Here is a 70,390-nt window from a genome sequence, read left to right on the forward strand (position 1 = left end):
GGAAACCTGCAGGCTGGACTAGACTAGGACCCCAAATATAGCATGACCACAACAGACACCGATTTTAATCAGCCTTGCAAAGCATTTCACTCAATGAGGACATTCAGGCCAGGAGATGGCTATGTTCTCACATGAAGTTAGCACTGATTGGCATTAATCTGACTACTGAGCATGTGAATTAAGCAGTTAACCCATGAGGGAAAGCAGGATGGGCACATGCCAGCAGCAAGGGAATGACGTGGGGTGTGATGTGGTGAGAACAAGCATCTAGGGCAAAACAGAGCTCACCGTCACTGTGATAAAATGCTGGCTCAGCTAGACCTCCCTGACCTTCCCTCTCTGCACTGCCTGGTCATCCATACGGCACTGCTGCCTACCTTAACTCCTTGATAAAATGACCTCAGCAATGGATTCAGCAGAAGGAGACAGACCGCTGGGGTGAGAGCTACAGTGGCCATCCCCAGGAAGGAAAGCAAGCCTGGGAAGGCACTTCCAGCCATGGAAAGTACCATCAAGGTCTGTTCGGCATTTTTATGCGCATGATCAAGGAAATGTGCAAGGGTTTGAAACAAACTGAAATATAAATTTCTTTATGCTCAAGTATTCACTTTACAGTGCATTAAAAAAGCCTGCATAAGACAGATACTTCTTTTATTCTTCTGTAGAAAAAAGGTAAACTAGTGCATATGGACAGTGGGTGAAACAGGRCTTATTAAGCTTCACTAGTCCTTGCGAGTGCTGAGATATTACAAAATCTGAATACATCTGTGGGAAAAGATGACAACATATCTCTTGATTGATGAAAATTTTACTGCAGATTTAATACAGGTCAAAACAAAAATTCTTGGTGTAGAAATGGAACAATTTAATGTAAGTGTGAAATATAAACTATATCTGACCTTTCCAGAGAGTTATTAGAAAGAGAAATTGATGAACCGGACATGAAAATGGCAATAGTCATATTGAATTTCAAGAAAATATCAGATCCAAGGGGGCCTGGATGTTGAGTTTTACAAGCCATTCACTCTAAAGGTGTTCCCACATTGCAGTAAAGTGTACAATCAAGTACTAGATAATGCAATATAACCACAAAGCCTCAGGGAAACACTGATTATAACAGCCAATGTCCACATCCCCAAACACAGTAGACCTTTCAGTTACACATATTTGTATTAAACATGCAGTTGTCTTCCAACTACAATCTAAGGAGCATTTGCCCATGGTCTGTGGGGAGTTGGCTGACTTTCTTTTTCTCCAGCTGCCAAACTGTATTAAGGCATTAGAAAAACAACATGAGAGACATTCCTAATAATATTTGTCAGTAAACAATAGCGGTCATGCCACAGAGATGTTATGCAACTGAGAGTGCAATCCATGATAAAATTTCCATATTAAAAGGAGGTCAGTGCTGTGAATAGACTCAAGTGGCCAAAAGGACAGAATGAAGTGAAAAGCTTTGTAGGCTAATCTTGGTTGTCTATGATTTCTTTCCATCCTTCCTTTCACTCCCACCCCAGTCTCATTTCCAGATTTCCCCGCTCTTCCCACACTAGCACAGAGGTCAGACCTCCCCTGTAAGAGCTCATCCATCTGAACCTTTCTGTAAGTGCCAACATGCACCCACACTTTCTGCTCTCACAGGTCAGGTACTCTTTCCTGTGGACTATTTATGTCCAGCCACAGACATGTTTTACATGCTGGTTTTCCCTATTTATTTGAGCTTCCTCAAGAGAGTAGTCACTGTACTTAGAGTTTTCTCCCCCTCTCCAAAGCTGGTCCCTGGGATAAGGTTTACAATGAACATCTTTTCTTTTCTAATTTTTTTAGGTTAGACTGAATGAAGCACAACTACAGTCCAAAATACTTTTTCTCTGTGATACGTGGCTTTGACTGGAGGATCTCTATGGATTGCTGACTAATGTTATCTCCCCATCTCCCTCCTAAATAGAAGCACTACTTCAATGTGCATGATGATCCATCACCATGAATCACTCTGTTCCCTCCTCTCTCTCCTGGCGTTGTAAATCAAGAGATTGGCAAAGTTTTGAGACCCCTGTCAAGATTGCTGCAAAGCCCCATTTGTGCATTCCCATGTAAAATGCTCTAAGGTCATCCTGTATATCTCTAGCCATCAAAGTGGTGTGTCTGAAATTGATGCTAAAAGAAAGCTTCCCAGGGGTCATGACTCACAGGAACCCTATGGGGATTCTTCCTAATCTCTCACTGTGTCCAGTCTGCAATCAATAGTAGTTCTCCTGGCTGCAACTTCTAAGTTGCAACTGTAGCTTGAGCTATGTCCTTTAGGTCTGGAGATCTCGTGTTCAAAATCCTGCATAAATTCTCAGAGCAAAATTGATTACGATAAGCAGATAGACAAGTAAGGAAGAACAGATCTGGGGCATGAATCTGAAACTTCAGGGAAAAAAAATCTTTGATCATGAGAGTGGCTAGGACTGGAACAGGTTATTCAGGGAGGTTGTGACATCTCCATCTTGGAGATTTTCAAGCTTGACTAGACAAGGTCCTGAGCAACCAATCTAGCTTTCAGCAGGAGGCTGGACTAGATGACCTCCAGAGACCCCTTCCAAACTACATTTTTCTGTGATTCTTTATTTTCATATATATCATCCTGTCTTGAATGGGGACTACTTTCATGAGAGTAAACATGTGACAGTAAGACCTAACAGACATCTCTACTATCAGCTATTAAAGAACAGCTTCACTCTCTCAGACATACACAAGGAAGGGATATCATGAGCAGCATGAGAAGGTGGATGGCTTTCTAAGAGACTCCTGACTCCAGTCCCAAATACAATACAGTCTGCCATGGTTTGGGCAAAAAAGCACATTGAAACTGCTACTATATTTGCTATTTCTCATTGCATTTTCCGCTGTAAAAGCCCTAATAAATCTGTTAGTTTTTCACTACGGATGTCATAGAGTTGCAGCAGTCAGCATTTGCGTGTGCAAATTCTTTTGTGATCCATTATAACAAACAAAGTCTGCAGTTCATTCTAAGACCATAGCCTTGATCTTCAAGGCTCAATATACTTACACAATATATACATGAATCAGACACACATTCTGGCTCATTATAATTTGGTAGTTGTCAATGGTCACCACTTTTCCTCTCTGCTTTCATTCTGAAAGTAAGCCTTGCAAATAGGTGTCAAGCTTAGCAAAGCTTTAAAGGAGTAACATTGGAAATGTTTGTAAAGACAAGCAGTTTGATAAGGAATAGAACTAATAAAACTCAATTTTCAAGTTTCTCTTGCTCCGTCCTTACTCTCCTCCACAGATTCTCTGATGTCTGATAAAGGGTGATCTTAGCCTTTCTGCCTACATGGTCACCTATTTTCCTAAATCTTGTAGAAACTTACAATCTGAGAGGTTTCTAACCTTCTGTTAAACTGGGTTGAAATTGAGCAAATTCAAAACTTGTTATAGGCAGTCTGACACAGAAACACGCACACACAGGAGAATTGCACAGGTCTTATTTCCTTCAGAAATCCAGGTAAAAAAGAACATGATTTACAAATTATGGCTGTGAAAGTAAGAGCAAAGCTGGGAAAATGATCAGGAAAAAGCTGAAGCCTTTTGATCCTGGGAAAATAAAGTGTCACATAAAAGGTGAGAAGAACTACAGAACAGCATAAATTTCTCCACACCAATATAACCTCCATCTGCTCTGGGTATAAAAAGGCTTTTTATCCCGTAAGAGAAGCTGTAAGTCCAGAACAATCCCCTCCTTGGTTTCTGCCCATAATTCTAGGCACAGTGCTTCTTGGCACTGATAGAAATTGGTGCCTTTGCCTCTCTCTCAGGCCTGAGAGAGATAGTTTTAAGGATCCCAAGAAGAGGTATTTGGATATGGAAAAGAAGTGTTTGCAGACAGGGAGTTGTCCTTAATGAACAGATATTCCTTACAACTATTTCAGAATAACTTCCACTTGTAGGCACTCTTATTCCATAACAAGCATCTAGCTTCAGCAGTGACCAGGGTGGATTAAACTGAACTGAACAGACCCTTGTCTTAGTCTCAGTGAGTGAGGGGACAGAGGACTTTCCTCAGCCATGGGAGTCATGGATTCCTAACAGAAGGCACTAATGGGACTAGCAAGGAGACCTTTTTTCCCCCATTATTAAGTCTGTCCTTAGAGTCTGAGCACAAGCTACCACACTTCTGCTCAGAAATAACTTTGACTGTGTCTACTATGACAGCCTAGTAAAAGTGAGGTAACTTTATCTTATTCCACTGAAAGCTGACATACCTTAAATGATACATGGTGTTAGGGACTTCCCTAGTCCCCTGACTAGGGAAGAGAGAAGAAGGGAAGGGTGAAGTTACAATATCCTTTGGGTAATCTATTGCTCGGAATGACTTTGGTCCATCACATTAATTTTTGCTCAGTTTTGTAATAACGAAAGATCTTTAAGGCGTGATAAATGCAACTACCAAAGTATTTAATGCATTTCATGTGTGTTGGTGCTGCATGTTTCATTGCAATAAAATAATAGTGATAGCAAAAAGCATCTCTTACTGTGACAGGCCTTCACCAAATACAGAAAATAAAAGACCATGGACTATCAGCAATGATAGATACATCAGTCTGGCATGTCCCACTATGATGCAAAGGATCAGGGATTAACATAGGTCACAGAAGTTCTTGTTGACTTTGTCAACTTCATGGTAGCTGCTAAAAAAGTACAGAAAATAGTTATGGATGGGGTAACATATATATATATGTAGCATGTCACATCAGAATGTAACATGACCTCTTTACTTCAATCTCCACAGTAAGCTTAATTTTCTCGTTGTTTCTAAGCCAAAATCATGTCTTTTCAGCAGAAAAAAAATTGTTAGTGAGCAGCAGACAAAAAAAAAAAAAGATACTTATCTGATGAAATATAGTTTTATAGAACACGAATCAGGGCAATAATTCATCTCTCCTCCTATTGCTTTTACATATTAGTCACTACCACAAGGTTTTCATTTCTCCAAATTACATATTCCCAAATCACTATACTGAATCACAGATTCTTCTGATTAGTTGCTTTTATTTAGCTGCACCATAATCATTTGATTCTCTCCATGCAAGTCAAAAGCAGAACTGTGATCCATCTGTTAAGTTATAGACCATAAATTCCCGTCTGTCATCCATGGACCACTGGTAATCCCTAGAGCACCCTCTGCCCATCTGCAGAGAGTTGACTGTTCTCATGGTGATGCTTTCTCTTCATCTCCAGCTGTTAAATCACATTAAAAGAGACTAAAAAATACCAAAAGAAACCATGAATAACATAATTTTCCATGTAAACAATTGCTTTTGTTGCAAGAGGGATGTTAGACAATTGTGAATGCACAGGGACACATCACCGAGTCACATGACTTTCTTGATGGCAGCTTTGCAAGGCATCGGGTCTCTGTTAGCGGCTGCAACGATGGCTCCAAGTGGAGTCAGCTGCCTCGCTCCTGTCAGCAGGGAGCTCCTCCAGAAGCCTATGGCCTTTATGCAAGTGTCAACGCTGTTAACTGTTGTGCTGCTGATAGCTTCAACAAAAATATCTCCTGCTTTGGGGAACACAGAGTTGATTTCTCTGGATTAGGCTGAAACAGTTGCCACCCCAGCTGTTCATCCGGCCCTTCATCCAAAGCATGAGCTGTGACTATGGCTGAGCAGTTTCTAGCTCTCCCATCTCAGCTGTTTACAGCCTGGGGTATAAAACATAATTTTTGTTCACTTCAGTCTGCTAAATTGCCATAGTTCAGCAGTTGCTACTGAACCCACTGCCTGAAGAAGGGGAATAATGGGGCATTTCAGTCATCCTGGTTTACCCTGCCCCCACAGGCAAGGCAACACCAGCCAGCATTACCTCTCACAGCTCACGAGGGGGTAGCAGCAGCAGTTTCTGCCCCCTCCAGCCTCCTAACCCACTGCCCAGCGTTGCCATCCCCACCGACAGCACAGCTGGACGTGCTCTCCACTGTTCATAGCCCAGCGTGCAACTGAAAGCACTGGCAGTTCTGCCTCATTTCAAAATGCCGGGCTACAACCTGCAGCAGCTGAGGCCTCTGCCTCCCCAGTCCTTGTCAGATTACCATCTGGGGTAAACTCTTCAGCTACCGCATCTAAATCTGACTAGGATCATGAAACTTATAACACAACTCCAAACTGGCTTCCAGATACCTAAACGTATCAAACTCTCCACCAGGCATTACACACAATATGGCCATTGCAGATCAGACTGAAAACTGAGGAGACAAGAACAGCACGATCAGTCAACACTGAACTTAATCTATAAGTGCCCGAGAAACACAGGCAAGACTCCCATGGCAAAGGTAAGAGGTAGGTGTTAGTGAAGTTGGGACGTGATGTTTATTCTCATCTGCACAGGGAGAAGCTGATACACATGGGTTATCATCTCGCAGCCCTTTGCCCACCTGAATCTATTTAGTCAAAGCAAATCAATATCTATAGCTAAGAGCACACCAAGGAGTAATATGACTGACATCCATCACGATTTCAAACATCCTCAGACCAGTTCACTGCTGGGTCCAGTGGGAGCACCCTCAAACACGCATCTGGGCCAGAGCTTCAGTTCATACCTGTGGACTGACACTGAGGTGGCTCCGCACCTTCTCCTCCAGGCCTAAGACCATTAATATGTCTAAAACCAGGCTGACGTGGGTATACTGTAAGGCATAAAATAAAATATTGTCCTTTACTTAACTACTTAACCCCAGAAGTACTATTTCAAACCTGAAGTTCTGATTTTTGAAATGCACATGCATACATTTACTTACTGCCTCATAAAGCCAGACCTACAGATTATAATTGAGCTACCACGTGAGTGAGGATGAGCATGTTGTAGGCGCTGCAGTACTAGCTTCTTGTGTTCATTTGTGCCAGGCTCAAGGTTCTTTGGTCTCTTCAAACTGAGCATGTGTTTAAGCACTTTATAGTGCTTAATTATGGGCTTATGGGAGCCCAGAATACTCCACATATGAAATGTGTGAAGCAATCAACAGTTGGGGCCCTCAGTGTCTCTCTGTTATTCACCTGGAACAAAAGGCTGCACTGTTCCTGGACTTTCTGCTGTTGCTAGTATGGATTAGTATTTAGCCAGCCCCCAAATCCCAAATCTGAGCTCATCCAGACTTTGGGAAAATGGATCTGGCTCCAAGCTCTGCATTTCTCGCCCATCTTTAATTTACAGTGATAGCAAAGGTTTTTTTTGTTTTGTTTTTTAATGCTAATTCCCCACTTTCTCATCAACTAATAGAACAAAAAGGAGGAAAAGCTATCTCAGTCCTGAGGATATTATTTTCCCCCTCTTTTGGAAATACATACATGATGAACCAATCAGGCAGTGAATAATAAACAACTGCTTTAAATAGATAAGAAGCAAATAGACAAAGAGACAATAAGGTTATTAAGGGATGATACTTAGAAACTGAGTGACAGATGATTATCTGAACTTCATTAAATTTCAGATTTAGCATTTCTATTATGCTCGTTCCTATAATTTTTCTTTTCCCTTTTGTTCATATTCACTTTCTGATATTTTAAGGTTTGCAAAGTCTTTCTGCATCAAAAAAGGGGATAGATTCAAAATGCAGAATATATTATTGCACAAAGTTAAAACTAAATGATTGGTCAAAACCTCAGTATTTTACCACGTCTCCAGGGTCACAGGCAGAGGCTCCCATGCACACTGTTACCTCCGTTCTCTGCTCTTGTTCTCAGGACAAAAGCCAGCACCAGCTGATCCAGAAATAGTTTAGTAAAGTTAGTAAGTCCTGCCCTGTCTGCCTACTATTTAAACCTGCTGCCTGCCACCTTGGAGCCTGGGCAGAGATGACGTGGCTTTTTACCTCTGGCCATGCAGACACCGCTTTGGAAACTTTTGTTTAAAAACATAAACATAAAGATAAAAACTTCAATTTGATTTCTTTTAATTAACAAAATGGAAAGGTAAAACCTACTTGTGATCCATATCAGTTCATTTTGTTACTCATTTCCCTCAGAACAAACAGGAAATTTGATTAACTGAGATAGAATAGTTTGGGCTTTATAGTCCTGAAGAGTGATGTCCTTTTTTTCTCACATAGACGGGAAGGGCAAAATGTTCTTCTGAACTCTCTTGCCAGCATCCCTCAGTCATTTCTATAGCATTCGGGGAGACAGAGGGAGAGGAATGGTCATGCACCAAAATCATCTCATGGAAGGAGCAGCAACGCCTCACTCCTGTTGTCTTTTGTCATTTTTGTCATTATTGTCAAGTCTATTTTTAAACCACTGAGCTACAGCTCAATAGCTCTGTAGTATGCTGCTGTCAGTACAGAGCTGACATCAAACCTTCACCAAAATGCACTCAGTTTTTTCCTCTTCATCTGGAGGACTGACTTAGCAGCCCCGAAACCCATCTAGTAGCTTCTGTCCAAAAGCAAAGATGTTTCTCCCGCCTTAAGCAGAAAGAAATGTATCCTCAGCTTCTTCTATAATGCTTGGTTATTCAGTATTGAATAGCTTATACCTCTCATCAATAAAGCCCCAGACAATTTTCCTATGCATGGTTTCATTCACTTGCTATTTTACAGCTGGTACTACTACTYTGAATAATGACTGCAAATAATGTAATTTTAGCCTTTGAAAGTAGCAACATTATGTGGTGTTCACAGTATTTTTTGTACACGAATATGCACGAAAAGGGTTACTACGTTGTTCTAAATAATTTTTCATTCACTGCTAGAAGGAAAGTATCAAAAATCATGTTTTTATACTAAATTAAGGCCAACAGCTCCTGCTACAGTATCTCTGATTTGATGTGCATAGGGCGTATAAAGTAGTATAACAAGCAGAACTTGTTTTTCATCAAAAGAATAATTCAGTATGGAATGACATCAGCATTCTAACTAATACTTCTTCACTGGTTTTAGGCAAAAGATCAAAGAAATGTTGTGAACTGATTTTTCATTATATTTAGTTAAGGTCCCCAAGGGACATTTTATGACTTCAGATTAGACACTAGCTAGTAAGAAAAGTTTGATAGAAACTGTAAACTAAGAAATCATTGCCCAGTGTCACAGAAATCAGCTTTTCCCTTATGAAAAATCTAGGGTATTAATAGCCCTTGTACAGATTCAACCAATCAGGTTCTAAAGAACTTCAAAAGAGTTTTATTGAAATTAATATAAAAATTTAGTACAGTCTTAATATGGAGGTGTGGGGGGAGGAAATGTTACAAAGAATTGTATGATGTTTAACTGTGTAACAGTTCTCAAATTCAGCTAAATCCTATATGACAAGTAGTCCCTGCCGAAATACTGAAGAACATGTATAAAAGCAGCAGAGAGCGCCTTTGCAGAACACACCTGCAAATCAGGAGAAGTATATTTAGCTTGTCATATGCTTAATACCATAAGTTTAAGTACTGAATGAATACCAACAAAATCTCAGCTTTGCAGAAAGCAAGATAATACAGACCCTTTCTGGTCATTAGTTGCTTCACCCCAGCATCTCTCAGGATTGACAGTTATAGCAAAATTCCCCAGCGTTTCACTGCAATAGCTTCACACAGTTTGTTCACGGGATATACAAAGTAGGCTAAACATGAGCTCCTTTGTCTTCTAGAAATTGTGGTTGTTGATCTCTTTGGAGGACCTTTTTCATTGACACCAAATTCTCTGGAGATTGGAGCAAGAAAAAGAAAGTTCCCATTTACTTAAAGTGGAACCGGAAAATACAGTTGAATTTGGATTTGAACCTGTATCTTTTTATATTGAGGAAAAGAAGTGGACTTTCACCGTTTCTCTTTGAGGACCCATTGAGTAGGATGAGGCACCGGGTGTGAATCCAAAGTAAGGCAGAACAGTTGTTTCGGCAGCATCAAGATAAAACAAAGAAATCCTCTCCTGAAGAACACAGCCAACTTAAAAAGGAAAAAGAAAAAAATTTGACTTGTGAACAACTTGCTCTTCATTATCCTCTTGAGAAACATGTTCGGAGCATCATACAGTGATCTTGAAGAATCAGTAGTGCTTTGACATGCCTCTACAGCATACTGCTTGGGAAACAAACACTGTCTATTTTTGCTGCCACGGAAACTTGGAATTACATTTCCAATTATTCATTTGCCTACTAAAGTGCAATAAGGTATAAGCTTACTCATTTAAAGCTTGTATAGAACTAATATCTACCATAAAGCTAAAACACATTATACTAAACTGCATTATACTAAACTACATTATACTAAAAATTGTCAGTTATATTACTAGTAGCTCTACAGTACTACATCTACTATCAACTACAGTTGCAACAATGCCAAGAAAACCAATCCATCTACTCTGTACAGTTATCTAATATGGTACAAAGGATAATCTATAGATTTTTGTATGTGTTTTATTTTTACCTAACATATCTTTGTAAAACAAGCATTCACTTGAGCTGATATAAAAAGCAAGTTTGCATAAATTTATCTTTGATAGCTATGTTCCAAAGACTGTAGCCAGAGTGCGGAGCAAGAGCACTGCTCATACACAATATTAGTATGGATGGAAAGCAATAGGGATGATGGTAACAGTAGTAATGGAGGAGAGGGAAGGTTACCTTGGCTACATGGTGTTTTCTTGTACACAAAGAATGTCTTCTGTAGTCCTTAGACTATCTCAGCCCCAAACAAGGAAATAAGCACTTCAGCTCTTAAGCTTATAGCAAGTATTTCAGAAGGATGTTAAGGAGAATTGCCTTTGTTCCTTGTATGTGATTAGATACCACTCACAACCTTTCCCCCTGAACTCCTAAATAGCTATTGTAATTCCTGCAAGTATTCATTCCTGTTCTTTCTAACAGAAACTATGAAGTAGAAAACCACAAACTAATGAAAATGCTCTTATAAATATGGTAAGAGGAAAACTTCACTATACAAATCCATGGATCATCCATATCATGAACACAATGTGTAGTTCTGAGCTCTTCATTTTAAAAAAAACGTATATACCATGTCTGGAAAATGTTCAGAGAACAGCAACAAGGGGAATCATGTCATAGACCAGTAAGGAACTACTTCATAGGCCAGTATGCTTCAGTTTGGGAAAGAGGAGACTCAGAGAGAATATAGCAGAGCTGCAAAATCATCAATGATATGGAAAAGGTGGATTGAAATCAACAGTTCATTGATTCTTCTCATTCAAGTATTAAATGAGGCTACTAGGGGTCAGGCTGAAAAAAATATTAGGGGGAGTTGGTAGTCCTTCACATAAAGAGTAGTGGATCTGCAGAAGTCCTTGAGAGATGACACTGTGGATGCTCAAAATGGACAAGGTTTCTAGGGGAGCTGCTCATGTGAGACAATCCCACTGCCATAGTATATGCAGAAACCTCATCCAGCTCAGGAAGTGTCTGAGCTGAAAATAACCAAAGGCTGAGAAAATACAAGAGGGAAGTATTACAAATGCTTGGCCTGTTCTTACCCTTTCTCAGGCAGTGATGTAACTGGGTATTTATGGACCCCATGGGATACTGGATGTTGAGTTAAATGGGTCTCTGGCCTAAGCCAGAATGGCCCATTTTATAGAAGGAGGAAGAGGCAGTATTTTCAACAGAAGAAAAATCACAAACTTATGTTGTTTTATGATCATGAATTCTTGTTGTTCAGCTCAGTAAAGACAAAATACATTACTCTCTATCCAGACTTCTGCTTTTCTTACCATCAAAATGTCGCTAGCATTCAAGGTAAAGACACTTCCAGCTCAGAAAACAAATATTTCACAACTACATCTTATCTTCAACTCCCACTGATTTCACAAGGTCAGCAGTCATGAAAATCTGGCAGCAGGTTTGTAGAGGTAGGAAGGCAAACAAGTTATTTTCCACAAATGTACTTGAAAAAGAATAATTATTTTTCCAACATAAAAACTGGCACAAAATAAGAGTTATTTCATCAGGAAGTTCTACAAAGCCTGGGTGTTTCCAGGCTGTCGCCCTTCAAAGAACAGGCCTGTTTAAGAGCCTTCATCAAAACCTTTCTATGAGATTGATTCCTTTCTGTCAAAGGGGAGGCTAATGAGCACACTGGACTCTATATGTCCAGGCTGTAAGACAACTATAACATTCAGATCAATGGAGCTCATATCCTGTGGGGATATATACAAAGAAGTATATGCAAGGTTTCTACATTTTTCATGGCTCCGCACATACTACAAAGATTATTTTGCCTAATATTTAAATAGCAATATTCTACTTGAGCAATTTCAATTTGAGAATTATATAAAAGGATTGTGTGGCATAACAACTGCTTGGAAAAAAAATCATAAATCTTCTTTTTAACCAGACAGTATGCTACCTGGACGTGGTGCCAGGGGTTGGCATGAAACTGAGCTTTTGGGGGGCTGGGGACAAAGAAAGGAGAGACATAGTCTGGCTCAATTCTAATTACTTTCTTATTAAAATATCTGCAAAAGGAGATTGGCATGAGTCATTTTCTTCAGGGCCAAATTTTTCTTACCCCCAATCACATTGAGCAATACCTTGCTGCATGAGTGGTTCTGCTGAAATCAATCAGACTATAAACAAATATTATTCAGTGTTAGTCAGAGTATCAGCAGGTGACTTGTAGAGTTTGGGAGTGAATTTTGAAACTGGCTTGGGATGAGGGAATAGATCATGGCACAGCTAGAAGAAATCTTTTCTCCTTCTATTCCTGAGATTGGAGAGGGGTAATACCCCATTGCTATCTCTGTCCCTGCCTTCTAAACTTGTTGATTGTGCCCCGAGTTTGCATATGGCTTAGATCACCTCTCACATAGAGTAATTCCTCCCCTTACCCTGAGAAAGAGGTGTTGACACTCCTGATTTAAAAAAAAAAAAAATGGAGGAAAAGGGGAGAGGGATAATCATTTTTTAAAGGAATCCTGAATTCTGTTGACTCTTAAGCTGCTGGCACTCCTCCTAAACGCATTAGAAAAAATAAAATAAAATAAAATGCCAGTTATTCGGTTTAGCATAAGGGTTTGTTGGAGCTGCTGTTTGTACTAAGGTCAGGGCCATTATTTCTCAAGGTATGAACTGACATAATTACAGATTCAATAGGAAAGTCACATAGTAGAGTAACTATAGGAAAAGATAATTAACACTTAGCAATATAGCAAAAGAATTATGTCAAAGAGGTTTGATTTCCCTCTTTAAGATTACGGCACTGATCCAGACCCGTGCTGGAATGATGTGTCCACTTCTGGGGTCAATATTCTCCAAAGACATTGGGAAAACAGAGGGACTACAAGAATTATTTGAGAGTTGGATAAATCCTTTACTGTGAGAGACCAAACAAGACAGATCTAATTAGCTCATTTTTAAAAGTACATTTGGAGAAGATCTGATTACAGGGCATGAATACTGCTCTGGAAAGAAAATATCAGATAGGAAAGGCTCTATAATCCTGCAAAAGAAGAATTATAAGGATCAAGAGATGAATCTTAAACCAAACTAGTTTAAATTAAAAAATAGGCACCACAGTTTATGGGAAAAGTGGTTAACTACTTGAAAAGCACCAGCAGAACCTGAGAATTCTCCATCTCTGGGTATCTTCAGAACAACATGCTTCCCCTAAACCTAAGATGTTGGGTAACAGGGTACCTAGATGAAGTTGAGCAACCAGTGATAACCAGAGGATAAGACTAGCCCTAATAGCCAGTTCTGGTCTTAAAGTCAGTAGAAAATAACATTTTTCAAAATTTAAAAAACTGAACAATGTGCTAAGAATTATTCTGCAAACTTGATGGAATTCATTCAAGCTGTTGGAGTCCCATGCTGCTTAGGAGCAAACACATAGCATAAAGAGCAATCTGCTTTAGTAATTGAGATTGGAAAAAGGCAAGAAAAATGCTTTGATTATCTTTATGTGGAATGAGACACACTGGAATGAAATATGACTTTAAATAGAATCTGAGGCTTTCTAAAACTCTAGGAATGTGAACAAGAAACTTAAGTAGATCATTTTACCCACATGGGACACAATGCATGATGAAAAGTCATTGCCACCAACCCCAGATTCAACACTTCAGTTTTTTAATGAGAAATGAAGAGGGGTGGGAAATAGTAAATGAAATGCTGGAAATGTAGGTTGATATTTATATCATTTGATATTGACACGTGATAGATATTGTCCATTATATTTTGCCTTCCTCCTTTAACCCTGACCAGCTTTATTGCTGAAATGTCAACTAGGTGACAGAATAATTTAATAAAATTTAACTACTTTTCATTTTTATACACGCATCAGCAAAACAGAAGTCCTACAATTTAAATATTTTTTGCTTTTGATGTTAAATACCAAAGTTCTCTTTCAGGTTGTTAAAGCAGTTTATTAAGGCAAAATGGAAAGAGAGCTAAAATGGTAGATGAATTTCAACAAGACTTCTCTCCATAGGTAAAATTTAGTGAAGTTGTTTCCAGCTTCATTTTAACAACTTATTATGTGCACTAGTTCCATGGAATTTACTGAAGGGAAATGGCTCAGGAAAAGACTCACTAGACCTTAGCATTGCTTTATATGTAGATTTTGATTTTATGTAGATGTTGATTTTGAAATGAAATTTTCTATGCTGGCGATGGCTTGAAATGTCATAAAAGTGACCTTTTTATTATTCTTAAAATTATTTCTCCTTGAGATCAGTGGCAAATGTCTTTTTTTTCTTCATTTATCAGCAGTATTCCTCATTAAAGGAAACTTATTTTCACTCTTCATCATCTGACAACAAAAAAAAGTATGCTGTTGCTTTTCAGAGCAGCAGAGAGAGGACTGGACTTAAAAGAAAAACTAACAAACATTTCTATTTGGCATTTTGCTATAGTAAATATTTATTTAAGCATGACTTTAGCCCAGTTTGTTTCTCAGCTGCAGAGGCTCTGTCTCTTTAAAAGCCAGGTAGTCTGAACTCATTCTTGGGTACATGCAATTCAAATAAAAACATAAGACTTTACTATTTGTTTTATTTCCTCTCTCATTATAAAACCAGTGTTAAATATCTTTATGTATATTGAATAAAGATAATGATGGTAAAAATAATCAGCTGGGCAAGGGGACATATGCACTATTTATTCACTGAGCAGTATACCACAGACAGCAGCAGATTAAATGCAGCCACACCACCTTGCCCATGTACCTCATTTCTGCAAGAGGAAGTCATTGTAATGTCTGTGACATTAGACAACACAGAATTAGATTGGAAAGCCTGGCACATTTGGCATAAAACTAGTAAACCTGTTTAAAAGGAACATACATTGGATTTAAAACTATAATCTTTATGAATTAAAGAAGACAGGGATGCTTCTGAGCCATAGAATTCCTTAAAAGAATAATAATGACCATTAAAAAATTTATTAAGCTATTTCTGTTTCTATACTTCCTTTGTGCCTGCAGGCTGCTGTATGCAGGCAAACATGACCTGGCAGCAATTTCCTTGTCAGCTTCCTACAGAGTTTTTTGGAGTATCTTGTGCTAGTTTAGCACTCTGACTTAGCCAAGAAGTTCATTGGCATTGGCTCATCATTGACTTGTTTTACTTAGCAGCCTGAGTCCGTTGTGACTTTTGTATCTTCTGTCATTTGCCAGTTTATTCTAATACTTCTACACGCCCTGGGGATGAAGAACTGCTTGCTTCCCCTGTGTCTGCAGATGAGCAATGTAGGGATATGTTGTCAGATCCTAGCTTTCTTTTTGAATATTTTGGAGTTTCCAACACTGCTTCTCATGGCCATGCTCATAGGAGGCAAACTGCCCTTAACTGCTATTTAATCACTGCAGCACTAGAGAAACTGAATATATTTCACAAATAAAGTAGTGGGACAGAAGTATTAGGATGTGGAGTCATTTTTCAGCTTTGTGATATAAGCAGGAGCAGCGGTCTCTTAAAGAGGAGATTTTCATTATTATGCAAGGTTTATCAAGATAATGCACTGTCCAGCTTGATCAACTTGCTATAGAGAGAGCTCAAAATCTACATTACTTTCCGATGGTTGGTTCCATATGGTCTCCATTTTATATAGAGAAAATTGCTTTTCAGTTTAAAGGGTACATAGACTTTGATGTGCAGTCTGAAATGAAGGAAAGATATCCTTTGCGCAGGTAATCCGAACTTACCATATCTTTCTTACAATAAATCAAGATGGAGGGAGTGATGGATAAGATATAATTTACTGCTAAAATAATCTTATTCTGAATGAAGCTCTGCAAATTACAGGTCTAAATTATTTATCATAGTTTACAGAGTTTGTCTTGGACCTGACAGATATAGACACATCTTAGGCAAAGCTCTGACTTCTTTAACTGAGATCCATAATCACATACCTTTATTCTGCACTTCATCACTGCTTTACATCCTGCTGCCTCTCTGCTGCCTCTGATAAAATGAATAAGTTGAATTTCTTCCATTAAAAATTATTTTATGATAAGTTTACGTTTTCTATCTCCTGTCCTTGAATAACAATAGACATCATTGTCAAATCAATGGAAATAAAATTTCATATCCATGATGCTACCAACGGGTTCTTAGACAAAGCTCTTTTGTTTTCATAAGCAATTCCTGTGACAGGCAGGCGTTAACATTTTCTGATCATTAGCTATTGTGACCTACATTTTTAAAACTTCTTTATAGCACTGATTTGGAAACTTCAAGAAACTGAAGTAAGTTTTTTCCCTAGCAGCATCAGGCATGAGGGGTCACTCGTGATAGAATTAGCAAAGCCACCACATGACAGGGTAAAACTTAAGCCATATAAGGCTATCAGCTGGCTTTAGATATATGTAAAAACCCATTTAAATATGAAGAACTGTTTTACCTGTTCATATATGTATATTTATATGATAAATATGTAACTGCAATTTAGATGAACTATAGTTACAGACTAGAATCTATAGCATATGTATTTTGTGTGCAAGACAATAATGTTCTTGAAATCTATGTACACCAACACTTAAAAATATAGTCACAAAAATATATTTGGATAGCAAAAGAAATGGTCTGCTATTTTATGGTGCTGCCTGAGATGCAGCACTGTAAATGGTAAATGGTAAATGTCATTCAAAAGCACAGGGAAATGGGAATTATAAGGTTTTGATCTTTGCACTACTCATGCAATCTTGGCTTAAAGCACATGAATAGTCCTTACAAAATCAGATTATGGTACAAACCTAAGATAATGAAGAAATCTTAAACTCCTGGAAAGGTCAACCTTGAAAGGTTTAGTAACCTGAGGTATATCCTCAGTTGAGGATCACCCCCCCCCCATATGTTTAGAGGAGAATGAAGAAAATTGACAGAACAAAAATGGAAAAGTTCAAAGCGTGCAGGGACACACAGAAGGGGATGGTATACACAAAAAATATAAATAGTTTTATTAAGAAAGAGGAAATTCAGGTAACATGGGATCAGTAGGAAGTTATATTAATTAGAAATCAGGATGCCACCACTTGATATATGGTTTAATTTCAGGGAACAGTCTAAACACTTCATTTGTTAAAAGATTTTCCTGAAAAGTACATCAAGTGTTAGCTCAGCTTAATACCACCACTCACAGCCATGCATCTATCTTCTTCTTTTTCGATTGTTTTTCTTTATAATAAAACAGTTATAAATCATCTCCTGTAATGGAATTAAATCAAATGATGCATAGCAACTAAAAAAATCAGGGCTATAAAAGCTGGCAGACTGCAAAAATATTAACATGAGTACGTGACATGCAGACAAGGAAGAGTAATCTTGAACTTCATCTAGAGTAAATAATATGGTATCACTGTAGCTACATGAATTTGGACCAGCCAAGATATTGGCAGTAAATTTCTAAAGGGTGACATTTTGCACTCCGCAGTTTTGTGCAAAAAGCTACATAATGATTCCTCATGGGCCTGAGACATGGGCTTTTAWTTCTTAAATAGAGATTGGGTAAGATTAGGCAAGAAGACTGCTATGAACAAGCAAGGAAAGGTGGGGCACTGAAAATCTCGTCTGATTTCATGGACTATTTTATTAAAGAGATGGTTAATTGCTGGTATTTCTAAGCCACTCAAATAACCCAGATTACTGAGCATAGTAACCCTTTCTTCCCTCTCAGAACAGTTGGAACAAAAAGGAAGAATAATTCAAAGGCTAAATGTTAGCACGGATACTAATGCCATGAGGTTTTTTTCTGTAACTTATTGTAATTGCTTTCTATTTTAAATCAATGTTAAAGAAGCAATGATCCACAGAAGTAGCAATTATTTAATACTTAGATTACTGCATTTCAGAYACTATTGTCCTGCAACTTTTCTATGTTCTAATCTATAACCCAGCTAACAGCACAATAGATACTAATCGCAATTTAAACAAAGAGTTCCTTTTCACAAGATCAAGGAGGAAGTACATGATTAAAACTGAAACTCCATTTTAAATCATTCTCCTGGAACTGCATATTGTATAGCCACAGATAAATTAGCCGCAAACCTCCGCAAAAGTTAAACAAAGAGTTTTACTGAATTACATTAATTCTGCACTTTTATGTTTGTAAAATGCAGTTGAAAATATCAGCTTCAACTTGATTATATTTTTTAATTCAGAAAGAAAGGCTTACAGAGAGGCTCTCATGCTGAGAAATATCTATACTACTCGCTTCTGCATGTTCATCTGTGGATGTTACTGGACTCTGCACATTCATAAATTTAAGCTTGTAGAGAAGCTTAATTTAATTGAACTTTTAACTGAAGATATTATTAAGAGGTAAAATGATCATTTTTCTTTGAACTTCACATTATCTAATATTACTTATATTTAATTTAGTAATTTATTGCAAAATATAATAAATGAAATCTCATTAATCTGTATCTGATAAATTTAAAAATATACTCATGCTTTAAAAATTTAAAATAAAACTTACATCTCTCTCYGTTATTCTCAACCCACTTTGCTGCAAAGATTAAATAGCAGAGTATTTGCAACATCTCACATCAGTTCCCTTTTTTGAATAAATACTCAAAAATACAATTACTGTATTGTACTGTGAAATATTCTTGTAGATAATAATACCTAAACTCAAATAAATTGTCAAACTGTCAAATACTCAATACAAAAAAACTGTCAAATAAATTAACAAAGGACATTTAGATTGCATTGCCCTACCTTTCATTTTCATTTTTCTCCTTAGCTTACAAACATTAATAATTTATAAAGGGTCTCCCAGTCATTAGTTTTCAATCAGTAAGATGTGATTTTTGACTCAGATTGCTGAGCACCATTCAGTGGGGTTCATCAGAGTTAGGTAGCCAAATCAGACCCAAAGCACCAACCTTGGATTTCAAATGTTGAGTTATCATCTACATTGGGAGCACATTTTTATTAAAATGGATTGGTAATTATTTTCTCAGACTCAAGTCCACATTCACCGTATACAAAAAATAGGGCAACCACGTCCCCTCTCCAAAGCAGCTTTCAATTACCTCCAAAGGGCGAAGGACCAGGGTGTCACACAAGCCCATTAAGAACTGGGACTCTCCCTGTTCAGTTTACATGGAAAACACAGGATACAGAAAACACAAGTATAACACAAATATGGATATCAGGGTAAACCTGAAGATGGTTGGAAGATTTTCATCATAAAATAAAATCACCGGTAAAAGTGAAAAACATGATGTGCCTTACACTTTCTCCTGTCCTTGCTTTCTATTGCCACAACTCCACTCTTCAAAAGCGTTGATCAGATTATATGTCCATTTGGTTATGGCCTACCACATGCAAAGACAGGGAGCTCTAGCTCAGAAGTAGAGAGCCACCAAATATTCAGAAGAAAACCTGCCTGCAGACAGATAAAACAGAATCCACTGGAACTCTATCTATTATCTAGCGCACCTCCACAAACACTTCATTTGGAAAAATATGAAATTGCCATTAGTGAGGTATTTTTTCTGATAGTTTTCCTCATGAGCGCTAACTTTGAGTGAAAAATTTATAGTTACATTTTACCAATTTATAGTTATAGTTTATAGATCTTTTCAGTAGTATTGCAGGCCTACAGATCGTGTTGAGTATCTATCTCATATAAAACTCTATTCTTAAGTTCATACCTTGTTTTCACAGCAAAGGAAACAGAAGCTCAGATGTTAGGCACAGTGGGAGAGTCCATCATTGTCTTGATAAAAATAGAGATTTATCATGGAGAGAAAAGCTTGGCATCTCAGAGATATTTCAGAGGCAACCAGCCTGCACTGTCAGTGATGAAATATGGCATGGGTCCCCCGAGGCTCCCTCCACCACCTGCAAGTAGCTGTGCTACTGCACACTCCTGTCCTGCCAAAACAGGGGTAAAAGCAGTGGGCTGAGGCTGAAAATGATAGTCAGCTCCTGCTTACGGGAATTATCCCAGTGTAACCATCTTTAAATGGAAGTCAAGCATCTGTGCAACACCATGCAGCTCTGCCCCAAACACTGGAGCCAAGACCTGATCAACCAGAATGGTGGTATCAGCCCAGCCCTGCCCAGAAGTATCTTGACCTCCCCAAAAGCCTCTCTCTTTCTTCTATTGTTTTGCAGCAATATTTTGACCAGTTGATCAGGCAACACAGATGCCAATTGGGTTTGCAGTATCATTTAGTTTGCCAGTGTTTTAAAGGGATTCATTAATATTTGTTTGCAATCTTTCAAATGATTGCCTTACCTCTTTTCAAAACTAAACTTACATTAAATTCACCAGCAGGAAAACGCTAGTTCAGAAAGCCTCTTGAACTTCTGGCATCATTCTGTTGGCGCACACATTGCATTCAGTTTTAGCACAAGGTATAAACCAGATTGATACCAAATATTCTGGAAATTGCAGCCTAGTTTAATCATAAAAAGCAAGATGTTTTGACAAATGAGTCATTTTATTTATTGCTAAGAGAAAAGAGCAGAAGACTATAGTTGACTTCTTAGCACAGAAACTTTGCTACAGCATTTTGAAAAGAGCAGTCCTCTTTTCAGTATATGATTCAACTCTAGTCATCGTGTCCTATGACAAAACTCTACCTCATCCTGAAAACATGGGTAACACAACAAAGGCAATTTCTAGGGCACTCTCAGAAACAGTTAGAGAGTCTGTCTCAGCCACTGACCAGTGCTGCTTCCTCCAGCGGGAGGGGGAATACATGGTAGTCAATAATAGAAAATACAGAGGAAGATAATCGCCTTGAGGAATGATGTAAGACATAAACTAGCCTAATCTTATAAAAACTTAAAAATTGTGCCCTTCCCCACTCTATCTCATCCTATACTCAATTTTTCTTCCTTCTTCAGAACAAATGTGAACTATTTGTTGACAGTATGCTCATTTTCTATACCTGAAGTGAGGTTTCATTTACAGAAGTAGAACAACTTATTTCTGCTAAAAATATGTATTTTATGCTATGAGATTGACATAACTTTATATTCTATGTCTTTTTTTCTGATTTGTTGGTACGCACTAGTGTTTTCACCTTAAATGTGTCTGTACACATCAGCTGAATTAAATCTTGGGGTACCAGTGTAGACAAGGGACACTCCAAAAGTAGTTCAAATCACTAAGCTAAAAATCTAAAATCAGATGATATAAACATCTCCCATTGTACCCCATCCTGGAGGTATAAATACTATACGTGATACTTTGAATGAATTCCATCAAAGGCCACGTAATTTCCTCATAAGCATCAATTACATTGTCTAGCAAAGTGCTGCCAAGTAAGGCATTATCAGATGACAATTGACAGCATTTACATTACATTACAGGGAAATGATGAATTCAAAGGATCAGCTGAGGTGACACAAAGTTTTTCGGCAGAACTAGAAAAGACATGATAGCGCTGCTTTGTTGTATGACAATGTCATTCTGACCATTTTCAGCTTAAGCACAAACTTTGCATTATATCTCCAGATTAGCAGTGATTGCCACCTAGATTTTACGCATTTCCAGACTGACAAAGGAAAAGCTAGCTATTGTGATAATAAGGCCATATAATAACCAAAATGTGAGCTGTATCTTTGCAATGTGGGAATGGGGTCAAGCACAARGCAATCTCCTCCAAAAGGTGCATGCCACTCCAAAATAATGAAAATCTCTCGCTGCATCTATCATCTTCCCTTAACTGTACACTATCACTATATGTACATTACCACCCAATGTGACAACTCTTCTGCTTCCGAAATCATTTAGGATCTTCTGTTGCCGCACAAATTCAACCTTTAAGTTAAACCTGGGCCATGGTCACGTTCACAGCTTCAGCTTTCATTAAATATTTTCAACAGTTCTTTACAGGAAAAGCAATAAGGGCTCAGCTGGCTGAGGTAGCTTGTTACTTTCTGGAGTGTTCAATTATGCAGCAGGAGAAATGAAATGACTTTCAAGCATAAAGCAAGCAACTTCAAAGAAAAAGAACGCAGACTGGTAAACTGAGAAGGGAAAGGTCAGAGTTCAGTTTGCAGGTTTTTTAAAAGAAATACAAAGAGGAAAGAGGTACAAACAGTGGCCCAACAGAACTGGTCAAATATGTATAAAATGAAAGAATGTGATGATGATAATGCTCCTTATTTCATTTTCAAAGGATCTTAGGAAGTTTTCTTGTGTCAGCATCTTCTTCCCAGCTGGTGACCTGATTAATTAAACCTCTAGCTTTTCTTCCTATGAAAAACACTTTCTGGAACATGTCTGAAGTCCCAGCCCACCTAAAGCAACTGAAAATGGTTTGCATCAAAAAAAAAAAAAAAAAGGTGGAACTTTCACATGATGTTTGTGGAAATTCTAGGTGTTATACATCTTTCCTACTCCATTTTTTGCATGAACATCATCTGTGTAGTATTTGAAATCCTGCAGGGATTACAGCTGTGGCTGTAGTTAATCTAGAGTTAACTCCACTGTAAATAAGCAAAGTTGCTTTTGCATCTGTGGAATTTAGCCCACCCTTAAACCAACGTATGTCATAAGAGTGCAAGAGGCTCCATGCGCTGTGGCTGTGGGCTCCATGCTACAGCCATAGCTTGCTGTAAAGAAGACAGATTCCCAATCCAGATAAGGGAATTTCCAGGGGAGGTATCATGACCCTCCTTGCTATCAGAGTCACCTCTGGGGAAATCCCTCAGTGCAAGAGCAGCAGAGGGAGAGCACGCAAGACCCTTCTCTGATCCCTTCATATCCCCTGCAAAGACACTGGAGAAGTCGTTCTCAGACCACCGCAGGGGCAGAGAGGAGAGTGCTCAGTGCTCTGCTTCAAATGCTCTCTGTCGAGCTGCTGGAAGGCAGAGCAGCCACTGGMGCCATTCTAAATAACACTTCTGAGCTGCCCAGAATATGGGAATTTAAGTCACCTTTGCTTTTCCTGAAGCACCAAGCTGTGCCCCCAGAAGAGTGCAACAAGGAATCCAGCCAGCCTTTACCCTGTCTGCATGCGAAGCATCAGGCACCTGCTCTTGAGTTTACAAAAGCAACTTGTTTCGAACACTGTACTACAGTGTGATTACAGCACACCCCAACTGGGCAATAAAATACTAGCAGTGAGAACGTGAGACTGGAACGGAGAGAAAAGCTCCAGAATTCTGCTGTTTTAATGTGAATAATGAGAAAATAGCTCAAGCCTGCACTCCAGACACATTACTTAGGCTCTGCTTGTTATTTTTCCTCAATATGGCTGAAGTGATCAAAATCTCCCATTTACAATTTTCTGCTAATCCTTCCACATATGCGCTAGACACTGCAATCCTTTTCATAGATGGAATCTAATACTTCCTCTGTAATTCACGGGTGAGTTTTCTTAATTAAAAAATTAGGATAAATTACTCCACTCATTTGGAGTAGATATTGTTTCAAATAATAATCATTGTGCCTGGATTCCATCATAACGTATTTTGCTGCTGAGCACCCTGTTTTATTCTCATGTTATTGCAAATATCCCTATGTTGGCCCCTGTTGCAAAGAACAACATAATGCTGTTATAATAAATGCAGATTTTGTACAGTTTATTCAACTTACTCTGCAGCACATTCTACTTACTGCAGTTTGGGCCTGATTTCAAAATTAGTTGGGTGTACACATATATATGTGCATCTATGAGGAAACAGAGAAGCATGCAATAATGTGAATCTCCATATCTCTCCACAGAACAGTATAAACTTCTCTGCTTTGTTCTTATTTTCAAGTCTTTTTTTGATACAGTTGCAGGTAAACAAAGGCACCAAAAATTGTATTTGTTGTATGGTTATGCTGAATGCATGACACATTTTTTATTTCCTTCAGAGAAAGTAGTAAGAGACATTCTTTCCCCTTTCGAAGGCTGTGTGGAATCAGCCATGAGAAAGGGACAGTAGTTGTCAGTGTTCTCTCAGTGAAAACATCTCCTTATTGCAACTAGATATTCACACATTTTACTTTCTAAAAAATGTGTAATTTGTTCAAGGGTGAAAAAATTACTAAGAAGATCCAGCTTTGGTTGAGATTAGAAGTTTAGCATTCCTGTTCTTCATACAAGATTATTGTCAATAGCTATGAGCAGACATGCCTGCATCACTAATTTCTCCCTTATTCCTTCATAACCTAAATAATATATCTATATATATCTCAAGGGACACACAGAGATATGGGAAGCATTGGAACCTCTCTGTCCCATAAAAGTACATTCTGGACAATGCCATAATGACTGTATAATTCAGTATTTCTCTCTATTACACTTCCTACCTACATACATTAGATAAAATTTAATAAAGATATTTAAAAAGAAGAAATGCATACCTTGTGTGTCTCTAAATTATTCTGATGCTAAGTTTGCTACGGGAGGGTTCACTTGCAATGCCTTTCTCAGATCTGATATCAGCTATATATGTTCCAATAAAAAATTAAGCCCATTTAAACTGAACTAAATGGAACCTGACTGTTTGGTCTTAAGAAATGCTGTGACCTTTTGCACTGAGCTGAAGAAACATAGCATGCTGTTTTATATTCCTCATTTTGATTCCATCAAAAAGGCTCTGTGTTATAAGAGGGGTTGCTTGGGGTGCTAACAGCATGTTTATTTCACATTTCCATAAATCTATCTTCATTTAATGATTTTGTAGCAACTCRATTAGCATGATGAGGATAGTTTGTAAAGGAAAGTTGTTCTTGCAGTGAAGACGCTGATGTGGAATTCAAGAGAGAGAAGTTTAGTTTCTAACTCTTCTCCTCACTTTCTGCGTGACTTTGCAATGTTATTCAAATTATGTGCCTCGTTTCTGTATCAGTAAAATGAAGGTGATTTCATCTTCTCTTCACCTTTTCCTAGATTAAGATTGGGACTCTGGAAAAGCCCTAGGACACCAGGGTCCCAGGGGGTGCAAACACTACTGTAATACAAACAATTTTCTTTTGTCCAGTATGTTTAGATGACAGATAGAAAGCAGTTGTTGTTTGAGATAATTCTGGATTATATAAAAGCCAAAGCTTTTATCAGCACCAGGACACACTTATTACCAAGTTAGCAGGGAGCAACAAGTCATCGTCTTTACTGCCGCGAAGTGTTCTTTTTATGCCTTATTTGTTTGTATCTCAGTCCTCTGTGGTTGAGGAAATATTATCCCCCACTCTTACAGTGAGTAATTTTTGTTATGTATTTTGCTATGTAGCATTTTGTCCAAGGATTCAAAACTGTCCCGTTTTTCAACTTCTCTCTGCAAAGAATACTTTCTCCGTACACAACTGAATTCAGACTGGGAATGGCAGAACTTTCACCTGAAACTTGAAGAAAAGAGGCCTCTTCAAATAAATATTTTCTTTTTCTTTAATTACTCCTCCTCTGTACTGTTACTCATTCTCTGTGCATGTTAGCATCCTTCAGGAGGAAGGAGAAAAATCTGTGAGATAAGTAAGAGCTCTGTGAGTTAGGTAAGAGCAGTGGTCCAAGTGGTCCAAGCAGGAAGGGCTACACCTAGTGGGAAAAGGGTAAAATAAAAGTCCAGCTGGTACATTCCTCCTGCTCCCCACGCTCACAGGCTCTGGCAATTCTGATACAAATGCATGCATGAGGACTTAGGAGGAGAAACAGTATTAGAAAGGAACCAGCCAAAGACTCAAACAAGAGAGAATCTGGAAAAGCAGATAAATCAAGGCATGGGGGGCACCTATAGCACTTTCAACAGCCATGACTGTGTATCTTCTGCCCAATGCTGGCTGTGTGCAGATCTCTCTCCATTCTCCCATATGGGCTCTTTGCAGCTATGCATTTCACACCCAGCCTGTCTTTCTCTCTTCTCCTTTTCCTTGGTCCCCAACAGTGGCCATAAGATTTATCCACTGCAAGAAAAACCCTCTCCTTCACTCCTTTTCTAGATAGAATTTTACATGCCTTTTATTCAGTCCATTTATACGCTCTGCTCTTTCTTCATCCTGTGCCTTTTTCCATTAGAGTCTGTAGATTATCTGCAGGGATTATCTGCTCCTCTGTGTACAGTGCAATTCTGGTGTTGCCTGGATTTTCATCACTACCAGATTAAACACAGTGAGTAACATTAAACAGAGTAATRAAGGACACGGAAGAGCATGTAGCTGAGTGGGTAGGCTGAGCATGGACTTTTGTATGCAGACCTACGAAGGCAGGAGCCCGTCAACACAGGAGATGTGGGATGTACACTGCAGGAGGAATAATCATGAGCACTGGGCAGTCTGTCCCCACAACACCATGCTGACTATTTGATTGCAAGCCAATAAATGGCTGCACAGCTGAAGATCAGTAACAGAGGTCAGTAATCAACCCAGAGGACTTCTCTGATGAAGCCCAGCACAAAAAGCTCTCTTTGTAAAAAGCCTCCTTACAGTAAAGGATGCACTGAATGATCACCCCCGGAGTTAGTCAGTGCCTCCCTGACCATCCTACCCAGCCAAGAAGGCTGAGACTTTCCTTCCCTGGAGGAGGCTGCGGCTGTGAACAAACGAGAGCGCATTCCTGCTGACTCAGTGGCATGGCAATTAGCTCCTCGCTCCACATACAGATCCCTCACATGCTAACATAAATACCCCCACAGCAATGATTTTTAAAACATCTATCTCTTCTCTTGAGGTTTCACTTACGAAGTTGGCTGATATTACTGGATAAACAAAGGRCCTGTTTCTCCTCTCACATGCACTGATCCATACGCAAGAGCTATATCTTTGGCTTAAATGGATATATTTCTGACAATCCAGACACCCATTTGAGCCCCTTCAATCTGAGTCAGATYGCTGATGTAAAGACTAACAGGTGGCAGAAAGTGCAATTTCCATACAGTACTAGTACTAGATTTCATGTTAGTTCTGAAGGATAAAGACCTGGCTGTATCTCAGCCACAAGATGTTTATGAGACACCAATGTACTGCAGCATTAGAAAAAGTAAATAGGATAGGAGGAGGTATAAACTGAGGTGTCTTCCTCCTCTGGGGGAGATATATTATGTATTAATGCCCTAATGAAATTTCATCTGAAATACTATGTACAGTTCCCAGCACTCATGCCCCAAAATGACGAACTCAAAGTGTAACAAATGCCAAGAACACTTAGATGATAAGAGCCCACCTCAGACAGAAAGCCGAAGAGCACAGTTTGTTCAGTTCAGCAAAACGAAGGCTGAGAAGGAAAATGATTACACTCTAGAAACACAGGAGAGAAATAAGTGCTCTTTGAACTGAAGGATAATACTGAAAAAAGAACAAATAAACATAAAACAACTAGAAATAATTTTAGGCTGAAAATTAGAAGGTGTCTTCTGACAATCAAAGAGATGAGGCTTAGCACAGCTAGTGTATAACCATTTACAAACAGGAGGTGCTGGGGATCAGTGTCACTGSTCTAAGCCTGCTCCCCTGGGGTGTCAAATAGAGCAGAGCAGCGACATGCCCATGCTGCTGGGATGAGGATCTTTTGGAGTTACTTGGGATTTTGCCTCTGCCTGGTTCTTTCATGTGCGTTTTCTGTGTCATGAAAATTGTCAAAACAACGCAGAACTTTCTGTATTTATGAAACCCCAATATTTTAAAATCAAAAATCTTCTCCTGCAGTTTGCTCTAGCAAACCTTGCTTCCCCAAGCGCAGTGTTTCATATCTGAGGCCAGGGCAGGGGGGTCAGATGAACGCATCAGAGCCTGCGAYGAGTATTTCCTCAAAAGCTGAAACACCGGCGGTTTTGGCAGGGCAACAGAGAGAGCAGGGCAAAAAATAAATAATATTAATAATAATAGTAATTAAAAAAGCGATGCCCCGTCCGTGCCCCCCGCCCGCCCCCTGCAGCCCGCCCCCGGGGGCAGAAAGGACCCGCCGCCCCGGGGGCGCCGCCGGCCCCCGCTCGCCCCGGCCCAGTCCCAGTCCCAGCCCCGGTCCCGGTCCCAGTCCCAGTCCCGGTCCCGGTCCCGGTCCCAGTCGCTCCTAACGGGGCAGGGCTGTCGGCGGGGGGATTTCGTCGGCGCTGCGTCAGCCGGAGCCCGCCGGCGATTGGGGGAGGCTTCGCTTTGCCCGTTTTCACTAATTATAAAGTGGCTCCCGCCGCCTCTCCGCTCCGACTCGGAGCGGCGCTGCCGGCCGCAGGCTTTCGCCGCCGCGCTCCCGGCCACCCCAGCCCCTCSGCTCCTCTAAGATTTACCGGAGCCGGTGACAGCCGCGGGCTGTTATCCCCTCTCTTCCCCCGCGTTATTTCCTTCCCCCCGCCCCCTCCTCCGCTAGAGTTTCTCCGGCGGCGCAGGCTGCTTCGCCTTTCCATAAGCAGCAGAGGCTCGGGCCGGGACCCCGGCGAGGCGCCACTCGCTCCGCAGGACCGCAGCGCGGCGAGGAAGCCCGTGTGTGAGTGCGCTGCTCCGGCGGGGGGGGGGAGCGGCGGGCCGCGGCGAGTCTGCTGGGGCTGCGGCCCCGCGCGCCGAAGTTGCATTTCGTTGCAAGCTTCGCTGTCGCGCCCCGTGTGCAGGGTGGCCCCCGGGAGGCTGCGAGCGGGGAAACCCTCCGCGGTGGGTCTGAGAGCTAGATCCGTGGCCTTGCAAATGAGAGGGACGGCTGGTGCAAGCGCCTTGGCTCCGAAAGCGCAGGAGTTAGAGGAGCTGCCCGCGGGCGAGGGCTTGGCTTAAGTCGCCGCAGCCGAGCGCCTCTGGGCCCCTCTTGCTGCGCGGCAGCCGCGGGCCGGGCAGGGCAGCGGGGCGGGCGGCGGCGGCGGCGCTGACCTCTTCTCTTGCAGCCCCATGGCGCGGCTCCTGCGACTCGGCTGCTCGCTCCTGGCGCTCAGCACCTGCCTGCTGCTGCGGGCGCGGGCCGACTGCGGCCGCGACTGCGCCGCCTGCGCCTACCGCCGCGGGCCCCGCGCCGACATCCACCCCCTGGTAAGCGGCCGCGGAGAGCGGCCCCGCCACCCCCGGGCAGCCGCAGCGAGGGGGCCGCGCCCGGGCGCCCCTCGGGGGGCTCGGCGGCTGCTCGCCTCCGCTCCGGGAGCGCCGCCGCCCGAGGGGCCGGGGCCGCGGGCCCCTGAGCAGGCCGACCCCGGTCACCCCGTGCGGTTTTCCAGCTGAAACAGCGAAAAACATCTGCCCGAAAACTTGGCGGGCTCCCACAGAAAGTCTGGCTCAAGCGCTGCTTAAGTAGCAGTGCCTCCCTCTGCCCGTTTGGCTTTCACGGGAAAATACATTCCTTTAACGGTTAGGTAAATCATGCTAAGAAACCTCCAGAATGCAGCTTTTTTCCATCCGTAATTTTAAGGACATTGAAATTATTTCAAAACATGCCCACAGGGCAACTCACTTGAAATTTAAGCGTCGGGACCAGTGAAATGCTGGGGTCCCTGAGCCCTCACTGAAGAAGGTGGGAACTGAGGCTGCCGAGCCCTTGGCCACAGGCCAGCGGTACCTTGCAGTTTCTGATCTCAAATGTCTGTGTATTCAGGCATCACGCCGGCAGCATGTCTAGATGTTCCAAAAGGTTTTGTTCCTAAGATGTCTTTGGCTATTTGTGAGCACGTAAAATGAAGCACTGGACCCAAYTCTATGCAGAATTAGGAATCACTGAATACCTCTACTTACTACAAAAGCAAGGACTCACTGTTAACCACAGCAGGTTCATAAGGATGGTGTTCTTTGGATAGCTGGCAAAAAAAATCGAAAGAAGTTTGGTATACTTCTACTTACATTAGCTTTCAGTCAAACTTCAGCTTCAGTGTTAACTGTTAACTAAGAAAAAGGTGGTGGTTTGATTTTCTGGGGGGAGGGCTATGTGCTTTTTGGAGTAGATGTTGAGTAGCGTGTCTACATTAACATTCTTTCTTTTAAACCTTTGGGAATTATTCGAGAAAGAATTATTAAATCCCATTCAGTAACAACACTTAATAGCTGAAATAAGAAAAGAAGCAAAGTGGCATACCACATATTTCTTAAACAGTTTTAAAAAATAGATGTTTCTAGATACTAGCATCTAGCAAAGCTGCTTGATTTTATTGCATTGTATCTATAAGATGTAATCAAATCATTCATACATATGAGGTGACATATGTGTGAATGATGACATATGTATTTGAACGTAGGAGGTTGCTTAAACCGATCAAGATGGAAAGAGAAGGGGAAAGAATTTCTCTTGTTCTGGTTTACCATGATTTTCAAATCAAACTGAAGTTGAGATCACATTCTCTTCATGGCATAACTGTACTCTATAGCAGTAAACAAGTAGTGCCATTTAAAATAGATAGATCATTATTGTGTTGTAAAATACATAAATACCTTTCATTCTCTTGTGTTCAGTAATAGGGAAATCATATCATAGATCATATGTAAATTTCTCAAAGTAAAATAGGGCTCAACAGAGGGGTGAGGCCAGAGGTAGTGAGCTGGTCAGTTAGCTACTATAAAGAACTGCTGTGACTTAACTTCACACTTTTAAAGCACATTAAGATCCTTAGAAAACATCATCCGTAGGCAAAATAAATGTTTATCTTACTGAAAATACTAATGATTTCTGCTTTAATTATTGTGGTATGAAAATCATGGGCAAGAAGAGAAAACACTGGATTCACCTTTTTGTGATTTAAGAGTGTGATTTCACAAGAAATAAATTTCTGTGATGCAGCAGTGAAAACAGTAGCTAATATGTGTCTTATCTTCATGTGACAAGTTATAAGATATGCATACGGGTATTGAAAATTTATTTTATGTTTCAGCCTTAAAAATTGTCTTTATCAGTCAGAAGCAACACAGGTTAGGATTTTTTCCCTCCTTCTAGTGGTCACTATGTATAACAAACTAGAAAAAACTTAAGTTTGATCCTGCCTAAGAAAGCCTGTATTTCTATCTTGGAATTGGTGTAGATTTGAAAGATTTCTTCCATGAAGACAAACAAAATAGAGAGAAATATAGCCTTCAGAGCCATGTARTATACTGAAGATACTAACCAGTACAATATAGCTGGCTTCTTTGCAACAATACTCCCTTTTAAAGATCTCAGTAACCTTTTCCTAAAATTTTTGAATATTACTTTTAATTATGAAGATCCAATACATTTCTACACTTTCACTATGAAACCAACAGCAACTGCTTTTTAACTTTCCGTCARTAAATACAAGGCTTCATAAGAATGCACCCAAGCAAGAAGGGAGGTATGGGAGTTGTATGTGTGGTGGGTTTAAAATAGAACCATAGGGCCTGCCACGAGGGATAGGACTCATGATCTGTCTTGTCCAGTGTTCTGTTTCTTAGAGTGGATATTACCATGTACTTATAGAAGAATACAAAAAACTTCATAATAGACAGTTATGACAGCTGTTCATGATGAGCAGTCCTTCCAACCCACCAGTAAAAAGGGCTTGCTCATGGCCTTTTAAAAACAAGAAAAGTTAAGGCAAGATGACAGTAAAGTACATACTTTTAAACCATTCTCAGTAAACCACATCCATTTTTCAGGCATGTACACTAGAATGTGAAGGAAAGCTGCCTTCTGCCAAAGCCTGGGAGACCTGCAAGGAGCTTCTGCAGCTGACAAAACTGGATCTTTCTGAGGATGGCAACATTGCTCCAGGAGACAAGAAAGAGCTGGATGAGAATCATTTGCTTGCAAAGAAGTATGGAGGCTTTCTGAAAAGATATGGGGGGTTCATGAAGAAAATGGATGAGCTCTATCGGGTGGAACCAGAGGAGGAAGCTAATGGAGGAGAGATCTTGGCTAAGAGGTATGGAGGATTTATGAAGAAAGACTCGGATGATGATGCCCTGGCTAATTCCTCTGATCTCCTGAAGGAGCTTCTAGGAACAGGGGATAACCCTGAAGCTGGACGTTATCGAGAGATAAATGAAAATGATGGAGACGTCAGCAAAAGATACGGAGGCTTCATGAGAAGCGTAAAGCGCAGTCCAGAATTGGAAGATGAAGCCAAAGAGCTGCAAAAGAGATACGGTGGTTTCATGAGAAGAGTGGGCAGGCCAGAATGGTGGCTGGATTACCAGAAACGATATGGTGGGTTTCTTAAGCGCTTCTCTGATTCTATTCTCCCTTCAGAAGAAGATGGGGAAAGTTATTCCAAAGAGATCCCAGAGATGGAAAAGAGATATGGCGGATTTATGAGATTTTAATACCTTCCCCTTTTATCCCTTTTGTCCTAAATGAGAGAGACTGCCTTATTGGTCATAACTTATTGTAATGTGTTGCTTGTACTGTACAGTTTTTTACTGTCCTGGTAAATAATGCAACCTGCAATCTGTTGTTTCAGGTTCTGTATTCTTTTAAGTCAAATAACTACTTTCTGGTTTAGTGAAGTTCAAGTCTGTATTGTAGTTTCCATGCTAAAACTATTTTGATTACTGTATTCATTTTCTTTAAACAGGAAGAACATCTACAGTAGAATTGCTTAACTGTATATACAATAAATTCTTCATCCTAACTGCATAAATACTGAAATGCTTGTTATTTTCTACCAGTCATTTAATCAAACATCATATCATCTTTTCTTAACACTAAACAATCACAGCAATGTTGCCAAACTTTTCTCTRTAATTACAGAATTTGTACTGCACACACAACAGCCAAATTGGATTTTTCTTTATTTTTTTCAGTTTCTTAAAATAGTAGAATAATGAATATACTCTAAAGAGGATATAACTACATCTGCTTTGACTGTTCTTATTTTAACCAATTAGCAGAATCAATGTTTAAAGCCCAAATCTATAATTTGTTGCATTTAGCCGATTCCCGTGAAGAAATAAATGAGTGCATTTCRCTTAAAACACTAAAATCATCTCTCCAGTGCACAACATAATGTCTTGTTTTAGTTATACTTTTTACATCCACCCAATATAGGATTGTACAGTTGGCCTTTAAGTTCTAAACACTAACTTAAAAAGCAGTAAGTGAGTTTGTGCAAAATAAACAGAACACCAAAAACTGCATTTAAAAACTTCACAAATCCAATTTTGCAGAGCAGCTGATAAATGATTTTTCATGGAACAACTTTGTGTCTGATTCCTCAGCTGGTGTAAATCACCTCTGCACTACTTAAATATAGGAGGTTCTGCTGGTCAGTCTTTTCTGTTTGAAACCAAGAGTTATAGACTAACAACAGGAGTAAATCTGAGAACAAGTAGAAAACCCGTCACTAACACTATAGATCATTTGGCGTTTATGTGGATGGCAGTTGCATTAAAGAGCAGCTCCCATCCCAGTGGCAATTCCTTCCTTTGATAGTTCTGTCTGACTATTCCTGCAGTTTCCTAGAGCAGCTGTTTGTAAGCACTCTTCCCCCACATACTGCTGCYTGTTGCTTCCCACCTACATTAATGTGATGAAAAACACTTGAGCCACTGGCACTGGTAAAAATTTCAGGACATATGAGCGAGATTTACAAAACTACAAATTTAGTATTTGAAGCTACTGAGGTCACAATCCTCAAAGCTGTTTAGATACCTAACTATCACTGAAATAGTTCATGGGAGCTAGATGTCTAAATGCATCTGTGGCTCTGGCTTGAGTATCTATCTTAAGGACTTAATGATTGCACAGGTCCCTAGTAGGCTATTGAAGCCTATTTCAATTTTGCATAGTAATATCTATTGACACAAAGGGCATCTCAAGGGTCTGACTTTTAATTTCAAGTCAATGGGATCTTCTGGGTTCACAGGACCTACTAAAAAAATCAGGCTCTCCAGTTAAGCATTTGAATATGCACTGAAAAGCCTAACCACATACAATTAGTTGTGATGATTTCTGGCTTGGCCCTGAAAGGATGATACAAATGGTTTGAAAAGGCCAAAATTCTGCTAAATATATTGCTGATAAACTGCAAGACGTTCATTTTCCTTCAGCAAAAAGTAGGGCACCTGTTTTCCTGTTCCTGCTATACAACAGGATGATACCAAATTTTAAAAGATAGAAACCACAGATKCCTGTACAAACCCTGTGGCCTCCTCAGGGTTCAGATGTGTTCCCTATAATTTTCCTAGAGAGTTCTTCAAGGYATTATCAGCCACAGGAAAACTCTTCTTTCCATTCTTACCCTACAATATCACCTGTCCACTAGTGGCTGCAGAGCTCCAAATGGGCTCCAGGAACACATCACCCTGCTTAGTTTCACCCAAAAGGAAGTCAGGGAGAGGTTGAGACTCTGAGGCTGTTCTGCAATGCAGACCAGAGCAGGGAAAGGGGGCATGATCAACAGCTTCACATTGAAAGCACACTCTGGATCTGAACTAAAATGATAATGTAGTTGCACCCTTAACCTTTCACTTCAACACTTGCTCACTTTTTTTCCTTAAAACTTATTTACTTCTACTTTAGTCAAGAGAGGACCTTGCCAGTCCTCTAACTAAAATAAGCATTGCCACATTTCTTTGATGATGCAAGTCAAGGGGTTATTGTCACCCATCCTTCATAGTTAACACATTTTTTTGATCCAATGAGGAATAAAATTCCACACATTCGAGTGTATTTTGCAGAATGGAGTGTTTTGATCTACTAGGCCTTGTAGTTCATATTAATTTATATAGTAAAAAAGACTTAAAACAACCATCTAACCGAAATATATACATGCAGCCCAATATAGAAGTGAAAATGAGGAAAGAGGAGGAGTGGGAGTCTCTTCTCAGAGAAGAAGCTCCAGGCTTCAAAMAGGGTAAGAAGGAGGGCCCGGGCAACTACAGATCAGTCAGCCTCACCTCGATGTCTGGGAAGGCGATGGAACAGCTCATCCAAGATGCCATCTATAAGCACATGAAGGAAAAGGTGGTGATCAGGAGTAGTCAGCATGAGTTCACCAAGGGGAAATCATGCCTAACCAATCTGATAGCCTTCTCTGATGGAATGACTGCCTGGGTAGATGAGGGGAGAGCAGTGGATGTTGTCTGCCTTGACTTCAGCAAGGCTTTTGACACTGTCTCCCATAACATCCTCATAGACAAGCTCAGGAAGTGTGGGCTAGATGASTGGACAGTGAGGTGGMTTGARAACTGGCTGAATGGCAGAGCTCAGAGGGTTGTGCTCAGTGGTGCAGAGTCTAGTTGGAGGCCTGTAGYTAGCRGTGTCCCCCAGGGGTCAGTHCTGGGTCCAGTCTTGTTCAACTTCTTCATCAGTGACCTGGATGAAGGGACAGAGTGCACCCTCAGCAAGTTTGCTGACGATACCAARCTGGGAGGAGTGGCGGATACACCAGAGGGCTGTGCTGCCATTCAGAGAGACCTGGACAGGCTGGAGAGGTGGGCAGAGAGGAACCTCATGAAGTTCAACAAAGGCAAGTGCAAGGTCCTGCACCTGGGGAGGAATAACCCCATGCACCAGTACAGGTTGGGGGTTGATCTGCTGGAAAGCAGCTCTGCKGAGAAGGACCTGGGAGTGCTGGTGGACACCAAGTTAAGCATGAGGCAGCAATGTGCCCTTGTGGCCAAGAAGGCCAATGGTATCCTGGGGTGCATCAGGAAGAGTRTTGCCAGCAGGTCGAGGGAGGTGATCCTCCCCCTCTACTCAGCCCTGGTGAGGCCACATCTGGAGTWCTGTGTCCAGTTCTGGGCTCCCCAATACAAGAGAGACATGATGAAGCTACTGGAGAGAGTTCGGTGAAGGACTTCTAAGATGATTAGGGGACTGGAGCATCTCTCTTATGAGGAAAGGCTGACAGAGTTGGGACTGTTCAGCCTGGAGAAGAGAAGGCTGAGGGGGGATCTTATCAATGTGTATAAGTATCTGAAGGGAAGGTGTCAAGAGGATGGGACCAGACTCTTTTCAGTGGTGCCCAGCGACAGGACAAGAGGCAATGGGCACAGACTGAAACACAAGAAGTTCCATCTGAATATGAGAAAAAACTTCTTCCCTGTGAGGGTGACAGAGCCCTGGAGCAGGTTGCCCAGAGAGGTTGTGGAGTCTCCTTCTCTGGAGATATTCAAAACCTGCCTGGATGCGATCCTGGGCAATGTGCTCTAGGTGATCCTGCTTGAGCAGGGGRGTTGGACTAGATGATCTCCAGAGGTGCCTTCCAACCTCAGCAATTCTGTGATTCTGTGATTATGAAGAGAGTTGTATTGCTTTATGGAAATAAAAGTAGAAAAGAAGAAAGCCTGATGTGTGAAAAGAAAATTCCAAGAATATTCTAAAGAAAGAAATTTCACCGAGGCCAAAAAAAAAAACAATTCTAATTTTTTTTCTCTGACTTTTATCATTGCTCTTGGCATCTTTACAGGACCCCCAGTATCCCATAGTATGATCACACATGGTATCATTGTTTTGAATACTAAATAGTAGAAACTGAATATGAACAATGAATGAAGAGGTCTAGACCAATCAAAAAGATTAGTGCCTCTGCATTAGGAACACAAGAAAGATAGTCTCATTGAGACTGAAGCAAAGATGGGCTGGGTTTTGCAATAGAAACTAATTAAAAGAAGGAAGCAAAAAAAGGATTTCCTGAACCAAATGGTGTTCACAAACAGGAGCAGATCATAAGGGAGAGATAAGTCAACGAATAGAATGATTTCTGAATACAAAACTGCATGCAGCTGGAGCTCTGCCTTAAAATCTAAGCTTAAATCTTAGGATAATGAGGAAGAGTTACAGTGCCATTCCCATCTCTTTCTTTGTGCATTCTCAGATAAATTTGGTATATTTTATGAGCTATGAAAAGCATAACTTTGAACTTCCTGGCTTTTCTCTGGTAAATTAAATTTAATATGCAGTACTATTTACAATAAATATGAATAACTCCAAAATATTATTATAGTAATTACTTCATGATTATTTATAATTATTATAATTTACTTTGTAATTGTAACTTTATCATAAAAACAATTATAACGTAAATATTAACTCTTTCAGATAATGTTTCCCAAGATAGAAACTTCGTAAGAACAGAAGCATGTTCTAATTAATATACTGAAATAGACATTATTAAACTGTGTCTAATATAGACTCTAAATACTCACTGGCTCATTTTAATTCTGAAAGGAAGTTAATTCAAAAACCAAACTGTTCAATATATGGTGTATAAGGCCTCTCTGTCATTAAGGATGGCTTTGGAGGCCTTGTAAGACAAAATGATAAATTCACAGAACACCTCTTACTCAGCACAGTTTATGTATACATTTCAGTGCCACAGGAGCTTCCCTTAACTGTCTTCCTCAGGAACTAGAGAGCTCAGCTGGACACAAACAGCAAGGTTCCTTGTCATGCCAGAAGGAACATCCCAGAATTTGCAACTTCAAAGGCAAATAGTTCTTAAGTTTCTTGGTCCTAGATTGCTTTCAGAATGAAGAAATTCCCAGCATGAGTTTCCTGACCCATTTGATTTACAGTGGCATTCTGGGATAACCCCAAGAAGTGTACCACATGTCTGGCCATTTAACACACTGAAGTGCAATCTAAAAAGTCACATAGAGAAGAATGTAACCAGTTCCCTTTCAAAGTCTTAAAACTTTGATGCTTCTCTTCAGTTCCCACCAAGATGGGTGATACAAGCATTACCGAAGAGATCCCTCTACCTGGCTAAGCTTTGCAGCCTATTCTTCTCTCTTTCCAAAAGCAGCTGCTTTGACAGTGCACAGACTTCATCATTTCCACTTTCTCTGTAGAAATCCCTTTGTCAGTCTGCACTCACAGTCTTGGCTCTAATTTCATCAACCACAACACTGAGGTCTGCCTTTTGACAAACCATAAAAGAAAAGAGAATTTTATACATAGGAATGAAGAATGATTCTGGTTTAAATCCTAAGTATGGAGGTTAGGTGGCTATCTTTAGGTTTTCTGCTTCTAATACTTTGGTCATAACTCTTTTCTGCCCACAGCGTTAAAAAAAGTAGTACACATCAACAGGAATGCATTCATTACAATATCCAATTKTATTGCAGTTATGGTCCACTACTCCACCTTACAAGGGTAAGGAAGTATCACGAAGATTGTTTTAAACAACAAACGGTACAAAACCAGCTGTAAATCATTAATTTGAGCATTCAGTTACTAATCCCATCAGCCTCATTTAAAGCACACTGACTGTTGCATATCCAATTAACTGTTGCTATGGAAAATGAAAAAGCTTAAAGATATTTGACAGACAAATCTTTACCAGCCCAGCAGGGATTTTGACTGAATTGTTTAATTARATTGTGATTTTACCTAAATTGAGCATTTAGTATAATCCTCACTGAAACCATGTGATGAAATCTTCCAAGGTTAAACAGTCATCACAATAGTACATCACTGTGCTAAATGATTTGTTAAAAGCACTGCACTACCCTGCTTCCCCAAGGAGAAGACTGGTGTACCCTTGTACAGAGATTATCCATGCTAAACCTTTTCAAAGTTGTCCATGTCTGTAGGTATACAAGGGCACACATATGAGCTTTGCCTCTTGCTTTCCTACCATTGCTCTCTTTCTCACCAGTCTTCTCTAGCCCAAGAGTGATTGTTTTCACATAACCTTTCCAGCCCTTTATTTTCCTAGTAAATTATAATGCTATGCATTGATTATACTCCAAGTCTGCAATCAGATCTGTGCACACACCTCTGATCAGAGCTCATCTTGATTTCAATCCTAAAACTACAGAATTATGAATTATGAAAACTGTTCCTAAACTGCTCTGAGAATCTGTATCTTAACTATTAGATTTAATGTCTCTGGCAAATACTGTAAAACAGCTATTTGGATATTGTTTTTCTTTCTTTCATGAGCAGAAGACAATGACAGTAGCAATATAAATAATAGGTCAATTTTCTCATAAAAGTGGTTGAGGAAGATAAGCCATGTAAGCCTTTCTTAGAACATATAAACCAATATTTTTCATGACCTGCAGTATAAAAGGGTTTTACAGTGGGGCTTTTATGCTTATAAAGATTTCTTTTTAACTCTGCAAATAACTAGCTGACAAGAGGGGAAGATGGGGCAGAAACTTCAACTGTTCCACATTTCTCCATCTAGAAAAATACCCTGTAGAAGGATATTTCTTATTTTATTTTTTGTTAATATGGCACAGCTGTCATGCTATGACAGCTAATGACACAGTTAATGTGACAAGGTGATTCTCAGAATGTGATTAACTCATTCTTTTCCCATCAGCCTGAAAAAAAAAGCTGTCAGCTTCCATCTGAACAGTAGTGGAAATAAGCCCCTCAAAAGGGCTCTCAGGCTAGGTTAAGAGTTTCCACAGCAATAGCTTCTCCCTCTGAATGGTTCAGTGATGCCTTGGACCCAAGGAGTCTCAGCAGCACTGCATAACATGAACCCACTCACAGCATCATGACCATTCACAACACCTGGTTCCTGCAAATGTCTTTTAAACCTACAACTAGCAAACTCTGCTGTCCCAGCACCAATCCTTGCAGGTCCTCAAAAGGTTAAATCCACTAGTGGGGCCTGGCAAAAATTATGGCAGCATGCTGATATATCCACTCCTYTTCTTTCTTCATATAAATGTGAGTATCATCAACATTCAGTTTTCTCAATACCTTACTGAAAAGGACAGTTAAATCACTAACTAACCTTAACCTGAGGCAAAACAAATAGGCATAGCAGTAGGTAAAGAGAAATACTCTGAAGAAATAATTTTCTGAATAATATCCCTCATTACTGAAGACATCAGTCCTCAAATTACTGCATAACTTTGAGATGTTTTGTAGCTCTCTGGCACTGTTAGTACACTCCAAATGTTCTGGTCTCCTGGTTGTACTGTTTCCTGGCATCACTATTGCCTGTTTAGTGACTTTCAGACTATTTGACTATTAAAGTTCATTATATATGTGGAGTCATACCTTGMGAAAGCTCCAACTACTGTAAAGTGTGGCAGTTTGTCTGCCTAAAAGCCCAGACATCCAGCAACACATCCCCTTTGTCCACTTCTCCACATTATCTCACTACCGTTTGAGTCCAGAATCCAGCTCGGAGTCCCTGATTTCAAAATTGAAGCCCTTCCTGAGCAGGAATACTATCTTTCCCTCCCTCTGCCCATCAGGACTAGGCTCTAAATTGGCACAATGGGTGCTCTTCGATCAGGCTCAGTTAGGTTACAGAATGCATTTCTGCAGTCCTCAGCACTTTTGTGCAAAAATCTGAATTCATTTTTTCAGTATACAGAAAGAAAGACAAATTCTTTAAGAGTACATTCAAATGCAAGTGTGCATTATATCCTTGTGCAAATAAACACCAATCCTAGTGAACTAGGATTTACTTATCATGCAAGCTAAGATGAATATGTAGTTTCATAGTCATAAATAATTTCAGAGTTCTTCCATTTAAGCAGGAGGCAGGGAATACTGCTTGACAGAAAGAACTGGTCAGACTACCTAAGCAAAGAGCTTAAACAAGCAGAAGACATCATTCTTCTCCACAGCTTCTCCTCCCGGGGCCTATGGTCCTTTCACACTGGGAAACGGAACCGGTGGGTTTTCTTTTTCACCTGCCTGTGTACAAGGGAAAAATTTATAATTTTGTCCTCTGCTCATTTGCCTCATACCTATCTCCAAGATTCTTATCTTTTTTTCCATGTGAAAAGCATAGTAAAGCATAGCTTTTTGCAACATTGCTAGGATTTGGGGATCTGTAGCTTAAGTGTCTTTACGCACTGTAATGCCAAGCTCTGTGCTTTTTGCCCTCTTTCTCAGAAAACTATATCATCAACAATAATTTTTTCTTGAAGTTAAGCAGCTGACAAACATTGGTGCCCTGGGTAACTTAGGCCAGATATGATTACATGATCATAGCTACTGTATCTGAATACAGCCAGGACACAAGGAGTAAAAACTTGGTGCCGGTTCAGTATATACCCCAAGCATCTTCTCAGTCATCATGACTAGCTTTGTAACTACCAGTTGGCAAAACATTGAGCACCTGCAGGTTAGTGGTAGATGCAGGTGAACACAAGCTTTGAAGACACCTGTGGCATGCTCAGACCTGCAGAAGGGTACCTATATAGCTATAAAGATCTAAGACGGAATATCTCTGTAGGTTCATGTTCATCAGCCATAGGGTAGGATGGCTGAAATTCACTAGCTGAGGATTTTCTTTAGAGCAGTAACAGTCTTTCTTCAAYGTCTATGAGAAATACAAATCCTCCTGTGGCTGCAGTAGCCTGTAATTATCGCATCTCCTGGATCATGCCCCAGCACTATTGCAACAACAGTGTTGTACAGCTACTCATAGTTTTCATATCAACACTTGCACTGAAAATTAAATTAATTTGGCTAACTATATGATGAAGCATATTGAACCTATTAGAAGAAAAGAAAAACCTTAGGAAGAGAGATCCTCTCTGCTCCCTGCTACTCCTTGAAAAGAAAACATCTTATGCTTTGATTCAGGATACAAGATCAGAGTTTTGTGAACTGGAACTCTTTTTCCTCTTCATCTATAGGACATACAACTAGTTCCCTGACCAGCTTCATCCTGAGGTCCAAATGATCAGATTGACTGCAAAGTGTATTCCCTCCTSGGTGCTCTGTTGTAGTCCAGAGTTTCAGTCAAAGCTGTTAGAAATAATACCACAGATGCAAGAGAAACCTGCCATACTTTAAGTTTGTGCTGAAGATTTCATTTCACTGTGATGAACTAATAAAAACACTGCTTTGATTTCTTTGAGTTTTAGTGTTCTGGTGACATTTCAGTCTGACACCTTTGACCTCTAGGGATCAAGAGTATGTTTTGACACAGACGTTTAGTCTTCCCTGCCCTTTTGAAAGCTTAAATTATTAAAGACAGGCCAGAGAGAAAGTTGTCAGATATTCTGTGTAATAAGGGATTCCCATATTTCAGCTTGTGTCCCACACTGGATTACTCTTAAAAGTCAATCACATGACTAAATTCAGTATGACATGCAAAGGCTAGAAATTTCCTGTCCAGGACATTATAAACCTGGACTTTTTTCTCTTAACAATTTCAGTTCACTAATATGACTTAATATTAGTGACCTACAGAAAGCTCCTCTACCTCACCAATCCTTACTGGTGTTTTGTAGGCATTAGGTATATTTGGATTTTTTTGTCTTTCCAAATGTATGAATACAAGTTACTTTACTGCGCAGTCTGCACAACTACATTAATTGTTATCACTGACATGATATCAAACTGCTTTTGAATATCTGAAATAATATTCTTCCACAAATTCAGCAGACATCTAAAGAACTAATACAGCCTGTAGAAATGCATTTTGTCAGAAAGTAGTAAAATATCTTTAATTTGTTTTTGCTGAGGTATTTGTATGGTACATCTTGTTACAGCATGTGAATGACTTATATTAAGTTTTAAAAAGCTGAACACAAACACAAGTCATTCAGCTGTCCAGTAAAATAATTATTCATCAACCACTTTATTAAAGTAATCTCATTCTACTAAATCTTTTTTTTTGACATTATATTTTTAAGTGGTGATAATACATGAATGTCTTATTAATATATTGCTTCATAATTAGTTATAAAAAGCTGTGATATATAACTAATAATAAATAATTTATTAAAATATTTAAAAGGTTTTTTTTAAATAAATGTAAAATGTAATAAAAAGTATAAAAATGTAAAAAATGTAAAAATAATGTTAAAAAATATAAAAATTTAAATTGCAGCCCAGAGGCATAGATACATCTCAACAGCATTCAATYCACGTCCACAAAACTGAGCTTCTTTGAATGCTCAGTCACACAAAGATGCCAGTCAACGCATAGTCGACCAAAACTATTTGAAAGGCCCAACTGGCTTGCAAAAGGAGAACATTTCCCCACCTCTAATCTCCACAGCCAATGAAGAGTTAGATAAAATCAGTAACACTTGCACTTACTTTGCATGGCCTATAGCTGTTTTGACACTTCATTGTATCACAGCAAACATTTACATACCGGAAAACTGGGTACTCTTTATCACCCTGGCAACTGTGAGTGTGCCAGGGGATTTACACCAGATTAAAAGCTGAAAAGAACCTTCTGTCCCTATGTGGGCAGGCTTTAGCATCAGTGTGCTTGACCAGTTCTCACCCACTTAATAGATCAGGATAGTGATTTATTTTTATAGGTCTGCTATGCTTGCTATAACTTCTTATTACATGGAGTATATACAAATACACAAGAGGTGCACARAGATGCTGGCGTACTCTCAGTTTTAGATATTCTTAGTTGTGTGGTTCTTTATTTCTGTAGTTGATCTTGTTAGTGGCTTACCTTTGACATGTAAGTTAGTCTATTTGTAAATTTATCCTGTTTCCTTTATTTAATAGCTTTGTTAGGCTGAAAATTAATGCCAGACATCTGAAGGCTTGCTACCAGAAGATAAATAATAAAAACACCTTTCATACAACTGCTTGCATGGCTTCTTTGGCTGTGGCACCATTTATTTTTCAATGCAGTCAAATGGTTTGAGACAATTTTGTTATTGTATTTTTACTGTCACTTAGGAACTGGGGTTTTGGTACAAGCCATTTGGTGTTCACTCTACAAAAAGTAAGTTTTGGTCCATACAAGAGTTACTGTGCATACAGCAGCCAAAATAATAAGTTTCTGTTTGACAACAAAATTCAACATTTTGAAATACTGGGACAAAACTGGGACAAAACCCATACATATTCATGATTTCCTAATGTTTTTACAAAACAAAAATCCCGGTGGTGTTTCATTTTACAAATGCAGAAACAAATCTATAGAAGAGCCACCAAATGTAGCTGGTAGAGTAACACCTATCCTAAATACACTGCCACCCCCCGACTTCCTTGTTACTTATGACACCCACTCTCTACCCAAATCTAGCAAAGAGCTGCAGCCTTCTTACCACACTGAACTCTCAAATTTAGGTATCCAAATTATTACTCATCATTGGAGCCTTGCAGAATGAAAGCTTGCAGCTTCTTGTGTCAGTTCAGCATCACAGGGGGAAAGTTATGTGTTTACATACTGTACTTGCATAGGCATGTGCTTTGGAAACAGGATCCTCCCGTTGGCAGCCTTACAGCTTGCAAGGTGCTGGTTGCAACAGAATTCCTTATGGACATGGTTTACCTGGAAACRTTGTCCTAATAACCAGGCATCTCGTCTTTTTTGTTTCATGACCAGGGATTTATCACGGAAGCATTATTCCCTCCCTTTCCTGTAATCTGGTGCATTTGCAATTACTGATTATGACATGACACCTTCTTCCAGTTACTTTACCCRCTTGCTCTGCATTGGTTAGCTCCTTGTTTGGAGCCGCAGTTTGCTGAAGCTTTGAGCTCTGCCTTCAGTCGTAATGAGCATGGTTCAGTAGCAGCCTTTGCTGGAATCTAAATAGAATATACAATAGTTAATTGCACATATAAGTAAATAACCTCCCTAAGAATACTATTAGCAATGACGGTGTAGAATTTTCCACTGTATGTCTTGAAGTAAGTTACATCAAACTACATGAGTTTCAGTCTTTTACCAGCTGAAATGAAAACTGTCTCATGAGCCCCCATAAATTATAATTTGAAATCTGAAATGTACTTACAACATAAATGCAGGGACCAGAGTACACCATGCCTCTGTCATTCAAATTCTTTCTTTCTGTGGCTTGTCTATAAGCAAGACAAGACTTTTCATATTGCTTATTCAAAATGCAAATCATAACAGATAAACAGCCTTTTCTTTATTTGCCTTTTAGATAAGTAATATCTGGAAGATGTCACAGTGCTCATGAGAAACCAAGAATTTAACAGGAAAAGCATAGTCTTATAGGTCTAAGAATGGACAAAAAGTAGGAACATGACTTTTTATTCAATATTCCACTTCTTGTAAAAAAAAAGTACTGACACAACAGTGGTGCAGGACTGCAGGCTTAAAGCTAGATAATGTATGTATGAAAACTGATGGGAGAAAATGATGATCATAACTATCATTTTAAAGACATGAAACAAAGATAATCAGGTGGTTTTACTKTTTTATAGGGAGATATTCATAATCAGTATTTCCCTTTTCATTCCCTTTCCAGTAAGGGAGCAAGCTGGAGAAGAGTGATTTACGTCATAACAAGCATTTAATTTCTGAGCTGCAATAAAGTACCAGCAGGGGAAGGAAAGACAGCACTTTCTTTCAAAGTCCTTGGAAAGGACTTTCTTCAAGTCCCAGGCGAGAAGCCAAGAGCAGCTGCCACCTCCGTGCTTGGGCTGGCAGGAGGTGGGAGGGATGGTGATGATTTCAGCAGCGAACCAGCCCTGGCCCCCTCGTCTTTAGAAACCGGGGACTGCATAGCTGAGCTCACTTGCACTGGTGAGCGCAGGGCAGTGGGTGGCAAGGCCAGGGTGGGCAGTGGGCTGGGTGCCGGCCGTGGATATGTTTTCACCTGGGAGTTGCTGGCAGCACGGCCCCATTCGGCCACTGGTCCTCACTTGCCACAGGTCTGACAGGAGACAGGTGCCCAACCCCTGTCGTCAGCTTTTTGTGGCACGTCGCTCCCTATCTCAGCCTGGCAGGCAATGCTGGAGGGTTATCAATCTTATTAATAACCTGGAGAGTTATTAATGCTTGCCTGGCGAGAATTTTTCATTTGGTACCACTGAAAGTGCAGCCAGGGGGCTGCAGAGCCCTGGGAGGCAGCAGCAGCTTCGCCCAAAATGTGGCAGCTGGGGAAGGGCTAACTCCTAGACCCAGGATAACCTTTTGATGCTTTCATAGCAATGACGCTATGAAAGGGTTTTTTTTTTTTTCATGGTTATTGCACTGTTGAGATTTTCAAGTGTTTCCCTTCTTGTTGGGCTTTGAGTGATACTCATGTAAATACAAAATTCAAAACAGAATTTTACATTTTTACCTGATTTGACTGTATGTAACTGACCTTGCTGTTAAAAGGATGGTACACTGCAAACTAAAGCAAAAGAAATGGTATGGTCTAAGGGCAGGRTGGAATTCAAAGATCATAATACCGTGCTGTCCTGCATATTTGCTAATTCGCTCACAAATCAAAACATACTATGTGATTTCAGCCACGCATTACTGGAAAATACACTATGTGGGTAAGTGTTTGTTGCCTACTCTGAAACTGCAAGGCACATTTTCTGCTAAGGAAGACACCTTCCATTCTAAGCTTGATATCACCCCAGTGTTTTCAGTACTTTTCTGTTCAGCTAATATCAATTTGCTTTAAAAACGAAGGAGTCTATAGGCAGTGCCACATACATGTATAGAATCTGTTTTAAAAAACCTCGGTGGAAGCTGAGGACTGAAGTAGCAGGCATGTAGGATCTAGTAGAAGCTATTTTCTTTAACCCTACTAATAGGAAGCTGGCAGCTTTCATGAAACAAGTCTTTAATTATATTTTGTATTTGTGCAGAAGAGAGATGTAAATGAACTAGCTCTTTAAAAGTCAATCTCTTTTTTTAGTCTCAGTGTTTTGATGTTCCAGTAAAATATTGTATTTCTGGGTTTTTATAACTAGAAGAGCAGTCTTTGTGCCTGAAAAATCATGCTCAACTTCAGAAGCATCCTGAAGACACTACAGTTCCCAAAATTTTTCATTTTTTTGCTCTTTGAGGCTTTCATCTCATTCATATTTCCTTCATGCAAAAAAAWTTTCCTGGGGAAGTAGTGCTTATTACTGGTGCTGCAAATGGGATTGGAAGGCAGATTGCCTTAAATTTTGCTCTTTGGGGAGCAACCTTGGTTCTCTGGGACATTGATGAAGAAGGTAACAAAGAGACAAGCAGATTAGCCCAAGAAAATGGAGCCAAAAGAGTGTTTGCCTACCAGTGTGACTGCAGTAATAGAGAAGAGGTCTATGAACAGGTAGAAAAGGTAAGACATGGCTTCTTGCTTCTGATTTGGCTTTTTGCTTCTGATTTTTACTTGCTTGTAATAGTCTATCCTGTTTGTTTTCTTGGGTTTTGGTGGGTTTTTTTTTCAAAGATGAAATTTTAGTAACCATACTATTCAATAGAGAGAAATAATCATGTAGGGCATTTTTTCTCTTTTTGACACGTAACTTCTAGATGAAATTTAAACTATTTTTGCTATTAAATAATTAGGTTTAATCTGTTCTGTGGAGACTGATACATTTCAGTTCTTCATTGAAATAAAGTAACTTCTTTCAGATTAAGAGTATGGTAAATTATCTGGCAGAGGTTAGCTCCATATATTGGCTTGCTAGGCTTTAAAATTTCTGTAAGATACCAAGGAAAAAAAAAAGATCCATGGAAATTGTTGAGAGGATAGTTCCCTTTTCTTATCCATTTGTTTAGAAAATTGTAGTTCCATAAGGGTGATGTGGGGTATTATGGTTTCAAAAATGTGACCAGGAGCCAAACTTCATAATGATGCAACTTCATTTCATTTTTCAGTCAATCCAGCTGGAAGATGAAGTGGAAAAGAACTCCAATTTAAGTAAGACTCTTGTTGTGCTGACCTATATTTTGTAAACTATTATATTTCTCTTCTATCATCAGAGTCCAACCTCTGGACTGTGTTCTAACGTTATTAATTTTTACCTGTCCTTAAATGGTCAGTGTACTACCTGAGAACAACTATGAGAATTTATAGTTACTCATTCTCCCATTCTGCCCAAGGATAAATTCTTCTTTTGTTAAATTCTCAGTATAKGTACATATGTACATGATTCACAAGTCACATCTTTGACATTCTTTGTCTGAAGGCATATATCAGAGAAATTGGCTAAAATGTTTCCTCACACACAAATGTTGATAGATTGTTTTGGAATCGCCTGAAAAAATAAGTTAATTTTTTATGAGTTGTTAGGTGTGCTCTTTGTTTTGTGGTTGTTGCTTGTAATTTTAACTAAAACAGATTCATTCTTTCTGAACATGGATATGAAAGTTTGAAATAAATATATTCTATCAAGAAATGTTCCTGACAGGGAGTACTTCTAAAGAGTAGACTGGATTAGTAGTTTGGGATTGCAGTTCTCATGCTTGCAGTCAACAAGGTATTATTTTACTCTCACTTCTTAGCAGCATTTGGGACATAGCCAACTGAAATAAGTGGGAAAAAATTCCTGTTGGGGCCATTGGTGAGAGACTTTAAGAACCACAGGTAGTATCGTATTATTAGCTGGACCACGCAGACAAGGATATATATCATAATAGCATGCCTGTAAGCAGAGACAAGTAAGCTGCTGAATGTTCTGGCCTGCACTGACCCAATACACAATGCCCAAGGAGGACAATCTTTAACAATTATTTGGCTAGTACAGATCACATAACCTTTACAGTGTAAGTCACTGGCTACTACTCCATGCTATTTTAGCCTGTGAAAAGAATCCCAGTAATTTCAACATTCTTAATATCAGTTAATATTTCCCAGCCAAATAAAAAAATCAAATCTGATCAGTACTTCAAATGTGACACCATCTTTATTTGGAGTGACACTATAAATCAAATGGCATATCTTCTGGGATCCTCTTCTTGCAAGACAAAATTACTTCAGAACTTACCAAGATCAAATCTCTTTAAAAAAAAATAACATTTTTAATTGGCACTATCTCCCTATTCTAATAAAGCTATTTATTTCTTGCAAAAACATGTACCAAAATTATTAGTTGAAGCTCAAACGTGCAAATTCTCTGTTGGACTTTTCTGTTGATGTTGAATGTTTGGAAATGATTTGTTTGTTCTTAGTTTAACAGAATCTCAAAATGTTTCTGTTGTGCACTCAAGTCATTCTCAATCTCCAAATGCATTAACTGATTCAGCCAAAAAAGGAATATTAAAGTCTCCAGCCTGCAGAATTTGCTCTGCCCTTATTAGCAGAAAGTATTCTGAATTATAAAGACTGACCTACAAGCAGAAACTTGAAGAGCTGTTTCATACTCATGAGTTGGTGTAAAGGTGTTAAAATATTAATTCTACCAATATCTTGCATGAATTGAATAGTCTTATAGGAATCTGAAAGTCTGAAAATTTTTGAGAGTAAGAACCCTTGAACAAAGGGCCTTCCTGTGCTCTTGGAAATATGTGCAAGTTTTTGATTGGTGATGTGAAAGGACTTGAGCTAGGACACAGAAGATAAAGCAATAACAGAAAAGGTCATTAAATTATTTGGTTTTACTTGGTATATTTGCTGCAGAGAAACTTAGATTTCCTATAATGGAAGCTTGCCTTCTAGGAAGCAAGTCAGGGCACTTAAGTTCCTAAGGAAGAGGTTTTAGAACAAACTGATGAAGTGAATAGTAACAAATTTTCAGGACCAAAGAGGGTTCACCTGGGAATTCTAAAGGAAGTCAAATATGGAACTGATGAACTATAAATGCATGGGTGACCTATTGCTGTAACAGGTTACCGTGTCCAAGGAACAAATAGTAGCAAATATGCCAATTTTAAAAAGAGCTTGAGAGGACACCAAGAAACTACAAACCTGTCATAGAGGAAATTGGCAGAAACTATAAAAAAGAACAGAATTAATAGACATCTGGAGAAATACTTAATGGAGAATAACCAGCTCGAAGTCACGTTTGCCACAGTTTTTTGGGGCAGTGAGTAAAAAGCGTGAATAAAGATGAATGGAGTAAAATGCTGCTGATTGGGAAGCTAAGTTGTCATGTGAAGAAAGGGAGGATCCTCATATGGATCAACCAACCAGTTAAAAGGTGCAAGACAGGAGAGACTATGGATGTATTCCCCAAAGGAAGAGCTGGGTATTCCTGCCACACTCAATAGTGTCTAGATATGCATTCATTTGTGCAAGATGGAAAGGTGCTAGTATCTGAGCTCCGCTTGCCTATGACTGCCTGACACAGCTGGAAGAGCATCAAAACAATCTTCACCGAGCGCTGAGGCTCCCTGAGAAAGCCAAAGCAAGGTCAAGTGATGGGGCATCAGAACCAACCACCCATTTATGCRCTATCACAGAATGGTTGAGGTTGGAAGGGACCTCTGGAGATCATCTAGTCCAACCCCCCTGCTAGACTGTGGGTTTTTATGCTTTTTGTAATCATTTTAAAATCTATGAGACACCAAGTAACTACTTGCCTCCAGTACAGAAATCTCTGCAGTGAGCCTGATTCCTAATGCTGTAAATAAATTTCGGCCATGTGCTTTAATCAAATCCAAAGCACAGAATAGAATCTCTTTATAACAAACCCGGGCAAAGTTAATGGTGATTTTGCCTTTCTCTCCAAGTGATGTCATCTGCATATTTCATGGTAAATGCATCTATACCCAAAGCACCTGAATCACCCAGAGAGCTATGCTGGATCTTTGCCTGTTCCATATATTCATAAATGGTCTGGAAAAAGGGTGGAACAGGAATGTGACAGAGTTTGCAGGTAGTATTGTAGTAGTTTTAGTGCAATGAAGTTAAAGTTGCAAGTGTTGCCTGACACCATTTGCATTGTACTAGGCAATAAAACAACAGATTAAATTGAAGGTTTATAAATTCAAAATAGTGTATATAGCAAAAAAGTAGCCCAAACTATACCTGTATCATGACAGTCTCTAAATTGGAGACCGATGTTAGAGACACTTCAATTAGTTCAATGAAAGTATTTGTTCAGTATTGTTCAAAAAGGCAAATCAAATGTTAGAAACTATTAGGAAAGGAATCAAGAACAAAGCCAAAAACATCCTTATGCAAGTATAATTCTCCATAGTATGTTCAGATCTTCAGTACAGAAGAAAATTCTGCTCTCTATCATAAAATAACAATAAAAAAAAAGGAACTAGAGGAGTTATAGAAAAAAGGCATTGAGAATTACCACAAATACGAAAAGCTTCCATATGTAGAGATTGAATAGACTGGGACTTTTTTACTTAAAAGAGAGGCACATGAAGCAGGATGTGGTACAGAYAGATGAGTTCACAAGTATCATGGAGATGATAGCTAAGGAATAAATACAGTTTCTCACAATATGAGAACTAGGGGACAAAAAGCATTCAGGTGACAAAGTTAAAGAATGCTCACAGTGCACACTTATACCTAAAAAATCTAAAGTATTCTAGAGTTCAGGAAGCAATTAGACAGATTCTTGGAGAAAAAAAATGATCACAGTGTATTAAACACAAAGATGTAGACAGAATATCTGGCTCAGGAAGTTCCTAAATTGCAGCATGTGAAAAGCTGAGGATTACACTGTATCAGTATAATCCTTGTCTTTTTTACTGCTCTCCATCACGAGAGGAGGGCTATGGGGCTAGATGGACCTTTGATCTGAAACAGTAAAACAGTTCTTACATACTTACGTTTCTGGTATAGATGTAAATGATTGCAAATATTTGTGTAAATGTAGATCATATCACTAAAGATTTCATAAACAAAGCACAAGAGGAAAGAATGCCTTCTAATACTTTCTGTTTATCCTTTTCTTATTCAGGTTAGAAAAGAAGTTGGGGATGTCAGTATTCTCATTAATAATGCAGGCATACTGCTTGGGAAAATATTCTGTGGCTTTCCAGACACCGATTTTGAAAAAAACTTAAGAGTTAGCTTCCTCTCTCAAGTCTGGGTAATGTATTTTTGCTCTCATGGATATCTGAGATGTACAGGCAACTATTTTAGTGTAAAAATCCTCAAATGGCACCCCCATGGGGCACCCAACTTCGAAAAAGGGTGGGAACGGCATTGAATGGGGGAAAAGAGGTTGTTTTAATCATCCTGGAATTGGAGACACACCAAATGGACAGTCTGCCCCACTATGTCTCACTCTGGCACTTCTCAGCMCTGTTAACAAAATACTGCCTGGGCACTCTGGTAAATCCAAAGTCTTTGCGTAACTATATCATGAAACAGACTTTTTCTGTAACAACCATGGCTGAAGTTAGTGTGGAAATAATGGCATGTTACTTTTCTACTCCAGATGTTTGCTGACATTGGAGAGCTTTGTCTAATAGACTTGTAACATTCAGGGAGGCACAAACATGCTGCATATACTGGTGTCAGCCTTCACGTTATGAAGAGTGGGTTTTACCTCACTGACTTCTCCTCACTTAGGGTTGAGAGTTATCCTTGTGCTTGCATGCCTAATCAGTATCTCCTTAATGTATGCAGAGAATTAGTCTAAATAGTATATATTATCTTTGCCTAGTTTTCATACCTTTGAGGGAATTCTCTGTTATTTTGAGTCTCAGCTGACATTTAGGAGGTTTCCTTAAGAGGGATGGTTACTCTTGCCCCCACATTTGCTGCTTATATGCCTGAACGAGCAGCCTGAATCAGAGAGAAATGCAGCATTGCAACTCCCTTGCTAAGTGACCCCTCCTGCTGGAAAGTCATTAGAAATAGGGAACTGTTTCAGATAAAAGTTGTTCCAAATCCTTGAAGCAAAGGAGCTATGAGGCAGGTTCTTCAGGCAGGTCTGAAGACACATAGGGCTGGATGACAGGGACTGTTACAGTGRGCCCCAGTCAAAAAATTGTACTGGGCACGCACTTCCAGAAGCGAACAGGCATTGCAGCAGATCTCAGCTATTGAAAAAAGTTTGTAACTATTCTGTCTTTTTCTTCTCTTCCTCCTCATAAAATACCAGCATCTTCCACATATAATTAGTATCATGCACAGCGGTGGTTCAAGAGGCCACAGTTGTCAGTCAGTTTTAGGTTTATAACAAATAGGTTCTGTTGCCGGCTGAAGTCCCCTTGATGTGTTGACTTCTAGCTCCCTCTTGTGTATCAAATCTCTAGTAATAGAGGGCTCCAAATGTGAGGAATTATGAGGCAGAGAAAATAAAAACTTTGCTGCTTTTAATGAAACATGATTTTAGTGATGACAGATCTTCATATAGAAGGTTGTGGTTCTAAAGCTGTCTTTCTATCATAAATTCTTACAGAGCTGGAAGATGAGTTTGACTTCTTGTGTAATGAAGGTCTAGAAAGTGAATCAGTTTGTAAAACCTAATTTTGAATGCAACATTTTTAAGACATGTCTCATTTTAATGATATTTTATTATGTGTTTCAGACTTGCAAAGTCTTTCTCCCAGCCATGATTGCCTGCAATCATGGACACCTGGTTAGTGTAGCAAGTACAGCAGAATTCTTGGGAGTCTACAAAATGTCAGGTTAGTATCATCAGGCATATGTCAATAACTTTTCTTGGAGATTTCAGAAATGCTTCACTTAAGCAGTTTACGCCAACATATTGAGCACTCAGGAAGAGCCTGCAGATACAGAAGGTGGTGGTATATTGAAGAAGAGGATGGTGGTATGTTACCCAAACAGCACAGGGAGCTCAGTGAAGATTTTACTGGCTTCTYTGCAGCCTGTCTTATCCCCACAGGAGAAGGGCAGTACTCTTCTTACACAAGCAGCGAAAGTGAGCCTATGTACATGTTGTCCAACACTGCCTGTTACCTGTTTTTCTGCAGATGGATGTTCAGAGCCCTGAACCATATGTGGGTTATACGTGGAACTTTACATTTGGTTGGAGAASGGGTTTGGGGCTCAGGAGGTTTTTTGGCAGATTTTTCATTAAAATTAATTCAGATTAATTGTATTTTAAGCTATTTAACAGCTCCATATTCTCAGCTGCTTCTCTCAGAAGAGTTGGCTGCTACAGTCCTGATTATTTTATGTCTGCTACCCAGTCTCTCTTCAGCCAGTCTGACATTCTGATTGTATCTCTCAAGTTGCCCTATGAGAATGTAAACTTTGCTATAAGTATCKTTTGTCTCTTCTGCTGATTGATGGTGTTACTGGTTTTTGTTTTCCACCTATTATTATCAGGTTAGATTCTATACTGATTATAGACCAAGCCCAGCTTTCACCATTTAACCATAAATGCACATGAGAGCAAGCCTGCCAGTCCAAGCATTCAGACTTTTTACAAGTTAGCTAAGCATTTTTTGGTTGTATGGTTTCATCATCCACTACGGATAAAGCTCTAAAGAATAAAAGACTGTCTCTGATGACTGTTTTTGAAGCTAATCTTCTAGCAGAAGTGGATTTAGCTATATCTATTTTCACACATATTAAAAATAACTTAGTAAACTACATGTAAATTCCCACACTTAAATAAGGCTCTTACAGTTGCAAAATCATAGAATAATTTAGGTTGAGAGGAATCTCTGCAGGTCACTTGATCCAAACCTCCAGTAAAAGCAGGCCTAACCTAGATCAGGTTGCACAGGGCCTCATGCAGGCAAATTTTGATTATCTCCAAGGAKAGGGATTTCACATGCTCATCTTGATGGCTCTCCACTGGATGTACTCCAGCATGCCAATGTTTTCCATGTACTGGGGAATCCGAAACTGGATGCAGTACTCCAGCTGCGGTCTCACATCTGGAATCAAACAATAAAAATCAGATAGGATTCAGTATACCTGTGCAAACAAAATGATACTGTAGTTGCAAAGCAGAACAGAAGGAAAGATAATAATGGGTTGAAGCAGCATTTATAAGTAGATTATTTAGACTTTACAACTAGAAATGGTTCCTACTGAAGTGTAAGCTGTGATGGGGTTTTATCTGTAAAAAATACTAGTCACTAGATATCTAGATACTACATATTCAGTCTCTAATTATTGTAAGTTTGGTTTGCTTTTTAATTCCGTATTTTTTGCCCTATTGGTGCACACAACTACCTCTCTTGACATAAGAAATCAAAACCCTCCATATGATCAATAACTAACATGCAACAGGGACTGCAGAGTAACCTTGCAACCAAGGAACGGTTAGGGATGGCACTGCAGTATTTAAGGCAAGCTTTCTTATTTGTCAATAAAAGGGACACTGCTGTGGTTCTTTGCCCAAGATAATTTTGGCACTGTGATTACAGTCACGACTGTCAGGATACCTGTGGCCAACCCTCATTAACAGTGCTCTGATATTCATATTAGCAGGTACTGTATTTCTCTGAGTGAGCATAGCTGTGGTGTCAGTACCTGGTGGGTTACTGTACTGTTGCAGTGACGAAGGAGGCTGCAGGCACTGATTTAGCCATTGCAGCAGTGCAGTGCCATGATTTTGGTTTCTCTGTGCTCCGTTCCTGCTTCCACCACTCATCACTCTACAGCAGCTTAGACGATGCAGAGCCCAGCCTATCTCCTGTCAGACGGGCTGCAAACAAGCCAGCTCCTGGCTTATTTAGCTGTCACCCCAACACCTAGAGTAGAGAAAAGGGAGGTGCGCAGAGGGCTGAACTCTTATCCACAAAACAGCATTGAATGGTATACGCTGCAATTAGCTGGGAAGTTTTGAAAGCGACAGTCAGTGTGGGCACTAACTTCGTTAGGTTCTGGACAGGGCCTGCACACAAGTTTTTCATTAGCTGTTAAAATTCACATCACCAAAATTTTTTCAATTTATTTTGATGATAGGAGGAACAAATAAGATTGGAGACTTACTTTCAAGACTACTTGAGGGGAAGGAAGGAAGGAAATTCTTACAGGAAATAATTTCTGTGTTAGAAWACATCTTAAAAGTAAAGTTGTATAATTTCATAAAGCTTTGTTTCTTGTTTTACCAGAAATGAACTTTTACTTCCCATTTATGATACAGAGTATGTAGCCAGCAAGATCATGGATGCAATTCAAAAGGAAAAGTTTTATCTAATTGTGCCTCTGACTTTACGCTTGCTTGCTTTCAAAATGTAAGAATGGGACTCTTGTCTGCTATCATTTCTTTCTTTCCTTTGTCATACACTTGCAAAATCAGCAGGAAAGTTTAGTAAAAAAGTTCATTCAGTTGGTATGCCTGCAGTCAAATCAGTTATATATTCTGAATTATGAAGAACCAGTGTTTTTAATTTTTAATAATTTAGGTGACCAGCATTCCTCTGGCAACTTCCATCTCTAATACTTTTCTTAATCTATACTCAGATACAGCATAATTTCAAGAATTTTTATGGGATGGTACACTCTGGCAATATACCTGGACTAGAACTCCYTGCTTTCACTAGCTGCCTCCACCACCAACCAGGCTCTTCGCAAAACTGCTTGAGCTGTCACTCAGTTTCCTCATTTGTAACATGGAAGTGTCAAATGCATTATTGCCAGACACTAGAAGTATTACACACATGCTATGAATTTACCATTTCTTAGGTTAGTAGAGTTCATTTTTCTTTAAAAAAAAAAAAAAAAGACGAGGCTAACTCTGTGTTTGTCTCCTCAGTTTCATTCCTAGGAAAATGCTATTGCTCAGCCTATCTTACCTTAAGATCTCCAACAGCTTGGATAAACTCATTGGTCTGAAGAAAAAGGATTGAAATCAAAATGTTCTGAAGACCTCAAGTGCCATCTAATTTATTTTTTCTGAAAAAAAAAAACAGCTAAATTTTAGCTAAATCAATTTTTAATCATTTTTTTTTTTCAACAGAAGACTTGCTTCCTGTATAATATTTGACATTGGTCAGGATGCAATATAACTTTTAATAACTGTCTTTTAATCACTATTGTTTAGCCCCACCCTACTCTTTATTTCATGACTGCACACTGCTTAAATATTTAATTGAGCTCTCAATAAAAGTCTCAGTAAGATCAGGCAGGGATGTTTGTCTTCATTTCATAGGCTTGGAATTCTCGATTCCTGAGCAAAATTTCAAAACATAGAAACAATTCACTACTGTTCATGCAGAAAGAAAAAACACAGAGAGTTGAACCTACTTCACATTTTAGGCATTTTAGAAAGTCCAAACAATCTCCCTCTCAAGCTTTAGCAAAACATCACTATTTTCAGCAAAGAAACAAGTCAGATCTATTCTCAGCAGCCCCAGATAACTTTGGCTATTAGAAAGTGAAAGGCTTAAGTGAAAGGGAAAAAAAAAGAAATGAAGTGCACTTGCATACTGAGCAAGTTTCCAAGGCCCAACATACTGCACAGTTACTGCACACAGCCAGGGGAACTCTACAAATTTTGTAAAATACTGCCAMACTACACAGAAGAGGCAGAGTTTAAAGCCAGCCTGTGTCAGTACCCGCTGCAGATCGCTGCAGGGTGAGCACTGGTGATGTCCATGGTCACCTGCGTCTCTTCTCTGACTGCAGAGGCACCTCTGCTGCTCTGGAGCACCCTGCTGAAGGCAGGTAATTGCATCCTGGGGCTTGTGTCCCAGGTTAGGGCCTGAAGAAGGCATTCTGAATTGGACCAGCAAATTTCCCATAGTCTCCTTAAGTTTGAGAGTACTTTGAGGAATCTGTGCAAGATGTCTTTCGCAATTTTCTGAGTCGTTTTTGAAAAACCATTAACATTAAAAATTAACTATATACTCTGTTAAGTGACCAAGAAACAACTTTGCGTGGATTGTATTGCTGAGCAACACAAGATGCTAAAACTTCAAAGAGATAGCACGCTTGTTAGTGTGAAACATGACTGTGCTGCAAATCAGAGGAAAAGGAATACAGGCAGGAGGAATACCTCATGAATCTTGGACAATTATGGGCTGCCTTTTGGTCAAAACTTCTTTTTTAATTTAGAGATAAGTTAGATTCCTGCTCCTTCAACTGTCTCTAAGAGAAATCAGAACAAAACAATACTTAAGGAAAAAAGTCCCTCAAAGAAGTCCTAGAATTAGAACACAAAAGCGTGTGCTAACATGAGACATTCATAACTTGCTTGATAAATAAAATAAATTTGCAGATCAAAACAGGAAATCTACAAAGTATAGTTTGAACAACTCCACACTGAGGAATTGAAAAAAAACTCAACTGGTCATTTATTGACTGGGTTTGTTAACATGTTTATATTGTATTTAATTAATCCCATACTTAAGAGCTTCCTTCCAACTATAAATGCCTATGAGAGTGCACACTCCAACTAATCACCTATTCTGTGAAATCTCAGTGTTTTCAAAGTGCACATCCATTCAGAAAATTCTTTACAGAGATTACCTTATATATATTACTAGGAAATTTGAGAGAAGGAGAAAACTATCTGAAATTTGTCTCTTTGGAAAACAAGCTTCAYTGATTTATATTCTGAAAAACTCTATAGGTAGTTAGTAATTGAAATATTCTTTTCTTCTTACTAATGAGACAGAAATAAAGTAAAAATTGCTTCCTGAAAATAATGATCACCTTTTCTCAATTGAAAACATGTTGAATATTGGGCTTACCTTATTCCAGATGAATGCTGCAATTTGTGTCTGAATCTATAATTTTGTAAAGTGTGGTTACAGAAGACTATGCAAACATAGTCTCAAAACTTTAAAGGCTAAAACCTAAACACTAGATTTACTAACAATAGTCATTATTTAGCCATAGAGTTCTTCTGAAATGTTTTATTAAGTCATGAAGAACCACACAAACATGTAATTACCAATTAGCAGTACTTTAAAATTTCTGTTACCCTTATCGCACTTCAAGTCATTTGTCAAAAGGGGGTGTTTTTTTTCTAAAACACATTTACAAATGTGGAAATGGTTTAAAATGTTTTTAAAGATACAAAACAAAAAGAAACAAACTCACTTTAAAGTCTCCTTTGTAAATCTAAGTGGTTAAGTCCAAAAAGAAAAATGAATATTTAGATAAATTGCCAAAATGGAAATCCTTGAAGACACAGAAGATAATATTCTTAAGATGATGGCCTCAAGCTTTATACCCTAGTTCAATATTCTGTCTTGCTTTCTATGCAATATTTGTTAACATGACCTCAAATTTCTACTGTTACTCCCACAATTCCACAAAACCAGTAAACGGTACCCCTGTGTAACATGCTTTTCCATTTTTCAGATTGAATGTGTGTTCTATTTTAGCTCTTCTTTCTGACCATTCACCAATCTAATTGCAATTTGCTCTCCCTTCACATCTTCACATGGAGTGTTTCAAAAAGTTACTCCTGTCTTCTTCCCTGTATCACCAACCTCCAGAACTTAATTGGCAGGCTTAGGAAAATTAGACAGCACATACCTGAAAGCTCCCAAGACACACTGATAAGCAAGGAAGGAACAAGAAAGACTGAGCAAGAAGATTAATTTGGCCCAAGAACATCTGCCAGTGAAACCAGTTAAAATGCAGAGTGGTGGCATGGAGCAGCATTAGGGCTCTGCTGTCCAGCCAATGGTGGGTCTCATCATTGGGTCTGAAACCTGCACAGCATCATGAAGGTTTGCTCCATCCTGCTGTGCCAGTGCCACTGCTCCATGCAAGGAGCCGGGGGGCCGTATTGTCTCTGCAGCCATTGCAACCACTTCCAGCTGCATGTCTAATAGCCATCAGGGTGAACATACCCGAGTGCAGGGGAGAGCCAGAAGTGTATTTGTCTTGCTCACCGATAGAGCTTATGCAACATTTAATACCTCATTTCATTGCTTGCACTGCAGAGCTGATGTGCAGGACTTACAAAGCAAGAGACATGCAATTCCAAACAGTTTCTTATTCCCTTTTGAAAGGAGGCTCCCATTTGAAGTAGTTAACCACTGCTGTCATTAAGCAAAGATTTGGTGGACTCTCCAGAATTAAAAATCTGATATGTCAARATGAAATATTTGCAACCGAACAGAACATTGCAAGGGTTCAACAGGGTCTCTTTTTGTATTTTTTTTTCTCAGTTTCTTTAAGTGAAATATGCCAACCTTACCACAGACATTCATAGTTGTGAGTTTACCATCTATATACGTAGTAAGTGAGGGGATTAAGAATGATATAAAGGAAACTGCCTTATTTTCTTATTTCACCTGCTCTGCACAGTCACCCTACACAGCCTTATTGCTGCAGTCTCAGCCAAGGGCTCTTTGGCTCCATTTCTTCAGGTTAATCTGCTTGTCTCAAGAAGGAATTTGTAAGGCTTATGCTTTATAAATCTCACAGTGACCTGCTAGATCTTCTTATCGGCACCAGTATTAGTAACTTGTTCTTTTCCAGGAAAATACAGGAAAAGCATTTCATTGTATATTTGCACAGAAGGGAAGTGTGATGGATCATGTAACAGAATTCTAAAACTGTAAGCTAATACCTTTTTTATTAAAGTTCAGAAGATTCAATGACATACTGTTCCTGTTTTTTAATATAAAATTATCTTTTGTGTTTTAAAACTTCTGCTTAAGAAGAAACTCAGAGGTCCTACAGTTCTTGAGAAATGTATGTTTTCCTTATTTGAGGCTTTCATCCTATTCATATTTCCTCCACACAGAAAGAATGCTGCAGGGCAAATTTTATTACTGAAGCTGAAAATGAGACTGGAAGACAGTTTGTCATAAATTTTTCTTCTTTGGGAGCAATCCTGGTTCTCTGTGAAACTGATGAAGAAGAAACAAGCAGATTAGTCAGATTTGCTATGGAGTGAACCTACTTGGGTAACTGCAGCAATAGAGAGGTTATCTGTGCAATGCCAGATAAGTTATGGCTTCTTGCTCCTGTTTTATACCCATTGGTACAATATACCTTTTCAGAGCACATTTTCCTCCTTACAGAGTAAGCTGTAGAATCAAGTATCTTATAGAGAACATTAATCACATTCAAATTACAAGCATTTCGAGGAAGGAAAAGCTTGATTAATGTTGGGTCACCGCGTAACCTAACGAGAATCCTTAAATAAACCCTAGCAACAACCACATGCTACTTTCATTTCTCAGCAATTTCTGTAACTATTTCAGTGCACTGACTCTGACACTCCCCATGCTCCCTGCAAGTACACCTGAACAGCTAGGACAGTGCTCAGGGACACAGCACCCTGCGAATCCCAAACTCCCAGATCAGGAAAGAAGAGACACAGGCTCATTGTAGCAGCTTTTCCCTTTATGTCCACAGGCTGGAGGGCTCAATGCAGCTTATTTCCTGCCCCTCATGAAAGCTCTTTGTGGAGGAAGGGCATTTTAAAAGCATCTGCAGAAACCAATGGAAAAGTATGCAGGCCCAAATGTACAATACAATATACAGTAGACATCATGATGCTTGGAGTTCTTTCTTGGGTATACAGTGCACTGTCATAGCCAAGTCAGGATAACTATCCTTATTCCAGATGAATGCTGCAATTTGTCTCTGAATCTATAATTTTGTAAAGTGTATCCAAGATACTCAGCTCTAGTGAAGGTGGCATTGCCTGGAGATGGAGATGTACTGCATACATCCATCTAAATTTTTTAGTTCATCTTTTACTTGATAAATGTTTCCGCCCAATCAAATTCATTTTAAATTCCCTATAAATTGTCATTGCAGTATTGCATATTTGCTCAAATTTTTCATTTAAATACTTAAGCACATAACATCTTAGAGATACTGAGGTGTGACTTGCAGCACATAGGAACAACTGGACATTCCCAGAAATCCTGATATTTTGTTTTGCTTAATCTTCTGAACTGGCATTACCTATTAAATTATAAAACATTCTGAGAACAATCTCAGGTTGTTCCAAAGGCTTGATCACCCTGCATAAATGTCAGCCTTAGAAATTCYTTATTCTGTATCTAATGAAGTCATTTGGATCCTAATTTTGAAGAGTGAAACCCATCTGAAAGAGTAAATAACTGGCAGAGCTTGAGATAAGACAGAAGGAAACAGAGGTGGGAAAAGACAATGAGCATCACGTAGGGGCCAGTTTCAAGCCCTCTGTGTACCAGCTTTCCCTCACACGCAGTCAGGATGCCAGGGCCCACAGGAAACGGAGCCGATGGTCTCAGGACACTGGATGTGGAGAATTCCTGTCCATCAAACGTTCCCAAACTGCACAAAGGCTACAGACACTTTTACACACAAGCCACAGATCAGCATACATAAGTAAATATTCAGTAAATATTCAAATAAACATTCATGCATACATATGCAAATATTCAAATATTCAAGTTAATATTTGCATGGCAAGATTCCCATTAATTTCACTTAGCGTTGAAACACATGCTACAGGCATGGTTGCTTACTAGCTATTGGGAGTTCCCAGTGCCACCTTTTTCTCYTGTTCTATTGATCAGTAATTCTAAAATTGGAGAATTTATCTCAAGATAACCTAAAGTGGGAGAAAGAAAGGAAATTATTTTAGAAAGGCTGTTCTAAAACAGGATAAAATATTTCTACAATATATGACTTTATAATACCCACCTTGCTTATCTTCCCAGGCTTCTCATTTCATTTTCTATTCTGGATGTAAATTATGTGGACGGAAAGATTGTCTGTGCTGTCTGAAAGAAGTTTTATCTGTCTTTGCCTAAGTTCATCTGATTTTCTACTATAAAATCAAGAATATGACTCCTCTCTCCCAGCATTCTCTCTGTCAAATGCCCCARTTAGTAGGACAGCTTGCTTAAAGTGCACAGTAAGATACTCAAAGCCAATTTGAGGCTAGTTTTATATACTAACTAATGTTGAAAAACCTATTTTCAAATCCTGCAATATTTGAGGTAARCTTGTTCATGTGTAACTTGTGTCTTCTTTTTAGTCTCCACATGGGAAGACATTCAGGTCACAGTTCCCACAAGTAATGGGGCAGTTGTGGAGGAATGGAGCTGGAAGTCGGGAAATTCTCTTTTCCTCTGCCACTAGCTTTGTCTTGGGCCAGACTGTTTCGATCCTATGTTTGTAGTCCCCCTGTTCCAATATCCTCATTTGTAATGTGGGAAGCCCAAAAAATAGTGTAATTGACATAAAATACATATAAATATATTGTTTTCATTTTTCACTGCTACAAGCTGTGGAAAAGGATGCTGCAGGCTTATATAAATTTACAGGCTAACTAGAAATACAGTGTTCATCTCTTTACTTTTATACCTAGAAAAATTTTATTGCTTTCTATATTATTTTGTGATTTTCAATACTTGATATAATTTCATGAGGTAGAAAAGGCTGAAGTCAGTCCAAAGAGCTCAGTTATTAACAGATCAAAAGTCTACCCTAATTGCTACTAYGGATTTTTCTAGTTTCTTTCTTCAGTCAATAAAATACCTCTGTACAATGCTTCAGACATTTCAGGGTGCCACAGACTGCTAAAAAGGAAGGACTATTTTAATTTTAAAAGTGATGAATACAGGCCTAATTGCCATTTAATAAATGCACAGAATTGTTGCTGAAGGCAAATAAATCATCAGGTGGATATCTATCCCATTAACTAATCTCATTTGATACTGCTACCTGAGATATCAAAGATGTAAAGAATCACAGCGACACTGCTAAGTGCTTTTATAAATTCCATAGTTCCTGTGAATTCATCGAACAAGTATCTTGTGTTATCGGAAGTGGCATTCCAGTGACTGCGCTATTGCTCGCTCTGTTGCTTCTTTCAGAGAAATGTCATTAACAAATGAACGTGTTAATATTTCCAGCACGCATTTTGGGTGCCATTTAGATCGCCATTCACCTGATTTGTTATTGCTGTCTGGTTTAGGGTGAGATGAACTGCACCCAGGAACACCCTTCCCTCTGCCACTTGCTTGGATACAGATGCATACGTTGTAGATATCTRCTTTAGGTCAGTTGTGCTAGAGCCTGCCCTCCTACCTAATAGAGGGAAGATTTGAAAATCTCAGATGTTATTTTTTGTCCACACCATTGCAGTAGTTCTTCACCTGAAGCATTGCCTGTCATTCCACCAAGCCTCTGGCTGACAATTAAAGGCACTTCTTCATATAATTGTCCTGTGCAACCAGTAGTTCAGAAACATGGGGAAAGCACAAAGGGATAATGTAAGGACAGAAACTGTTGCTTTATTCCTAATTTGTTACTTCCACTTCTTAATTCTTTAGTCAAAAAACATGCAAATGTTAAAAATTCATTACTGAATGATTTTTTTTCACTGTTAGCATTTTTTAATGATTAGGCTTTTTTAATTATGTGTTTATGGCCTTACAAATATATTTTTCTGAAGTATAGGCAAATCATCAGTTCCATATAAAGTAATAACCCAATAAATAACTCACACTGTTGAATGATTTATCATTTAGCAAACACAGCTCCTTCTGAAAGAAGCATTTGTAAAGTAGTAGCAATGATGGGCCCAGTACAAAAAACAGAGATGTGACACCACACAAACAGACAAATCATCCAGAAAAAAAATTCAAATTTCTTTCTTTGCCTAAAAAATCTTGCTTAGTAATTGAGAACTTCATAAGTTTTTTGACATGCTTCTACATTCTAGGACACTAAGAGATGTAAACTATTTAGCTTTACATGCATATAAGCCCTTGTTTTCTTTTCCTAGTATTTTTAGGTTTCAAATAAATATTTTCAGTTATGGTGTCTTTGTTTTTTTACTAGAGATTCATTATTTTTATTTTTCATGTGCAATCCAAAAATTATCTTGGAGACACTTGAATCTCTGGAACTCTTTCAGAGGCTTTTGTATTTTGAAATATGGATATATTTCCTCCAGGCAAAAAGAATACTGAGGAAACAGCACTTCTCATGGGATTGGAAGCAGTTTGCCTTAATCTGTGATATGGCTGGAGCTACTGTAAGTCTCCAGGTCATTGACAAAGAAGGTATCAAAGAGACACTTAGGTTAGCCAGAGAAAATGGAGCATAAGCAGTGTTTGCTACTGTCATRACTGCAGGAGTAGGGAGGAGGTCCACACAGGTAAGAGACAATTTCTTGCTTAGGTGTTTTCTTCTGCAGAAGAGTGTATCTTCCAATATCACATTTGGTAAGTTACAACACTTGGAAAGGGAAAGTACCTGGGAAACAGTTCCACCTACATTTTGCTATAAAATAGATTAGCTGCTTCAGCCAAAGAAGAGAATTAAGTATAACCATCAAGTTTCCCTCTTTGCCTGGTATTCTGATATGCAAAATTTGAAAAGGGAACTAAAAAACATTAAAAGCAGGAGACATGCTTCTTCTTTTGTCCTTTACATTTAGTCAACTGTAGTTCAGCAAAAGTGCCTAGTAATACAGTGGTTACAGAGAYGTGACTAGAAACAAGGACAGTATTAAGTTTGCAGTCCAGTTGATGATTTTTCAGTCAGCTGTGATGATTTATCCTTACCTGGGATGCACAATAAGGGTAAAACTCTGCTTGTGGTATCCGGCACACACTACTTCACAAGGACACGTCATTATCTAGTCTGTAGTTGGCTCTTTAAGCACACTGTCTCCCCATCTTTGCTGGGTGTGACCCAAATGTTGCTAAAATGTAACAGTAAAATAATACTCCCCTGCTTGCAAACTTGCGAAATTCCTTTTCCAAATTCTCCTGGCTRTTAAATCAAACCCATTTATCAGAGACAAAGACTTCAAAGACTCCTTCTTATAAGGAATACTTGCTCCCAAGTATTTTATTTCAGCCTGTCACAGTTGAAAAGAACTAAGCAGTTTTGTTAAAACTGTAGACCACAACAGCAGTAATGAAAAACAACAAAATAGAAAGCTACATGGAAAACTCTCTTTATCACCTATGCCAAACCAGTCAACAAACTATCAAGTGTGGGAGAACACTTTAGTTTGCTTCCCTGAGATATGCCTTTAAACAAAGGACAGCAAGGAATTAAAGTCATATGTCATAATTTGGCAGAAGGTGCTAACAATTTGGCAGAAAAGGGATTTCTCCTGGGAGGATGTTGGCAGAATAAATGACTACCTTTATATTATGGTCTAGTATCCAAGGAAGGAGAGGAATGGAAAGCCACAGAAAGATACTTAACATTTTATACCTCTTTCCCCACCTACAAACATTGCAAAGGTTCAGAGGATTTGGACCTTTATTGAAATATTTTAAGATCCAGGTTACAATTAAGGCTGCTGGACAGCTCCAGGATTGACAAGGTAACTTCCTCCATCCCCACACCCAAGAGAGCATTTTCTGTCACTGTTCGCACACACTTTCCCTCCTTTACATTAGAGAATGTGCAATTGCTCAGAATTCCCCATGTATTAGAAAAAAAMCCTATAATTTCTGTTACATAAAATAACAGGGTTGCCCTCCCACTTATCCCTTCTGCCTGGAGAAGGGGCTAGCAAGGCATGTGTGAGGTATCAAAGCTCTCCATACCTGTGTACAGGCTGATGTGCATATCCTGATTTGTTCTTTCCAGACTGTCTGCGTCTTTGGTCTGCCAGAATTTCAGTCTTCCCACAGGCAACTCTGATCCAAAAAGGAAATGATTCTTAGCATTTCCCTTGACTTTAAGATTTAAAAAAAAAAAAAAAAAAAGTATTCCATTATATAAAAAAAAATCCCTCTTCAGCTTTATTCAGATTAGATTCAAATAGTCATTAGCTTTTCCCAGTCAGTTTGAATTGGAATAGCCTTAGCCTGTATCAATCTTGTGGAAAGTCTTATTTAATTCAACAATTCTGAGTATTTTCTGGAATGCGCTAGAGACTAATTCTATGATTCCTCTGAGATTCTCACTAATTCTGTGAGACCTCCTGCAAAGAAGATCAGGAGCTTGCAGTCATTTTTGAGAAATATGTAGTCTCGCCTCAGTAGGAAGACCTTGGATGACACTGTAACCCCCAATTATGTAATGCTTGACAGAAATATTCTCCAAAAAAATGGTTAATTCAGAAAGATTCTGACAGTAGTTATACACATTTCCATGTAAGCTAAAGTGTTCCCACAGGTCTGGTTAGCTTCTTGCCAGCCTCTGGTCCACAGGTGATGTTTCGTACCACGATTCTGAGGAAAAGGGACCAAGGAAGGAGTAAATGACTCAGGAAGATGAAAAGTCAGTCTGAGGTTGGTTGCTGCCATTCTTAGCACAAACACCACAGTTAAAATAGTTGCTTTTCTCTGGAACCAAGGATTCCTGCTCTGAAAAGTGCTGGTTTGTGAGCTCTGCTCCCCCGCAATGAGAAAGGCAGCAGAGCTGTCTTCATAGTCAGTAAAATTCCCTGAGAGGATCATGTTAAAAGCAGAAAAAGAGGGTGTTACCAAAGGCGGGGAGGGAGAGGGAAAGGAATACATATTTTTTTTGGTGTTTTTGTAAACATTTTTTTTCAAACCAGTCAAGGTGAAATGGATTGAATAAATAAAAGTTAAACGTGTATATGGCATGTATTCCTAGATGTCCTATTTTTCTCACAAAAACACAGAATGAAAAATACTATTTAGACCAATTATAGTCTTTCTTGATTTTGACTTCTTAATATTATGAGGTCATTTGCTTTGTCTGCACATGCACTTCTTCCTTTTTAGCAGTGTGTCATAGAAGTTCTCTCCTGAGCTTAAGTAACAAAAGAAATATTTTAGCATCTTGATGACGCTTGTTTAAACTCAAAGTACATTACATAGAATTGCAGCAGACTAAACAAAAGATTTAAATGTGCRATCTTTGCTTACACTAATATGTATTCTCTCACCTAAATGATCCCACATCAGTAAGTGTGGCATTCATCTCACTAACTTTGGTGAGCTGAAGGCTGCATGGCAGATCTAAGCTACTCATTTCATTGCCTGGTTGTTTTATGATGGAATGAATCACTTGGCAGTGATTTATTTCTACCAACAGAAGCAGAAGTTTGGATGAATATTCTAGCTTGAGATGTTAATTTAAGTGGCTAAAAACGGGGTACGGGTAGGGAATTCCACCCAATGGTTTTTAGTGATCTGAGTAAAGATATTTGGCCTTTTAATATTCATCACAAAACAGACAGGAGGAATTACTACCTAACTGGTTCATTTCCAAGTTTAAACAGTGTTGCTAAAAATCCAATATATAATATAAATATTTATAACACCAAAACACTGCAATGCTGTTGATGAGTTTGATTATTCCCTCTTTCTTCACTTTATAGATTAATAATTATTTATAGTTAATAAATTTGTAACAATTGAGCAAGCTGGAAGCAACAGATTGAGTTGTATGCTGCAGGCAATATAAGCATTAAAACAACAGACGTCTGTCCAGTGAGTATTGAATTAGCTACAGGTGTTCAAATGTAGAGTTTTAGGTAAACAGCTTTCCTCTGGTAAAACCTGCCTCGCATCACTTTTCAGTTTCTACCAGAGGTAAATAATGAGTTAAAGATTTTTATGAGTTCCAGGATATTTTCCTCGGAAATGTTCTGGAGGCTAGGAATGAGTAACTCCCATTTCTAAAACAGCCTTATTGACTGTGGTCGTGGCTGAACGGATTGCTTCACTCTTCTCATTCACAGCGTTAGAATGACAAACATGTCATGAAAAATACTGATAAAGATGTGAAGCTTGGGTTCAAATTCTGAATTTATTATTTCCTTCTTATTATGCAAAATTTCTAGAGTAAAATTTTATACATTTCTACACTAACTAGAAATACTGTTTTTCCCTTGAAAGCTAAGATGACACAGAATAAAAATGAAGGTCCTTGTAATGGATAAGTAACTGCCTAAAAGGTAGAAACAAATAATAAGCGTGAACAGTTGATTTTCAAAGTGGAGGCTGGCCACAAGTGGAATCCCAAAGACATCTGTGCTGGATCTGTGCTGTTTTAATACATTTGTTATTGATCTGGAATAGGGGGTGAAAAGTGAAGTAACAAAATCATCTGATGATATTAAAGATATTAAGGATACTTGAATAATTTAGTTCACTCACTCCTCTGCTTCCAGGCCTCAATCTCCTGATCATCCACAGTGTGTATGTACACGCTTGCTACCAGGCAAACTAAGGCAAACCGGCTGCCTCCCAGATGAAAAATGGCAAAACTTTTCAGAATGGTTCACTGACAAGATGATTCTACATGGGTGGTATAGATAGCATCATGTCCAGAATATAAGGGAAGAGAGGAGCTCAATGCCTCTTCATAACTTTGAAAGCAAGTTTACAGGTGGCCAGCCTGGTGGAGAGAGCTTGGGAGACTCTGTGGCCTGCCTCTGTTTTCAGTGTAATGCTGTGGTACTGAACAGCTAAGGGCTCAGAAGCTCTTCAGGGGTTTTCTGCTGTCTGTGCATTGCTCAGGCTTCATTCCCATAGCTGTACCCATTCTGGTTTTTTTGTTCTTACTCACGGAAGAACTAGGATGGGTTCGAACTAGAACAGTGCAGATTATTGCCAGTTAGCCAGAACTTCTGGATCAACAGGTCATCATTTATGTCAGTGACCTCCAACTTTCCTGGTACATGGGTGAGAACTGGACAAGTATGTTGGCAAGAAGGAGGAAACATATTATGCTCCCCTTGAGCCCAGCACTTGGACACATGACCTGAGTCACTCACTTAGGTGCATGTACTTATAGTTACATGCCTATACTCTAAGCTTCACAGCATGCTTTTTCATGATGGCGTTGACATTAACTCTATACCTTCCATGAGACAGTTTTGCCTCAGTAACTAACTCACTATGATAACATTGCCAGTAATCTTCACTTCAGCCCATAYAAGATAAAATCTACCAAAGGGACATAGGTGACTCCCTTCTCACAGACATGCACCAAGGATGTCTTCTCACATATTTGCAACCTAGTACCCTGGTTTCTCTCCCACACCCCATAATCCCACTTGCAATACAGAACTGGGTTGCAGGGCCTTCAGTCAGCTCAGAAGCTGAACCCAAAATCACAGAGGGCAGGAGAGGCCACAGCCCTTCCCCAAAACTGAAGGCTGGCATTGGTGAAAGGGCACACAAAGCCAGTTCCTATCGTCAGGCTTAGTGCCTAACACTAGCAGTGTGCTGCTGTAACTCTCACCCGCAGCACCGCCTTACAGTGAAACGCTGGAAACTTGGAGGAGTTCTGTGCCAAATACCCACCGTGTCAACTTTTACTCCTGGGTGATTCCTTTAGGAGACAATGCCAAGATGTACATCTCCATAAAGACAGACATCCTCATACAGGACCATTTTTGCACAGCAGACAGAAGGGGTTGGTTTGCTTCAGTTAACTTTATGCTGGATGGCTATTCAACAGAGAAGAGCTGTTGATGGTATAAATCCTGGTGAGTGGGAAAGCTACTGCAAGGCATTTGTAAAAATGCCTACAGCATTTCTAAAGTGTTCGATCTGCTCTTTGCAGTCAAATGATAAATAATGTGGAGCAGTCAACTTCTGCAATTTTGATAGCCCTTTCTTGGGACCCATACCATGCCAAGCGTAAACTATCCGTCTGAAAGCAATTTTTGAGACTGCAATCTTTATAAGACAATCACTGTGGCTCCTGTATGACACTACCTGCACTGGGGGGGAACAAACAGGAGTATTAAATAATAGACGCACCGAAATGAAGTCTTGCAGCTCCCGCTGAGCCGCGGCGAAGGGAACCCGGCCGCGCTGGTGGCCCAGCCGCGGGGCAGGCGCGGCCCGGCGGGT

General features: G+C 39.3%; 2 protein-coding genes across 2 annotated transcripts; both read left to right on the forward strand.

The window, feature by feature from the left end:
* The first annotated feature begins 29,185 nt into the window (after positions 1–29,185).
* PENK (proenkephalin) lies at positions 29,186–32,868 on the forward strand. The gene is made up of 2 exons (XM_026092298.1): positions 29,186–29,330; positions 31,890–32,868. Exons 1-2 carry the CDS (start codon positions 29,193–29,195, stop codon positions 32,553–32,555), a joined length of 804 nt encoding a protein of 267 aa, XP_025948083.1. The 5' UTR covers positions 29,186–29,192; the 3' UTR covers positions 32,556–32,868.
* Positions 32,869–46,836: 13,968 nt separating this feature from the next.
* Positions 46,837–56,515, forward strand: LOC112978647 (epidermal retinol dehydrogenase 2-like). The gene is given in 6 exon segments (XM_026092292.1): positions 46,837–46,920; positions 46,923–47,165; positions 51,691–51,822; positions 53,272–53,366; positions 55,778–55,900; positions 56,422–56,515. Coding segments are annotated over 6 exon segments (771 nt in total).
* Positions 56,516–70,390: the final 13,875 nt, after the last annotated feature.

This window comes from Apteryx rowi, unplaced genomic scaffold (assembly GCF_003343035.1).
Source record: "Apteryx rowi isolate R43461 unplaced genomic scaffold, aptRow1 scaffold_959, whole genome shotgun sequence".
In the NCBI taxonomy this organism is placed as follows: domain Eukaryota; kingdom Metazoa; phylum Chordata; class Aves; order Apterygiformes; family Apterygidae; genus Apteryx; species Apteryx rowi.

Excerpts from the sequence above, each read along its gene's own strand:
- PENK (XM_026092298.1), top strand. The coding sequence starts at position 29,193 with ATGGCGCGGCTCCTGCGACTCGGCTGCTCGCTCCTGGCGCTCAGCACC. Across the intron at positions 29,331-31,889 it reads GCGCCGACATCCACCCCCTG|GCATGTACACTAGAATGTGA; the intron begins GTAAGCGGCCGC and ends TCCATTTTTCAG.